The following is a 72,089-nucleotide window of genomic DNA, read 5'->3' on the forward strand; positions in this document are numbered from 1 at the left end:
CACTGGAGGGGTCAAGAGTTTCTAGAATACTATGTAACTACAACCACTGACTCAGCTACCACCACCCAATTTCTCTTTAAGTCCAATTGTATCTATAGAGACTTGGGCACTATGCTGAACACTTCCTGACTCCAGGATTATCTAAACTTCACATTACCTGCTACCTTGACACCACCTTTGACTCTCAACATGCATGGGCCTCAGTCTGTTTCTATGTTACTAGTTTATTAGCTCTACTGTCTGGGTTTTAAAAGATCATAGGACACTTGTATTGGTTCATATTATTGACTCAATTAACCAGTATTTATCATCCTCTTGTCTGTCAATATTTTACTAGTTGAGACTATATTCTTGGCAGTGGAGAAGAAGAGGAGGAAAAACGTGAGATGACTCTAGGAGGAAACACTACTGCACTTACTTCTTGCTTGGGTGTTGGATATTAGTGTAGATGACATTCATGGTTTGGTCAGTAAAGCTGATGTTCATGAAGGTTAGTAAAGAGGTCCAGAAAAGGAGAGGCAAAGGGTAGAAGAGCCTAAAGTTATAGAGTTATAGAAAGTTAAACTTTGAAATGGCAAGAAGAGAATGTTACAATCCCATTCAGAAGAGAACTATCTGGATTAGAGGGTGGTGGAGCAGTTACAGCACATATTTGACATTTGAATTGACGATCATCAGGTATCTAATGAGTGATAAAAACCTCCCAAAGAACCCTAAGTTGGAAGAGAAGAGGGGCCAGGATACTAGTCACATGGATGTTGAAACTGCGGATGCTGAGCACAGCTAAGTTGTTGAGAAAGATGCCACAGTTAGATGGGTGGAAAAGCCAGATTATTGTGTGGCTGGAGAAGCTGAGAATAATAAGGAAGATGACTCCCTAGAGACTGAATAATGAGGACAAGAGCTGATCACTGAGTTCAGAACCATGGGGTGTGTTGGCTGATGATGTTGAAAACCAGTTTTAGTTGGGTAGTGGCATAAAACTAGAGTAATTGAGAGTAAAGAATTGACACTGAAGTCCCCCTTTGTTCCACACTTCATTATGTTCTGATTCATTCCACGAAAGTTCTTTCTGCTGTGTATTTTGCATGTATATTTTTAAAAATGAATTAAGATGTAAGTATATCTAAATATCCATTTCTTTCCATTTTAAAGAAGTTTTAGTATGACATGCTAATCTAAGTAAATGAACATTGAGGGAAAGTCTTAAAGTGGGTTTAGCAACAAAGCACATCGTATTAGGAGGGAAAAGTGGTGAAGTGTAGGGAAGGAATTAGAGGAGATGGGTTAGGGAGTTTATGTGATCTAAATCCATTGTTGCTGGTGTGAAATTTCAAATAATAATAGGAACTTAAGTATGGAAACGTGTTTACTTATTGATGAGAATGATTTAGAAAAGATTAGGGGAAAACCAACTGTGTTTCAGGAAATAAAGAGGAAATATGATAGCGGTTCTTTAGAAGGTAGGGAGGGAGCCATTGAATGGGATTTTAAACCCTCAAAGACATTTACTCTCTATTAGGCCCAAAAGACACTTACTCTGTCACACAGGTTAAAAGAAGGAAGAAATGGCCAGATACTGTGGACTTGAGCATGAGAAGCAAGACATTGCATTGTGAGTTTGGTTCTTGTAATGTCTAGTTTTCCTAAGTATGAGGCAAGGTCATCAATTGAAACTAGATGGATGAGGTGGTGTGAGAAGTGAGGAGAGAGGAAAAAAAAAACTTGTCACAGAAAGATGGCCATATTTCTGGTGATAATGTGATGCCATGTGTCCCTAGAGCATTGTGTGGCTAGGAAACACATCATTTCAGCTGCACAGTTGTTTTCTCTATTTATTTAGCATCATACAGCTGATTTGGGCCAGCTTTAGAGAAGGGAGGTTTTGCCGCTGATGCTTTCCAGTACATGCAGTAGAAGGGATATGGATAAAGGAACATTTGTAGGGAAATATTTTACATGATTATAAATGAGATCTGGCAATGTTCAAGAAGGGAGAGAGAGAGTCTGGAGAGGCAGAGGAATGATGGGGAAATAATAGAGACTAGACGGTAAGGTCAAATAATTGTAATAGAAATAAATGATGGGTGATATCTCAAAGCTTATGATCTGGACTAATTGGAGATGTTAGGCCAGGAGAGGGAATTGAAGTTGATCTTTCAGAGATACTTGGTTTTGTTGGTTAGAGAGTCCAGATGTTACTATGAAAATAGGTATCTCAGTGCAGAGAAAGAGGCAGAGGAGCAGAGTGGTCAGGATGATGGGTAGTTGTTTCTTCAGATGAAGGCCGAAGCTTGAGTTGTTGAGGATGGGTGTAGTGATGAATAAGGAAACAGAATCAGGTCTTCAAGATTGTAGAAGAGTTTTCAGGAAGCCACTAGATTATAGTAAAAGGACAGTGCTGCCTGACTTTTATACTTGGTCATCCCAGGTAACTCATTTTATTCACCCAAGTTTAGCTTGGCTAACCAGGGTATTTTTTGGGAACTACTTACAGGAGTGACTCAAAGGTGTATGCACCAACAAAGGCCCACCCCCAACACCTATCAGTGACTTTCTTTTGATTCCTCCATGACATTCCTTGAGTTTTGGAGGGAGATGATATAGATATCTGGTTATTTTTCTCCATTTATGGTCGCAGCAGGAGTCACTTATTCTCAGGAGTTTGACTAGTTATGAATCTTTATAGTTAATACTGCCCCCCTCCTGTTAAAAAAAGAAGTTTCTCTCCATGACCAAATCTGAAAGTGGCAGTAATCTGTGGGTATAAACAAAATGTTAGAAAGCCATTTGACAGGCATATTGTGTCATTTATCATAATTGCAGTGTCCTCCATTACCATAGGCTTCTGTCTTAACTCTCAGTATTAAATGTGTCTATTCATACAGAATGAGATTTATGCACAATGAGAAACAGTTGTGCCACTACTTCATCAACAGACATATCTTGTCTTGAGTGTTAGTAGTTATGCTGGTTAGTTTTTATTGTAAACGGATATAATCTATGCTCACCTGGAAGGAGGTCACCTCAACCAAAGAATTGCTTCAATTAGAGTAGCCTGTGGTCATGTCTGTGAGAAGTTGTCTTCAGGGATGACTGAAGTTGGGGATAGTAACCCACTGTGATTGGTACTATCCGTAGGGACTTGAGTTGTATAAGAAAGGTGGCTGAACACGAACCAATAGGAAGTGTTCTTTTACAGTTTCTGCTTCAGCTCCTGCCCTGACTTTTCTCAATGATAGATTGTGACTTGAGAGTGTAAACCACACAGATCCTTCTCTCATTCAAGTTGCTTTTGCTCAGAATATCTTATTGCAACAACAGAATCAATCTAGAACTGTATATAATACACAAGGCCTATAGTTTAGCAAAACTGTTAGTGATACTTCTGTCTCCAGCAATGTGCACAGTGCCTTCTGGTACTACAGAATCCAGTTAACAAAGAAGGAGTTAAATGAAGCCTGGAATGTACATGCCCAAAGTGAGTTGTGCCTTCTCCAAATAACCTTATATTATCTAACTGAAATTTACCAGCCACAGTAACAAAAGCCTCATGGCTTGTGTGGCTTCACCAACCTCCCCAGCCAACAATTCAGAGGCAGCTAATTCAATACTTTGGAGGATTTTCCTGAAGGAACCTTCTTTCACCTCACAGATGCCTAACTTTATTAATCTGTGTGACACCTGGCTTAGAATTACATAAAGAAATCTTTTTTACAGAGGGTGAGGAACTCTTTACAGGCCACTTTTGTCTACTCCAAGTAACAGCCATCTGCTCTTGGATGGCTAGGGAGACAATAAAGAAGAATTGTTAGTAAGGTCCAATACATCATGAAGATTTCCCATCACTTGTACAAATCATTTCATCAAGAAAGTAATGTTGGGCCAGGCAGTGGTGGCGTATGCCTTTAAGCCCAGTACTTGGAAGGCAGAGGCAGGCGGATTTCTGAGCTTGAGGCCAGCCTGGTCTACAGAGTGAGTTCCAGGACAGCCAGGGCTACACAGAGAAACCCTGTTTCGAAAAATAAAAATTAAAATAAAAAAAAAGCAAAAAAAAAAAAAAAAGAAAGAAAGAAAGAAAGAAAGAAAGAAGGAAAGAGAAAGAAAGGAAGGAAGGAAGGAAGGAAGGAAAGAAGGAAGGAAGGGAGTAATGTTGGATACAAGAGATGGAGACACTAACCCATCTAGTACTCAGTGATCTATAGTCAATATCCAAGAGCCAAATAGCCTCCTCACCCTGGAATGCTACTGTTGCTATGGAAATGCTGTGAATACTCTACTCTCCTAAAGAGCCTTGCCTTGATGGTCTTGGTGAAACTGGCTTTTACTGTTGGCCTGGCTTAGGCTCAAAAGGAAGCAAGGGTTTGCTCTGCCTTTTTGTACTTGCAATAGGTACTGGTTTCCCAGTTCTGACAAGCACCATGGTCTTTGCCTTTCTATCAGATTCATCTAGATCCTGAAAGTCCTGGTATGGATAAACAGTCTGTAGTAGCACTTTATTTTCTTGCAGGGGAGAAAAGTACACAGCTTGCTCTGGGATAGTAATTACCCAAACTCTGGAGTAAGCTTAATCTTCCGATTTTTTTTTCTGCACTGTTTTATCATTTACATCCTTTGTGAACTGTTGCTTAGGGTTTGGAAACTTCTGAAAGCACATCACAGTTACTTTTTGTTTTCTGTTAAATTTCCACCTATAAATCAGCTCAATACAAATCTTGTCACACGTGCCTTCGAATGATACCTTTTTCATCTTTTCTCCTCTATAATCTCCTTGTGATTGCTGTATCTATGCAAGCCTGATTAAAAAAATAGTTCTAAACCATTCAGATTTTCCAAAGCCTCTATCATCTCATTAAGATCCCTTTGTAGGGCTCAGCAAAGACAGTAAAACCCCAAACTAGATTTGAGGTCTGTGCTGAATCAACTAGTTGTGTATAAATAAAATTGTGCATAAATTAAAATCAACTTCTTTTAAAACTTTCCTGTGAATATGACCCTACTTAGTCCAGGGAACATCAAATACTGCCCCTTTCATTCCAAGTTCCCCCAGCAATGTTTGTCTTTTTTCTGTTGTCTTCTCAGTCTCTGATATTTCTGAGAGTCATAAACATGTATCCCCAGGAACTCATAAAACCAGTCCATCAGGGCCTGTTTTTCTTATATCACTACATTTTATGCATTCATTGTCTCTAGGGAGCAGTAGTTACATTGCTCAGTTTCTCTGCATCCACAGTATTCAGTCTAATTCCATCTGCTCCTATGTCCCTTAGCCACATAAGCTAGGGCAATAGGAGGCTCTTTAATTGCTGAGTTAAAAGTCTTTCTCAGTTCAAGAAGTTCAGATGCTAAAACATGTCATAGTTTCTTGTACTACACTGTTATTAAGACCCTTTGTCTGCATGCTAAATTCTAGATCACCCTTCCTCTGTTATTGAGGCAGATGGCGTATATCTAATTTACACTCCATTGTATTTGGCATTCTGAAAGAAATGGTAAACCAATGCTTGATCTCATTTTCTCTTTCCCACTGCCTTTGCAAATCAGAGGCCAATGGTATCTACAGGCCTTTCCCACATTGCAATCACTCACTCACAAAGGCGTTTTCTTTTGGGAAAATTGTAGTGACAATTCTGGAACTTTGATTTCCTTAAAAAAATCATAGAAATATAAGATGTGTTTCCATCTTATTCCCAGATGTAGCATATGGGGTGCTTCAGATTGTCTACAGAAGCTGACTATGCCTTGCCCGTGCTCTAGCAGAGGTGTGATTTTTTTTTTCCAGATGCAGATAGTTTCTGTGACTGGGTGATGTTTGAAATTCTGGGGACTTTTTAGAGGGTATATAAATGTCCTAGGGTCTTAAGAAGTGGGGGGATTGTTGGTGAGTTGTTGGTTACTTGTTGTTGGTCACAGTTTGTTAAGTAGCCATGAGCATAGAAGAAAGAAAATAAAATTAGATATTCTGATGGTGAAGGTCAAACTTGACCCAAGTAACTCAATGACCCAAATCAGCAGGAAGTAATCTAGCAATAAACCACTCCCTCAACACACACACACACACACACACACACACACACACACACACACACACACACACACACCAGATTTCCAATTCCTGACTTTAGTCAGGGATCTCTTCTCCCTCCTCTACTCTTTTTTTCTCTTATTAAGGGGTTGAAAGGGTGGAAGAAAGGGAGTGAAGAAAGGTAGAATAAAGAATAATCCACAAAGTCACAAAAGACAAGCTACAGGAAACAGACATCTGTTCTATATCTTATTACCTAGAATAATGGCCTTGCAATTGACTCCACAACTTGCTTATAATCTTTTTCTGTTTGTGCTACTTTCAGAGACTGTAAGGTTTTCTCTAGTCTACTGGCAGTGCTGGGGGAATCTCCATATTTGTATAGTGAACATCAATGAATGTCACTCCATAACAAGTAGAAGAAGGTGAGTACTTTAGGATTCCACCAAGGATGCTCCACTCTCAGGTGGCTTTGTCTTGATGGCATCTGTTGTCAAGCATAACAGCACTTCTACAACAAGCAAGCACACCATTCTTTAGCATATGGGAAAAGCAGCCATCTTGGGTCAACCCACATGGGTCAGTGTTAGTTACCTATCTCATAATCCATCATAGGAACTATGTAACTCCTCCTCCTCAACTCAGCTTTAGTTTTGTAAATTGTTTGGGATCAGTTGTATATAAATAAAATTGTGCATAAATGAAAAAAGTGTTCATTCACTCCAGATAAGGCCCTGAGGACTAGATAAGTAATCCTGTCCAGTTCTGGCTTAGCAAACTGGTGAGTTCCTGGGGTTACTAACAGACTGGGGGCTGCGGAGTTATTTCTGGAGTATGGGTGATCCAAAGACAACTAAATCACTAAAAAAAAAAAAAAAATCCCATTGTTTGTAACGTGTGGTTGACTCATGGAAGCTGAATACCTAGAGCTATTTTCACAAATTTCAGGCAGCTCAGTGACTCCTCTCAGGAGCAATTGTTGCTATTTATATAATTGTGAAAGCGGTTATGGATCTTGTGAATTTCATTTGCTTCTCAAGCTTTGTGAGTTTTACTTCCTGAGTCTTGTGAAGTCCTCTTGTCCCTCCAGGAAGAAATATTTTAATTTGGAGGAATTAGCTATACAACTGACTTGCCCTTTAGGTGATTATAGACATTTTCAAGTTGACAATCAATATTAACCATCGCAGGATTATTATGAATGAAACTGTTACAAGCATGGCCCTATCTGTTCTTTTGTGTCCATGTGGCCTGATTTGTTTGTAAAATGAGCCTAGATGTGGAGTGGTTGGATCACAAGACAAGCACGGGTATTGCTTTGGTTGAACCCTGCTGGACAGTGCAACAGAATAACTGTATCACTTTCATTTCCTCTAGCAGTGAATAAGATTTTCAGTTGTTCCACATCCTCACCACCAAGTGTTGAGTGTTGGCAGTGGCTTGATTTCAGTCAGTTTGTGGGAGTATAGTTACATCACATTGTGGTTTTCATGCCCATTTCCTTGATGTCCTAGTAATACTAACAGGGAATTATTAACACCCCAGACACACAGCAATCTCTTTATTGAAGCCTTGTTCAAATCATTAGCTCAATAGGCATTTGAATGGATCCAAAATGTCCATTCGAAGATGATTTGTCTTTTCAATGGCCACTTGGGGATTTTCATATTGTGGATGTGAGACTTTGTTGTCTTACTATTTACATCCGGGAATATAATCTGATTCTAAATTTTTTTCCATTTTTTATTAGGTATTTAGCTCATTTACATTTCCAATGCTATACCAAAAGTCCCCCATATCCACCCACCCCCACTCCCCTGACCACCCACTCCCCCTTTTTGGCCCTGGTGTTCCCCTGTACTGGGGCATATAAAGTTTGCAAGTCCAATGGGCCTCTCTTTCCAGTGATGGCTGATGAGGCCATCTTTTGATATATATGCAGCTAGAGTCAAGAGCTCCGGGGTACTGGTTAGTTCATAATGTTGTTCCACCTATAGGGTTGCAGATCCCTTTAGCTCCTTGGCTACTTTCTCTAGCTCCTCCATTGGGAGCCCTATGATCCATCCATTAGCTGACTGTGAGCATCCACTTCTGTGTTTGCTAGGCCCCGGCATAGTCTCACAAGAGACAGCTACATCTGGGTCCTTTCAATAAAATCTTGCTAGTGTATGCAATGGTGTCAGCGTTTGGATGCTGATTATGGGGTGGATCCCTGGATATGGCAGTCTCTACATGGTCCATCCTTTCATCTCAGCTCCAAACTTTGTCTCTGTAACTCCTTCCATGGGTGTTTTGTTCCCAAATCTAAGGAGGGGCATAGTGTCCACACTTCAGTCTTCATTCTCCTTGAGTTTCATGTGTTTAGCAAATTATATCTTATATCTTGGGTATCCTAGGTTTGGGGCTAATATCCACTTATCAGTGAGTACATATTGTGTGAGTTTCTTTGTGAATGTGTTACCTCACTCAGGATGATGCCCTCCAGGTCCATCCATTTGGCTAGGAATTTCATAAATTCATTCTTTTTAATAGCTGAGTAGTACTCCATTGTGTAGATGTACCACATTTTCTGTATCCTAATTTTTAAGTATGAAATAAAGCACATGAACCAATGATAAGTTTATATATGTGTGTGTGTGTGTATACACAATTTTTCTCACATTTTTTACTAAGGAGAATGTTGATATCTTTTTGATGCTATTCAAATAATCCTAAGCATTTGAGTTCATTCCACTTACCCATTTTCTCTTCCCGTGTTAACACCATACTGCTTTAATTTTCTTTGCTTTGTAGTAAGTTGATTTCTGATGATAAGTCTCACAGTTTGCACATTTGCATCAAAGTCATTTTACTTATTTTAAGTTCTACGTATTTCTAAATAGATGTCACAGTGACAACAACTCCTTTTCTTCCACCTTTTTTTGTGGTGTTATGGATGAGATTCAGGGCTTCATAAATTTAGGTGAAAACTTTGTGTCAGAGCCACATCTTTAACTGAATTTGTCAATTTGTTTTGTTTTCTTCATTTTTGAGAGTCTCATATGTACACATAATGCCTGGTGATTATATTAACTTGCCTTGCCTGCTAACATAGTCTTTGATTTCCTGCTGTATCCTCCTTCTTTCTACTTAGTCCCCTCCCCAGTGGCTATGTTAGAGAAAAAAATGACACCCCACATTAGTTCCTCTTTTGTTGCTGTGACAAAGCACCATGACCAAGGAGCTTATGGGAGAAAGCATGTGATTTGTTTTATGATTCCAAGGGCTTAGATTCCATGATGCTGCAGCAAAGGCAGAGCAGCATGAAAAACTGAGAACTCACATTTTGATCTGCAAGGAGGTGGCAGAGAACATGTGGGGAAAGACTGAAAACCTCTAAGTACATCCCCAATGACACACCCCTCCAACAAAACCACACCTTATTCTTCCCAAAGTTTCCATCAATGGGGGACCAAGGTTTCAAACATAGGAGCCTATTGCTGGGTGGTGGTGTTTTCGTTCAGGCTACTACGGATCTCTTCCTCCACCAGCCATTAGTAATCATTATTTCCTAAGGAAGGGATGGACCTCATGAGTTTTGCCTCTGTTTTATAATCAGTTTCTCAATTTCTTTAAACACACACACACACACACACACACACACACACACACACATACACACACACACACACACACACACACACTCATGGGAATTTTAACTGGCATGACATGTTTTTTTAAGGGTCAATTTGGGGAGATTTTACCTCACTCTACAAGTTAATTTTTCATCTTATACTTGCAATATCTCTGTCTCTGTCTCTCTCTGTCTCTGTCTTTCTGTCTCTCTTTGTCTCTCTTTCTCTGTGTAAGGTCTTTAGCTTCTCTCAGATCTATTTTAGAGTTTGAAGAATTTTTGCATCTTTCATGAAAATATACTCTTATATTAGTGAAACTTCAGATTACTATTATAATTGGTATACTTCCTTGAATCTTATTTTCTTTTTTAAAGGCATTTTTATTAGATATTTTCTTCATTTACATTTCAAATGCTATCCCCAAAGCCCCCTATACTCTCCCCCCCCCGCCCTGTTACCCAACCCACTCCCTCCCACTTCCTGGCCCTGGCATTCCCCTGTATTGGGGCATATGATCTTCGCAATACCAAGGGCCTCTCCTCCCATTGATGGCCAACTAGACCATCCTCTGCTATATATTCAACTAGAAACACAGCTCTGAGGGGTTCTGGTTAGTTCATATTGTTGTTCCTTCTATAGGGTTGCAGACCTCTTTAGTTCCTTGGGTACTTTCTCTAGCTCCTTCATTAGGGGCCCTGTGTTCCATCCAATAGATGACTGTGAGCATCCACTTCTGTATTTGCCAGGTATTGGCATAGTCTCACAAGAGACAGCTATGTCAGGGTCATGTCATCAAAATCTTTCTGGCATATGCAATAGTGTCTGGGTTTGATGGTTGTTTATGGGAGGGATCCCTGGGTGAGGCAGTCTCTAGATGGTCCTTTCTTTTGTCGCAGCTCTGAACTTTGTCTCTGTAACTCCTTCCATGGGTATTTTGTTCCCTATACGAAGGAGGAGCTAAGTATCCACACTTTGGTCTTCCTTCTTCTTGAGTTTCATGTGTTTTGCAAATTGTATCTTGGGTATTCTAAGTTTCTGGGCTAATACCCACTCATCAGTGAGTGTATATCATGTGTGTTCTTTTGTGATTGGATTATCTCACTCAGGATGATATCCTCCAGATGCATCCATTTGCCTAAGAATTTCATGAAATCATTGTTTTAATTGCTCCATTGTGTTGCTTGTGAAAGTCTAAGGGATAGAATGTATTTGCAGATATCCAGATTAGTGGGAAGTGAGGAAAGAGTATGGGGGATTAAGATGAGCATATGAGAGAGAAATAAATATGGTCAAAGGACATGGTGTGCGTACGAACCTTTAGGAGACTCAGTACTGTGAACACTGAACAGACACCAATGCAATTCTTCATAAATCTATCAATTTTAATTTATCTTCATAATATCTCAATATAAAAATCTTGTTTCCTACTGTTTTTATTCATGTATCTTACTTTTTTTTTATTCTGGCCAGACCCTCCATTTAGTATTGAATAGAGTAGATGATAATGGGAAATCCTCAGTATTTTACCATGGAGTAACATTCCAGTTATAGGTTTTTATAAATATGGTTCCTTTGTTTCCTGCCATTATTTTAAAGGGCAATGAATGTAGGAGGAACACTTTCATTTCTCAGGTGTGTCTTTTGCACAAGTGAAATGGAATGCCTGCTACTCCATGTCTCACTTGGCTCTTGTTCTTTCTGCCACACGGAGGGTAGACTCACTTCTCTGCTTTGTGCCCATGCTGGTCAGTTTTATGTTAATTTGACACAAACTGGAGTCATCTGAGAGGAAGGAACCCCAACTAAGAGAATGTCTCCAGAAGAACTGGCTTGTAGGCAAGCCTGCAGGGATTTTTCTGAGTGATTAGTAGGGAGGACCCAGACCATTACAGGTACTACTATCCCTGAGCTTGTGGTCCTAGGTTCTATAAAGAAACTGGCTGAGCCAGCCATGGGGAGCAAGTTAGTAAACAGCATCCTTCTGTGGGTTTTGCATCAGTTCCTGCCTCCGAGTTCCTGCCCTGTTTGAGTTCCTGTTCTGATCTCCTTCAGGGATGAACAGTGATGTGGAAGCCAAATGAACCCTTTCCTCCCCCAAGTTGTTTCTGGTCATGGAGTTTCATGCCAGGAGTGTTAACCCTTTCTAAGCCAGTGCCTCTGGGAGCAGTGAGGTTTCTAATTTTCTCGAATTACTTTTCAGAATTTAAAAATTAAAACCTTTTATTTAGATTTTGTTATTCTTATTTTTTCCATATTATTCTTACTTATTATTAGAAATGGAGAGAGAGAGAGAGAGAGAGAGAGAGAGAGAGAGAGAGAGAGAGAGAGAGTTTGTGCATCACAGTGTGCATATAGAAGTCAGAGGACAACTTAACTGCTGTCTCTGTAAAGTTTACATGGGTTTTGGGATCCAATTCAGGTTACCAGGGAAGTGTCTTTAACCTACTAAGTTTTCTCACTAGTCTCCCTCTCAATGTTTTTGAATAAGATAAGCTTGTTACAAAGAACTTGACAAATAATTCTGTCTGAGCAAGGTATTTTCACAGTATGATCTTCATGGATCATTGAATTCTCCTTCCTCATTTTCTGGCCCTTCCACTGTTCCATTTTCTCTTCTGTGTTCTTCCTAGTATCCTCTTCCAGGCTTCCTCCCTTCATCCCACATATCTATGCAGCTATGGTGGCCCTTCTTTCTTCCACAGCTGGTGGGAATCAACAGGGTTGCTTCATGGCCTAAGCCCCACCCCTTCTCAGGGCCTTGATTACTTCTCTTGAAATTGGGGATAATAACAGTAGCAACCTCCTAGAAATAAGATGAAAAGAGCTCTCTAGATGTAAAAATTCTTAGCCAAGGGCCTGACTGGCAATGAACTCATTGTACATTAGCTATTGTTGTTAGCTGGTAGTGCATTTGTGGGCTTTAACATACATCATCATACACTTTTAGCAGAATGCTTAGTGCACACATGACCTATTTTCGAAATTAGTTTCCAAGCTTCATAAAAGCACATCTGGGCCTCAGATTCTTCTTTCATTTCCACTGTGTTTGTCAAATTTACCAACCATAATAAAAACAATGAATTGAAATTTAGGTTTTTTTAAAAAATACTGTATTTCTGATGCTATCATTACCCTGATCCCTTCTGAAGTTCTGATGGAGTATTTGCCTTTCTCCCATATTCAGATTTATAATGTGTGTGTGTGTGTGTGTGTGTGTGTGTGTGTCTGTGCGTATGTCTGTGTGTGAATTTGTGTGTATACTGTCACAAGATTGTTGAATTGACAACTGCTGTCCTTTATGTAGACCAATTCACAAGAACAGTTCTCTACAGATACTAACAGTTTGGGTGGCATTAAAAACAGACGTAAAAATTTGAATGGCTGTACAATAACCGCAGAGTGAAAATCAGTTTCTATTCTCTAGTCCAGAAATTATGTTCTTATGGGTAAGATTTACATGTGTTGCCAGCAGTTTCTTACAATTTTCTGAATTGTAACAATTTAAGAGACCACAGAAGATTGACACAACCTGAATTCATGAAGCAACACTGTCAGGAAACTTCTGTCTCAGAATTTCCTTCTTTTCCACATATTTTTGGAAATAGAACATCATTCTTGTTTACCCTTTTTGTAAAAGGAGAAAAGAAAAAATCAATACAGGAAGTTTTTGTTTTGAGAACAGCTTGTATTCAAATCATCATGTGATTCAGAGAGAGGCACTGTTGGCATCTTTTCCTCACTGCTTATCTATCTATCTATCTATCTATCTATCTATCTATCTATCTATCTATCTATCTACCTATCTATCTATCATCTATCGTGTTTCCCAGTCACAGGGATGAGCTTTGGTACATGTTTAAGCACATCCTCTTGTCTAAGGTAATTTAGAGATCTCAGTAGTGCAATCTAAAACATAGCTATAAAGGATTTTTCATATTCATGTGGGCTTCATTAGATACCCCTTACTAGTGTAATTGGAAAAATTAGTTTCATTTTCCTCCAAGTCATTATCTGTTTTCAGCTTCCTTGAGTAAGTAGCTACCTGAAAACCAAAATAAAGACTCCATGGACCAAAAAAAAAAAAAAAAAAAAAAAAAAAAAAAAAAAAGAAAGAAAGAAAAAAAAAGCAATAATTTTCTTAAAGCATTGCCTTCGTTATAACTTCTTTGGAGAGACTTTTATTAAAATCTATTATTTAAAAAAAACTTTATGAGATGAAGTATGTTCATGTGGCTCAATGAGCCTTCAAACTCTCCTTCTGCCTCGCTCTTCCCCCTCCACCCAATGTGCTATTCTAGCACTTCTTTCTCTCCCTTTCTTTCCCCACCCTCTTCCTTTCCTTCCTTGCTTCTCTCTCTCACACTTTCCCTCTCTCCTTCCTTGCCTCTTACTCTTTCAATTCCTTCATATTTTTAGAGTGAATATAACCAAGTCCATAGAAGGTCTAAAAATTTCCCCCAACACTAACAGACACAATTGTGAAAAACTCTGATACAGTCCTTATCACAGCAGGCAGTCTTGAGGGCTGCAGGGAGTAGTGATAGGATACACTTCTCTCTGTGGGCAAATTTTTAATGTGTGTGAGTGTGCACTGCGCATATATCTGAACATACAAGGCACCAGCAATACCAGCCAGGGCTGCAGCATGCTTTCTTTAAAGGGTCAACTGTCAGCTTTGCAGGCATGCGGGAGCTCTTGCATTCTGGGATAGCCACTTCCCTCACCACAACTGCCCCAAATCAGGCATGGATTCTGAATGATGAAGGATAAAGTTGTGCTCCTTCAACACTTTATGGTCAGCCATTTGGCAGAGGCTGCCTCTTGCTGACTCCCGAATACAGTGTAGTACTGAGTACAATAAAAATCAATGCCAGGGTCTCCCAGTCTTTATCAATGGACAGTGTTGCTTAGTTCTCTCATCTGTCATTTGAAATAATGGTCTTGTAAACCCAAAAGTGCTACGCAGGCATCTTAGATGGCATTTGCTCCATCTTCCATTTACTGAAGAAATATACATCAGACACCCACTGTGTGCCAAGAGCTTTCCTGGGATCACAATGATGGTAGATGCAGATGAATCACATACAATTTGGAAAAAGTACTAATACCGGAGTGCTGGATGATTGTGAGGTTGGGCTCACAGCACAAGATGACAGCCTGGAGGTGGGGGTGGGGTTTTACCCAAGATACAGGCGCTCATGAAGGGAAGTGGTTTGTCCTGGGCAGGAAATGAGTACACACGTTGGGATGGGGGTGGCCAAACTTCTTCCCCTGTCTGGAACCCAGAAAAGTTGTGCCAAGACTCCGAATTACAGAAAGAGCTGTATGATTCTGTATGGGGGTGTGAGCTATTTCCTGGCCATACTGGGTTTGACTTAGGGTGAATGGTATTATTGAATTCATACTTTTCCACTCCCAAGTGTCAGTGGCAAAGAGAACAGGTACCCCATTTGTGGAGAAACCAGAATCAAGACTCAAGGTTCTGCAGAGGCTTAAATGAGCAAGTCCTTTTCTGTAGCCCAGAATAGAGTGTGAATGGGAGGAGGATCAGGCCAGAATAACTAGAAGGAGGGATGGTTTTACTTTGTACACACGGGAGGGAATGCATTCTGCATTTGGATATTGTTCTCAGAGAACAAGGTCAGACACATAGGGTGCAGAGAGTGAATGACTCTGGTGGTGAGACCATTAAGTCTCATGGTCTAACTTAGCCTGATAGTGGCTCCTGAGAAATAAGATCTGATATGGAATTTTGTGAAAAAGGTCAAGTTAACTAAGCTGAAAGGGTAGAGGTGGGGCAAAATCCTTATGGATGACGCTTGCACAAAGGCAAGTGGCCTCCTGGCTGCTCACCACTCTCTGACGATAGATGAGACTCGGGAGCCAGATGGTGAATGTTTACAACTGGTTCTTCAGCTAAGAAGCTGCTTACTCTTGGACAAGCTTTTGCATTTCTTTGAACCTCTGTTTCTCCAATAATCTCATGTGATTATTGGGAGCATGAAATGGCCTACAGTGTCTGGAAGGTTTAGCGTACTGCCTGGATTCAATAAGCGTCAGCAATCGTGCTTACGTGCTATAGAATGGATTAAGTCAATACATCATGAATGACATCAGAGGAACCTGGAAAGATCACAGTTGAGCTCTGTGTCTTTGTGAACATGCATCAGCAGCAGGAACAGAGTTTCCTTCAGCATTTGGCTGTTGGTTTCTTAGCTGCAACTGTCTATCCTGGGATGGGATGGGCATTTTTTTTTTCCTGTTTACTCCAGAGCTTCTGCTGACTCTATGTGGACAGCTAGTAAAAGGAAACCAGAGAGTCAGAAAAGGGCAGAGTCAGAAGGTCACCACAGTTATGTCATCTGTGGTCTAAGCCATGAGAATGGAATAGTGAATTACTTAGGCTGGGTTCTCTTGGAGGAGGACTGACCTTCAGCTTCGTGTGCCCCGAGATACATTCGTCAATAACTCAAGCTGGTCATTCCCTCATTCTACTGATGGTGCAATTCTATTTCCAAGTTCTGTTTGTGCCAGACACCTTGGTTCGTGCTGCTTCAGAGATGAATTTCTGCTTCATTTCTATGTGGACAAGGGGCTTATCTGCAGCGGCGGGTCTGGGGCTGCCTCAGCGTAGACTTAAGGAGAGGGTCCTTGGTGTTCTGCCTCTGTGGAAGCCTGACCCTAAGGAGTTCTCCATTTTGTAGGGATTGTAGATATACTCACCCTTTGAGTGTTTGCTTCATGGAGGTCTTTGCTGAGTGAGCCAATGGCTGTTTTCTCCTGATGCAGAAGGAAACACCTTTGTGCATAATGAACCTTTATTTCTTTCAAACCTGCATTGATTCGTTATCTCCTTCTCTGCTCTCCACAAGCCAAGGTCTTTTAGAGAAAGTGTCCACAATAAAATACCCCCAGCTGCATACTTTTCAAACTTAGTACGTATCCTGACTTGGTGGCGTTGGAAAGGATTCTTCTCATTTTAAAGCAGAGGAACAAAGAGTCCAAGAGACTTGCTGAGGTCAGAAGGTTAGCAATTTCTTTTACGAGGACTTAACACTCAAGCATGCTGATGCTGTAGTGACTGTCTCTTCCCATTGTTAATCTCTACATGTTTTCTCTCCTTTCTTTACTACAGGGAAGGGACAATCCTCACCAGAGCATCTTGATGGTGTCCAAAGCTTTCACCACAATGGGCATACTCTTATCCCAGCCCGCAGCTCTTTCCCAAGAGTCCCACGGAGAGAGTGAGCAAAAGGGCAAAGTTTAAAAATGGATGATAATTTCCAATGAATGAAAGCATTGTGTTTATATACTGATGCGTTCTCTAATGTGTAGGCTGTCACATTTGCCTAGATGCAGGAAGGGAAAGGATATGCTACTTCCAAAGGTAGACAGAGCTGGAGGAATGGGGGATAGAGTAGACTCTAAGCCATCATCTTTACTAGAGAAGCCAGTGTTCTCTAGATAGAGTGGTACCTTGGGATATTTCTTTAACAAGATCCTTAACAAAAATCCATGTCCTGTTCCATATCTGTAAGAGATGCTCCTTTTTCTCCAAGTTGCTGGGTGATGCCAACATCAGGACGTAATTTGAATGTTGAAAATTTAAACAATTAACTTTAAAAGCTTTGCTCATTTATTTTAGCATGCATTTAAATTTTTTATCCAAAAATACTTTTATTTATCCTTACCAATTGTACACTCAGATACAATGTACCTTGCTTGCATCATACTCTATTCACCTTCATCTCCTGTTCACTGAGCTCAGTTAGTGTATCCTGCAGGTGCACTGGGAAATCTGTGCATGTGTGGGGGTCCAGTAGCTGCACCCACAAAAGAAAAAGGCACGCCTCAGCTATCAATTGCCAATAGCCCCTCAGCTATGGGCAGAGCCTCATGAAACCCTCCCCTAACAATACTGAATAAGCACACATTTTGACTTTTTATTTAAGTCAAAGTGATTTCATAAATCAGGGTGATTCCCAGGAAGATACCATCTGATTCTTTAAATGATGCCAAGGATTATTTTATGTTTTTATTTTTTAAGTTTATTTTTTATTATTAGATACTGTCTATATTAACATTTCAAATGTTATCCCCTTTCCTCATCTCCCCTCCAAAAACCCCCTATCCCATCCTCTCTCCCCCTGCTCACCAACCCACCCACTCTCACTTACCTGTTCTGGGATTCCCCTACACTGGGGCCTTCACAGGACCAAGGACATCTCTTCTCAATGATGTCCCACAAGGCTATCCTCTGCTACATATGGGGCTGGAACCTTGAGTCCCTCCGTGTGTACTCTTTGGTTGGTGGTTTAGTCCCTGGGAGCTCTGGGGGTACTGGTTGGTTCATATTGTTGTTCCTTCTGTGAGGTTGCAAACTCCATCAGCTCCTTGGGTCCATTCTCTAGCTCCTCCATTGAGGACCCTGTGCTCAGTCCAGTGATTGCCTTAATCATCATCTCACCAAACAAGAGAGAGAAAGGAGAGTCCCAAGCTCTTTGGGTGTGATGAAGAGATGCAGGAAGCCTGCCTGTCTCTGTACATTCCTGCTGCTGAAGCAGAGCTCCACTCCCCTCTCCCAACAGGAAGAGTCCAACCTGGGACCAGAATATTGCAATCTCCCTTTTCATGGTGGCACTCCTTAATGACTCCCCTCCCTTTCAGAGGAGTGGCAGATACTAGCTTTGGGAATACTTATCCCAACTTCCGTATCTCTGAGGCTGGGATCCTCCCTGGTAGATAACTAGCACTTCCCAGTGTTAATGGCTCCCGTCCTTGAGAAAAATGAACCAAGCATCCTTGCAAAGATCAGTACTCCACTTTTTGTCCAGGAGAGAAGGGCAATTAGGTATTCCCAGACAGCTGTGGCCAGTTGTAAAAACTAGTTCCTGATAGCCCTCAGGTCAGAGGAGTCCTCTCCCAGCTGCACAATTCTGCCTTGCTGTCTGAACAAACAGTATTGAGTTTGAGGGATGGTTTTTCTTGTCACCTCCCCATCATGTAACCCCAAAGCTGAGGATCCCTGCTTATGCATAAAAACTTCCAGCCCCTAGCTAGACTCCAGTATCGCATTCTTAACCTGTGGGGAAGGTTTGCTATCTAGGTCTGATTCAAATAAAGGCTCTTTTGTTATATTACAGTGGGTTGGCAATTCTTAGAGTTCTTCTGTGGCACCCAAGAGGCCCTGGCATAACAATATCCCATTGCATCCAGTTAGTGCCACTCAAGTGTATATGGGCATGAGACCATATACTGAAGTATGGGTAACCTATTAGTGGCTATGCCCTCAAAGAAAAATGACTCTTCTTTCCCTATCAAGTGACAATAGGTCCTGAGGTAGAAGGAAGGATTAGTGAGCCCCTCCTCCATCCATGTTGGACTTTTGACTGGCTTGATCTTGTGCAGGTAACCACAGTTACTGAGGTCATAAGCACAACAGCCATGCCATATCCAGAAGCTAACATTTTATAGAACGCTATAAAATAGCATTCTCCCTGTCCTTTAGCTCTTTTTTTTCCCGCCCCCCCCCCTTTTGTTAAGTACTGGGGGAGAGTTTATAGTGCTCTCATTTAGGGTTAAGTCCTCATAATCACTTATTTTCAGACCAGTAATGACTGCTGGCCACTGCAAAAACCACTTTCTCTGACCAGTGTTGAGTGTAGTACCGACCTTTGGGCATAACATAAATATTTAAAAGGCAGTTTGAGAAGCTGGCTAAAGTAGTTTGCTCCAGCAAAATAACAATAGTCTGATCCTCCCTAGGGACAGTGATCTTCCCGGCCATGCACTTCTGGCTATGTTTACAACATCAGATATGACTTCCATCCTGTGGAGCAAAACCCAAACTAAATCAGAAAACAGTTTGTTATCCCTGTAACTCATTCCATCCGTGGACATCTTAGCTGGGAGTGGTATTGTAGCTTACAGAACCCATTCTAGATAAGATCATTGATGTCTTCTCTCTTCCAGTGGCAAGTATGGTACTATGAAAGGGAGGTTCCTGGTTAATTTGAGATTGAGTTCTCTGCAAAGTGTGTGGTGTCTTCATTAATAGGGCCTTATCATCTAGTTATGATGGAAGCCTAGACAACAGATTGCATTGTTTTAGAGATCTGTGGGGCCTCCCTGACCAATAGGTCATAGAGAGATATCCTATGTCTGGCCCTGAGATTTTTATTTAATAACTCATGTCTTCTAGGAGCAGAATTCCCCACCTTTGTTTAATAGCCTTTAAAAACGTATTTTGTAATTGACTTACAAATATGGGGCAGGTCTTCATAAAACTTTTTTGTAATTCTTAGACTTGGTTAATCCACACCCTAAATCTTCTGTCATCTACCCTTCAAAACCCATTATTAACTCTTAAACTTTAGTTTAAAGTTTGAGAACTTAAAAATAATCCTGATGCTTACAGTCTAACCTCAGAGATTATAATTTAATTGCTATTGTATGTAGCCTGGGATTTTAGGAATACAAACAATGATACTATAACAATAATAACAACTGCCACCGCTACTGACGCCACCACCACCACCACCACCACCACACAATTACCACCACCACCACCACCTTTCATGTGATTCTGAAGTACACCAAAAGTTAATCTAACTCTTATGGTTAGTATGCTCACTAATTATTTCTAAAATCAATATGATAGAAGGAGCAGACGCATACCTCAGAGTAGAATGCATAGTATGGTTTGCTTATAAGAGTCATCCAGTAAAGGCAAAGGAGACTGGCCTTTCCCCCTTTAAATTCTCAGATTCCTGGGTGAATTTTGTCTTCTGCACATGTTATCTTTGTTTAATAGATACCTAATAGAATGCCTAATAATAGGTATCCTCTTGAGTACTAAAAATCATTTGTAAGAAAACTATCACATTCAGGCTACATTTCAATATTTTGGGCTTATTTTTAACTGTTGACGTGGTAACCCGACGTCCTAGACAATGTTCTTTCCATAAGATGAACTTGGGCACTAAATGGCTTTCTTCAAAATTCATTATAAAATATTCAATAAATAGTCAGCCATATCTCAGGAGCTGCGCTGAATAAGTGCTGCCTTCTGGGATTTGGATGTCAGTGGAGATGTCCATTGAGAGAACCAAAGGCTCCAGTGGAGAGTGTGTCACTGAGGATGGGGGGACACCAGAAGATCTGGAAGACTCCCATCAGGGAGAAACATGGAAATGGAAAGCAGAGCAATGGAAAGGAAAATGTGGAGTGAGCTTTCCATGGGAATGAAGAAATCACACACCTGGTGACAGGGAAATATGGAAGGCTGCAGGAACGGGAAGGAATTAAAGGTGATTTGAACAAAGGCAGCAGGGGGAGGGGCCAGCATAAAGTAGGGAGCCATGTAGTTTCCTAGTTAAACTCTGCCTGTAAGATGTTGGCTCAGCTACCTCAAGGCTTGGACTCTCTGTGTCATTACTGGTTGCATAAGTCTGATGATGTTTATCTCCTAAGGCTGATTTGGGGATGAAACAAAAGAGTATATGAAAAGTGCCAACCATGTAAGAGCTTGATAAATGACTGCTTCTACTCTCAATTATTAATGCTGTCAGGAGATGGCTTGTAAGGAGTGAGACTGCTAGGGGTGTGAATTGGGATTTGAATAGCGTGAGTGAGCTGGTAGTGGATGGAATTAGATACTGGAGGAATGGTCAAGGTAGGAAAGAAGAAGGATCATAAAGACTGCTAGAAGAGGACAATAGCTAAGTGCAGCCGGTCTGACCATATTGAGACTGTGTCTGATAGGAATCCACAAGAGGGGACAGACTTTATTTTAGCACGTTACTGAGACCAGCTAGAGATTGATCATAGTACTTTAAAAACAGATTGAGCCTTTATGGGCAACTTCTACCTACAGTGAGATGCCACAGTAGCAGTCATCCCTTCAATAATCAGGCCACCAAGAGTCAGGCCTTTCTAGAACCATAACACTGCTATCATAAACAGAAAACCAATTCAATTAGGAGGCTGCCCCACTGCTGTGGGCAATATTACATTGCCAGAATGATGCTCTTTCAGCTCTTTTCAGTCTCCCCGTGATGTATTCTGTTAGCAACTGAACACTGAAACGTGTGTCAATATAGCTGCAGAGTGAACCCAAGTGCCTTTTCAGTGTTGTGCTTGCTGACTGAGTGGACAAACATTCCCAAGTCCTGCTCATCTCAGACTCAATAGCACTGGAGTCCTAGCGACTAGGGTAAGGGAAGTATATTTTAGCTTTGCAATGTTTGGATTTCATACTAAGATAGAGGTTTACAAAATACACTGTATAACTAATGAGAGTATCATATAGTTTAGATGGTAAGTACAAGTTTTGTTTTGTTTTGTTTTGTTTTGATTTGTTTTGTTTTGGCTTGGTCCTTGTTGGCAAATGTGAAATATTTTTTCTGGGTTGAAAAGATATAGTTCTGGACAAAACTGCTGCACAAGCTGGTGCATGTCAGTCTTCATTATAGAGTCTCAGGAGGCTCCTGAAGGCAGATGGCTGGATCTAAGTCTGAAGCAAGCTAGGGATGCGTTTTTATAGGAATTGGAAGAAAACTGTCACATGAATCTACAAAAGTGGATAGTCAGCCCATGGGATACTGGGGAAAATGGGGGGAAAAAAGCACCTAGGACCAGTAGTTTTTCAATTACTCTCCAGAAAAAAGGGACCAAATCTAGAAAAGATCCAAAATCCTTTGGAAAGGCATGGTGTAAGTTCACTCACCATAACTGGTTGCACACTGGTACCTACCATGAGGCTTGTTGTGAACTGCAGCTCAGGACAGAAGTGTTGACTGGGTGTACAGAGAAGAGCAGTTCTCACAAGAGACAGAAAGACATTTCAGATTCCTAAGACTAAGCTCTGGTCTTCAAACGTGGTTATTGGGTGTCTACGCCCTCACTGGCCATGATGAAGCCAGCAGCTATGGGGAACATGTGAAGTGGGAGCTCCACAAGGAGAAAAGTCTCTTTTATCAATACATTAAACTGACAGTGAAACCTTGGAAGTGAATCCAATATTTGTCTTTATGAGAATGGGCAGAGATATATTAAAACAACAAAACAAACATCTCATGTTTAAGTGAAAGAACTAGATTGAAGTTTTTTATTTATTTATTTTTTTGGTCTGGGTAAACCTCAAAACTTTAGTATTACATAAAACATTGGAAGTCACAAGATGTTATATAAAGTATATCTTTTATTAAAAAAATAAAAAGCACACAAAATTGTCCTATACATTCTTATTAGAAAACAAATGTAAATTTATGTAAATGGAAGGCAGGCATAGACTTCCAGACAGCAGTTTTGACTTCTTGGAGAGGGAGTGGGGTATGGAAGAGTGTGGCTAAGATCTATCTCCATTTAAAAAAAGTTGAAGCAGATGGAAATCTGGAAAAATATTAACAATAATTAAATAAGCTGATGAAGCCTAGGAAAAATATTATATTTTCTTCTTAATTAAAAATAAATATAAACATATACAAGCTTTGCAATTCCCAAAGCAAGAGTCAGGCTTCATCCCCTGACCTAGGCTAAGCAGATATGTAAAACATGACTGGAAATATATACATACACATATATGTGTATATACACACATACATGTACACCTATATATATGTATAGGTTAAAATTAAACAATAAGCTTTATTATTTTTAATCTAAAAATAGTATTGGATTGATCACAAACTCCTTTGGTTCTGAGGGTCCTAAAGTTATAGCTCTATCCCTCTTCTGTGTCTCAGTTATGGGCCAAATCCATAGAAGATGGAGACGAAATGGCAGGGGTACACAAAGGAGGGCCAAGGAGTCCCTGGATGCTGGGGCCGCTTCAGTGTGGCCTGGAGAGATGTGACCTGAAGCTTTTCACAAAGGCTGTGGGATGTCCAAAGAAGCCTGATGAGGAACAGCAGAGCTGGAATCAGGGGGCTGGATGCAAGTCCTTGAGGACTGGATAGGGATTGGTGTTCCCTGAATTTCTACATAACAGGAACCCCACCAGGGCTAACTGACCTCACTCCAGAGGTGGAACATTTCATCAACTTATACATAAACTTTTTACACACAATTTTCCTCAAGTTCACGAGGAAATGCACTGAATTTTCACTAAGCAAATATGAGTCTCAGGCAGCCTAAGCATCTGGTTAGAAAAAATGATGTGCCTACTTCCATGAATGTGGTGATAATTAATCTTCACTGTCAAGTTCACAGGATTTGGAATCTACTAGGAGACATACACCCAGCTTGTTCTGTACTAGTGTCTCTAGAGAGATTCAACTAAGGATGGTAGAGCCATCTTGAAGGTGGGAAGCACTATCTTATTGGCTAGAATCTCAGACTGAATAAATGAAGAAAAAGAGAAAAAGATAAATACCAGAGTCCATCTCTCTCTACTTCTTGACCGTGAACTCAACGTGACCCCCCACCCCCATCTTCCTATGGCCTTGCCTTCTGGTCATTGTGGACTGTATCTTTTTTTAAAATATGAGCCAAAATAAATATTTTTCTTTAGTTGTATCTGCCAGGTATTCTGTCATATCAATGAAAAATATAATTATTACAGGTGTACTAGAAAGTCCCACAGGGGCTGGTTAACCCTTAAAAGTATCATTAGTTTAGTTTCAAACTCCTGGGCTGTCTGCTTCCTACTTACACTCCAGTTGACTTATTAATAAGTATTGTCTGTATTTGTTTTCATTTTGCTACATTTCACTTTTTTTAAATGACGTGCCTCACCCTCCATCTTCAGTGGTTGACTTTCTGAGCACAGCTTGACAGAGACTGTTATTTGATTTAGCCTAAGATTCATTTGCCCCTCATTTGAGTACAACACAAATATGACAGGTCTCCTTATTCTCTGCATGGTGTTCTCCACATCTGATTCTATTTGACCACACACCAGAACTTGTCCTGTACCATGCAACTCCTTTCCCAATAACTAGAGAGGAGGAGACCTAAGAGGAGGTTGACAGAGCCACTCTTCTTTTTCAGTGTTGTTTTTCTGGGTTCCTCTCATATGAGAAAAGCTGAGTTTTTTCTTTTCCTTTTAAACATTTTCTAGCCTTTTTCTGGAACTTTGTTCTCCTTTCCTTCAGAAAAGTGTCTATTTTACTCCATCCTCTGACACAGCACTAGAACGGCTTGCTCTCCTTACTGAAGGAGAACTCCCAGGGGCCCAGACATCAACTCAAATGGTTTGTCAAAAGTCTGTCTCCCACAATGTAGAAACCTCAAGCTTGATGGGTCTAAGACCAAGCTTGCATGGTCTCTCTGGTCAGGAGAAGCTGTTAATGTTTGCTGTCCAGAAGCTCTTCCCACATTCAAAGTTCTCATTGTCAAGAACTTTTGGGGGAATACTTAAAAACTGCACACAGAATGGAATTTGGGCAGAAAATGTCTCCATGTATGTCTCAGGAGATGGCAGCAGCTACTCCCCTCAGTGAGAGACAGGATCACTTTGCCCATTACAAGAGGTTAGAGTATCTTTCAACAAGGCAGCATGGAAGTCCTTAGGACTTGCTGAGATGACAGTCAGACAGACATTACTGGTACCATCATTTTCCTCATGCCATGGGAGGCCTTCATCTGTGTAGGGAGCTCAGCTCCACAGTCTCGTCTTCTGAGTTGAAGAAAATATTGGGGAAATGTAAATCTCATCTCCTACTTTTCCAGATTCAGACCCCAAGTTCCAGGGGAAGGAAAAATGGCTCAAGGTCAGTGAATTAGTGGTTATACTGGGACAACTCAACCCCTTCTAGTGCCCAAGTAGGTCTCTGTGCACATATCACATTCTTTCCTGTTTGTGCATCTGAAGGAGACTCCACTTTCTAAATCCTGGGTTTGTATTTTTCCAAAGGACAGAAAGAGAAGTGCACTAACTCACATGCTTAGTTTGAGTTGTCCTAATATTTTCTTTGGCCCATGTTTGGACAGATGAAGTACTGTATGGTAGACAGCATTTTCATAAAGGTTAAGAACAACTATTCAGTCTGAGCTACTATATAAGAAGACGGATAGCACATTATCAAGAGGGAAAGTGTTTGTATCCACATACTGGAAATTATCCACCCTGACTGATATGGTAGAGTTGACCTGTAAGTAATGCAGCAAAAACTGAGAGAGATTCTGGTAGATGTTCTTACTCTGAACTCCAGACTCACACACTGTTACCAACGTCTGCTTTTTGATCTTGGAATTGATGAGGAGCTGCAATGTCAGGTCCACAGAATGATTTGAGCACTGCACGAGGAACTGCAGTTGGCAAACGATGAAGTACAAGCCAGGGAATTGGACTATCAGGTTCCCGTCCTGGTATATGAGTCCGTGGATGGTGCCATCTTCGTTCCATGACAGTTTGGTATTGTTGAGATGCTTTGACACTGGAAAGATAGAATTATTACTTACATGTTAGGTACATCTTGGAAACCTCTTTTTCAAGGTTCCCACTCAGCATCTCTGTTTTCTAGAAGGGTACTTGCCATCCCAAATATTTAAACATCTTCTGAAGTACCCTTTCTAGAATATTCTTTTATAGCTTATTTTTTTTATATATACTTAGGAAGTCACAGGAATAAAACCATCTGCGTTTCGTTGTTTAATGCTCAGACTATAGGGTTGGATCACATACAACACTGTATTGGAAAACGAAAGACTTTACAGAGAATTTTCTAATGGGAGGCAGCTCCTATAGATGACTTTCTTTTTATTATTATCTCATATCATTTGACACTTGTTAATTTTTTTTTACCCTTTGTTCAGTGTGTATGTTTCTATGTCTATATGTGTTAGATCCAGGCATGTGTGCAGGTGCAGGTGCAGGTGTACCTGTCTGTGTACATGTGCATGTTTAACCCAGAAGACAGCCTTGGATATCAGCCTTTATACCGTACCAGTATGCACAGTACTGGTACCATCTACCTTGTTTCTGTTTTTTTTTTAAATAAAGGTTTATTTTTGTTTATGTGTATGTGTGTTTGTCTCTATGAGTATATTCAGCGTGTGTGTGTATGTGTGTGTGTGTGTGTGTGTGTGTGTGTGTGTGTTGTGCCTACAGAGGCCAGAAGAGGGCATCGGATACCCTGGAGATGGAACTATAGGCAGTTTTGAGACACTTGATGTGAATGTTGGGAAAAAAAAATTTGGGTCTTCTGGAAGAGAAAACACTCTTAACTGCTGAGCCATCTCTCCAGCTCCATAACTTGTGTTTTTGATACAGGGATTTTCACCATCCAGAATCTTGCCCAGTAGGCCAAACTGGTCAGTCGATGTGCTCCACGGATCGCCCTACTTTTGCCTTAGCAGTACTGGCATTGCAAGCATGAGGGACCATGTTTGGCTTTTAAAAAGCAGATTCCAGTACCCCAGCTCTGAGCCTCATGCTTGAAAGTCAGTCACTTGACTGCCTATGCCATTTCCCTAGCTCCTTGCTTTTTCAGACCACATCCACCTAGGCTGTATTTTACACAAAGGTCATGCTATTGTGTTATTTGTTAATGAACGAGCATTTAATGTTTCAATATGCATTGTGGGTGGTGGCAGAGCTGTGACATACAATACTATTCAATTTCAGTATTGAGTTTTTCAGGAGTATGTCTATTAATCTTTGTATTTAAGATAAAATAAAAGTTGGTTATGTTCATTCATAAAAAATATCAACAATTAAACTTATTATTGCAGGCAATTAATATGTGCTGATAAAAAATAACATACACCTTTTAACATGGTCTGAAGTTTTGAAAGCCTCTTTTCTTTAAAGTGCAATCAAACATCCTTGCATGGGCCCCTCATGTGCACAGTGAGGGACCCAGCACGTAGGATTATAGAAAAGCAGAGAATTACAGCCTCTAAGCAAAAGTGTTTGTGTGAAAGCCAAGTCTCTGAGTCCTAACAAATGAAATTTAGCACTGACTGGTAAAGGTGCCTTCAGAACTGGGAAGGTGGCATACTGGTTTTAATTGATTCAATGCTTTCTCTTCAATCCTTGTTGCAGTTCAATTGAAAGGCAAGAACTAATGTAACTGCAAAATGAAGATTTTTTTTTCCTTTAAATGAGCAAAATGGCTATTTGGAGAATCTTGCCCATCTCTTCCATGGCTCATTCTTTCAAGTTCTAAGTGCCTCTTACTGTTTCATTTACAAAAGACTCTTCCCTGAAGCACACTGCAATATGCAAACAGGCCCTGCACCAAGAAGCCCATTAAGCTGTCAATCTGGGGACCAGGCAATTTTGTAGTTCCCCTGTGAATACCTTCATAGAGGTAGAGATGGAGTCGTTCTTTCTTTGCATTCGGGAAAAGACTGCATTTGGCCCAAACTAATAAGTCCATGCATGGTAGTGGGGGTAGTAGAGGAAGGAGGACATGATGCAGTCAAGGGACAAAAATGTCTTTAAAGTACAGATAGGAAACCTAGAGGAGTGAATGAAGTGTTTCCCAGCAGCCGAGGGAGCTTGTGAACACCTGCCCACCTGTCCATAGCTGCTTCCAATGTGGGCCCTAATGCAGCTCCCTCAAAGCTCATGGTTTTTATTTTTTTAACCGTGCCATTTCTTTCTTTTTTTAATTATTTTCTTCATTTACATTTCAAATGTTATCCCGAAAGTCCCCTATACCCTCCCCCTGCCCTGCTCCCCAACCCACCCACTCCCTTTTCCTGGCCCCGGCATTCCCCTGTACTGGGGCATATGATAACCGTGCCATTTCTAACCAACTTCTTTTTCCCCTATCAAATGGGGGTTGAGAGAAGAGCCTTGTAGCTTTGGAAAAAAAAAAACTCTCATCTTCCTCTAAGACATTGAAATTCAATTTATAAAAAGTATGATGTTGGCTAAGAACACATTTACATGTCACTTTCAACTAGAGGACTCTACTCTGGATTGGAAGTCGGCATAGGACATCATCCTCATGAGGATATCATTCTCTAGCTTTGGCTACTGACCTTGGAGGTAGGCCCATGACTTCTTGGATGGAGTACTTTTCAGGGTACAGAAGAGATCCTCTGAGCAATTTCCTAAAAGAAGATCAGGTATGCGTTGTCGTTTGCTTCTTTGGGGACTGTAAACAACTACATCTTTTTCCGTGACCCACTGAGATGAAATTTACTCGTCTGTTCCTGTTTGTGAGGTTAAATTAAGCACAAACACCACACACACACACACACACACACACACACACACACACACACACACACACCACTGATGATGATGATGATGACGACGACAACAACAACAACAACAACAACAATCACAACAACAATCCCTCAAACTTGTTTTCAAATCTTGCTGTTAAACAGCCTAGGATTTTCACAGTTTTAGTTTCCTTCTGCTAGGACTGTTAGAGAATACTACAGAAGATAAATATCATCTAGTGTGGGACACCGTTCTAGAGAGTTCTCATGAAAGGTTTTATTGAACACCACCCATAGGTCAAATGAGATTGAGCCTCCCATGTCCTTCAGCCTGAACACCAGTCTCTCCAACAGCAACACTGATGCAGGTTTTTCTACCCAGCATCTTCTGCTTGGCAGAAACTAGCCTCTGCTTTTACCAGCATCAGCTAACCTGGTTCTCAGAGTAACCCAGGGCCAACTTTTATGTCTGAAGACACTCAAGGGCATACTCAGGGTTGAGTGAGCACATGGGAATGTGAGGATGCCCTACATCTGCCTCATCTAGACTGCAAAGATAAAAACATCCCCTTCAAATTTTAAGAGGACAAAACATTGATGACATCTTAGCAGGAAGCCTCCCATCTGGAGCTTCTTTAATAGAGACAAACATGCTATTTGTGTCATTATAGCATTAGAGAAATAAAAATATGTTTAATATCATCACTGATGATGATCACTCTTTCTTATTATAACAAGCTATTTTGTATGCAAAGAACCAAATTATACATTTCCTGCAGTGACTCAAATTCAATGTATTTGGAGCAGATCTCCTCTTCTTTGGGCCTTGGTTCCCCCTATCTGGAGAACTGGAAACTCTCCAATCTGACATTGACATATTTTGATGATGTCACCAGAGATGACCACTCAGTCCATCCTTCAGAAACTAACAGTTTTAAACTCATACAATAGGAGCCACGCCCTGCCGAGCTTACATACTGTCTCTGAGTAGTATGTCCTGAGCTCCCAGTTACTTTCTTTTTCCTCCACATTTTTTAATTAGATATTTACTTCATTTACATTTCAAATGCTATCCCAAAAGTCCCCTATACCCTTCCCCCACCCTGTTCCCTCACCCAATCACTCCCACTTCTTGGCCCTGGCATTCCCCTGACTGGGACATATAAAGTTTGATAGACCAAGGGGCCTCTCTTCCTAATGATGGCCAACTAGGCCATCTTCTGATACATATGCAGCTAGAGACACAAGATCTGGGGGTACTGACTAGTTCATATTTTTGTCCCACCTATAGGGTTGCAGACCCCTTCAGCTCTTGGATACTTTCTCTAGCTCCTATATTGGAGGCCTGTGTTCTATCCTATAGATGACTGTGAACATCCACTTCTATATTTGCCAGGCACTGGCAAGGTCTCACAGGAGACAGCTATATCAGGGTCCCTTCAGCAAAATCTTGCTGGCGTATGCAATAATGTCTGTGTTTGGTAGCTGATTATGGGATGGGGCCCCTGGGTGAGGCAGTCTCTGGATGGTCCTTCCTTTCGTCTTAGCTCCAAACTTTGTCTCTGCAACTCCTTCCATGAATATTTTATTCCCTATTCTAGGGAGGAATGAAGTATCCATGCGTTGGTCTTCCTCCTTGATAGGTTTCTAGGCTAATATCCACTAATCAGTGAGTGCATATCAAGTTACTTCTTTTGTGATTGGGTTACCTCACTCAGGATGATATCCTCCAGATACATCCATTTGCCCAAGAATTTCATAAATTCATTTTTTAATAGCTAAGTACTACTCCATTGTCTAAATGTACCACATTTTCTGTATCCATTCCTCTGTTGAGGGACATCTGGGTTCTTTCCAGCTTCTGGCTATTATAAATAAGGCTGCTATGAACATAGTGGAGCATGTGTCCTTCTTACCGGTTGGAACATCTTCTGGGTATATGTCAAGGGGAGGTATTGCTGGATCTACCAGTAGTACTATGTCCAGTTTTCTGAGGAACTGCCAGACTGATTTCCAGAGTGGTTGTACCAGCTTGCAATCCCACCAACAATGGAGGAGTGTTCCTCTTTCTCCACATCCTCACCAGCATCTGCTGTCACCTGAAATTTCGATCCTAGCCATTCTGACTGGTGTGAGGTAGAATCTCAGGGTTGTTTTGATTTGCATTTCCCTGATAATTAAGGATGCTGAACATTTTTAAAGTGCTTCACAGCCCTTTGGTATTCCTCAGTTGAGAATTCTTTGTTCAGCTCTGAGCCCCATTTTATAATGGGATTATTTGAATCTCTGGAGTTCAGCTTCTTGAGCTCTTTGTATATATTGGATATTAGTCCCCTATCAGATTTAGGATTGGTAAAAATTCTTTTCCAATCTGTTGGTGGCCTTTTTGTCTTATTGACAGTATCTTTTGCCCTACAGAAGCTTTGCAATTTTATGAGGTCCCATTTGTCGATTCTTGATCTTACAGCACAGACCATTGCTGTTCTGTTTAGGAATTTTTTCCCCTGAGCCCATATCTTTAAGGGTTTTCCCCACTTTCTCCTCTATAAATTTCAGTGTCTGTGGTTTTATGTGGAGTTCTTTGATCCACTTAGACTTGAGCTTTGTACAAGGAGATAAGAATGGATTAATTCTCATCCTTCTACATGATAACAACCAGTTGTGCCAGCACCAATTGTTGAAAATGCTGTCTTTTTTCCACTGGATGGTTTTAGCTCCCTTGTCAAAGATCAAGTGACCATAGGTGTGTGGGTTCATTTCTGGGTCTTCAATTCTATTCCATTGATCTACCTACCTGTCTGTCGCTGTACCAGTACCATGCAGGAAACACCAATTACTTTTCTTTGATTTCTCTTAACATCAAAGGACTCAATTACCCAATAAAAAGATATAGACTAACAAACTGGCTACACAAACAGGACCCAACATTTTGCTGCTTACAGGAAACCCACCTCGGGGATAAAGACAGACACTACCTCAGAGTAAAAGGCTGGAAAGCAATTTTCAAGCAAATGGTCTGAAGAAACAAGCTGGAGTAGCCATTCTAATATCAAATAAAATTGACTTCCAACTCAAAGTTATCTAAAAAGACAAGAAGGGGCACTTCATACTCATCAAAGGTAAAAATCTACCAAAAGTTCATCTACAAAATGAACTCTCAATTCTAAATATCTATGCTCCAAACGCAAGGGCAGCCACATTCATTAAAGAAACTTTAGTAAAGCTCAAAGCACACATTGCACCTCACACAATAATAGTGGGAGACTTCAACACCCGACTCACCAACGGACAGATCCTGGAAACAGAAACTAAACAGAGACACATGGGTACTACCAGTTACTTCCTTTATCTTATTGTCCAGATTCATTCGAGAAAGACCCTGGGGCCCCGAGAACAGCTAGAAGCTGAGTGAAGGGTTCCCTCTGCTGTCTGAGCAAGCTCACTACTAGAGGAACCCCCAGCAGAAGTAGGGGCAGTATTCATCTCTAGCTGTTCTGGACTCACACGGGGCTTCTGGCCCATCAAAGGCTGAAGGCCAGCTTCCACTCTCTAGATCTTAGCCCATAATTATCATCTAAGCAGTGTTCTTGTGAGGCTTGTTGCTGCCCTGCACATACTCGTGGATGTGTATAACCAGAAATTTGATCCCAAAGTGTAATAGTCTAAGGAAGTGTGACTGTTGTCCAATCTCATCTTTGGGACTGTAGAACATCAACCAAAAGAAACCAGAGAGATGCAAATCGGACTCTCTTTGCTGTGAATCACTTTCTAATTTATGTTCCCTACAGCTCTGATGGGCTTTTGACTCCTCCCAATCTCTCCAGTATCAGCCCATACCCTCCCTCATTTTATTCTGTGTCTTAATAGTAATAAATGTCATCACCACTACCACCATCATAACTAATGTTGACTATTTCTGTAATGTTTTACTGAGCATGCTACAGCCATGATTTCATTTTTACATTTTTTTACAAGCATCCCATAAGAGATTTAATTTTTACAATCATCCCATGAGAGATAGTTTACAGTTATCTCTGTTATTTACATTAGAAACTATAGGTTTTAAAAGTTTAACTGGAGGGTGGGCAAAGATGGAGCAGAGACTGAAGAAATGGCCAAACAATAACGGCCCAACTTGAGACCTATCCCTTGGGTAAACACTAATCTCTGACACTATTACGGATGCCATGTTGTGCTTGCAGACAGGAGTCTAGCATAACTGTCCTCTGAGATGCTCTACCCGGCAGCTGACTGAAACAGATGCAGATGCCGTATGAAGTATGAAGCAGAGGACTGCTTTGTATTGCCTCAGCAGGAGAGGATGTGCATAATTAATCCTGCAGGGACTTGATATTCCAGGGTGGGAGGGGATATATGGGTGAGGAGTGGGGGAGCATCCTCCTAGAGGAGAAGGGGAGGGGAAATGGGAAGAAGGACTCTGTGAGGGAGGAATGGGATGAGGGTGCAGCAGTTGGAATATAAATAAATAAATAGATGAATAAGAAAGGGTTAACTGGCTTGTTCTCAGCCACACATCTAGTTGCTAGTAGGGTGGAGATCAAAACTCAGTCAGTGTGACTCTAATGCCCAAACGGATTTCCCCCCACTCTACACAAGTTTGGAGACGTGCAGCTCCAGTACACAACTACATGGATATGCTTCCACCTGCATACCTCTGGTTCCTGTCAAGTGGAATGCCCTGCCTCTATCAAGCCAGTTGTCCTTTAAAACACATCCTGGCAGAGACTACTGTTTAGTCTCTCCTACTGATCAGCCAAGAAGATGCATTTGCTGAGTGGAGTCAACTAGACCATCTCTCTTATTTCCTTCTGTAGCTCTGGCTGGACCAGTGCTAAGGGCATCAGTGTAGTGAGAAGGAGTGCTTGCTTTTTCCCCTGGCAGGGAGAATATTGGCCTGACTCTCACAGATTCTAAGTTAGGTGGAAAAGTAGGATTCATGCCCTGGATCAAAGCCAGGATGTCACATCAAAAACAGGCTCTATCTCTCTAGTCCTAAGGTCCCTCTGTATCAGGTGGCTTGTGGTGATATCTGCCAGAGCTGAGCATCTACAGATGGTGGCAGAAGTACAAGCCCAGGCTTGTCTCTCACACATGCAGGCGTTTTTTTCTTCTGTTTTTCCCCTTTGGTCTTCATGTGTACAGTGGGGTGACCTCAGCTGTAATTCTGAGAAACCCAATGATGGAAAAAGTCTACCTTATTTTGAAGCATTTGCATTTCCTGAAGTCAAATGGCAGGCATACTGTAGTTTTTCTTCAAGAATTGATTAGATAGTTTCATGCTTAAGACTAAGCACAGGCTTCTCCTTCTAAGAATGCCATTGCTGGAGTTGGTTCAAGGAGGGGCTGGGTATTGAGAGATTGACACTGTTGAGCTGGAAGAAGACCTTGGAGAAGGGTGCCATCTCTGTTACTTCACTTTTGGAGGTGTCAGCAAAAGAAGAGTGAAGGATGCGTGGTGGGGTTCAAACCCCAAGAGTCTTAGTGGCTTCTGAAGGCTTAAAATGCTCTCAGCTGACAACTAACACCACTCTGATCTCCTTTTCCTCACATGGTTTCCGGGGCAGACATATAAGAAGGACACCCAAGTTATAACCCAAGTCACAGAGATGGGAGCTTGAATATTTGGCCAGTCAGTGCTGTTCAAAAAGTGGGCTGGCCGCTTTGAAAGTCACAGGGATCTTGCTAAGACCTAGACAATATTTTGTGGGGTACCAGTCATGCAACTCAAGTCTCATCAGCTTGTGAACCCATGATAAGATAGTCTATTGTGGATATGAAGACTTGTATAGGTGCCCCAGGCAGTAGGAATCTTGCTGTGGCTCCAGAGATTTGTGGACTGAGCATCTAGACTGTATCTCTGCAATCTGTCTCCTCAGTGCCTGAGTCTGGAGGGGTTTATTCTGAGAGAAGAGGCTTAGTTGATGTTTGGATGTTGGGAGTCTGGAATATTCTCTTTCAGATTTTAGCGTTCCTATTTAGATGGGGAACATTGTTGACTGAGATGTAGAAATGCCTTTCTAGATCATTCTAGAGCAGTGAGGGTTAAAGGGAGGAGAGATGAGTCTGTAGCCATTACACACACCCGGGACTGAAGCCTCAGGAGACAGCTGGAGGACGTTGCTGGGAAAGCAGCTTCAGGGTGCCTTCCTGATCCTGAGTCTGGGAGAGTGCCCGGGTCAAGTCACAGGTCAGGGAAATGGGGCTTTCGAGTCAGATGATTTGTGACCTAGTCAACTTCTTCAGAACGACTCCTATAAGGACCGGGCAGATGGTGCTTCTCAGAGAACATGTGGTTCTAGTGAAGGTGTTGGATCCGTCATTTCCTCTCCCAGAACTTCAGCTCCTTACTGTACCAGTGAAGTAAACCCAGTGACACTCAACAGAGATGCGTAGCTAATATGACACACATTAAGATTACAGATGTCTAGTAACAGACACAGCACATGGCTAGCCGTGACTCTGAGAATGTGAGGTCGCTTTTCTTTTTGTCTCTTTTTCTTGTTTTCTTGGGATAGCTCTGTGATGCCATACAGAGAGGATTAGATAACGAGATGCTCATTAAAATGAAACACTGTATTACCTGTGAGAGTAGAGTTTCCCACTTCTGGACACAATTGTTTGAGGCTCTCTGATTTGAAGGGGTGGGGCGGGGAGGGATGAAACACTGTATCGCCTGTGAGAGTAGGTTTTCTCAGTTCTCTACACAATTGTTTGAGACTCTCTGATTTTGTGGGGGAGGGGAGGGTGAAGACCTCTTGGAAATATCTTAATCTTTGAAGAAACAGAAGAAACGTTTTAGTTTCTTCTTCCCTGGAGAATGAATACCCAGGGAAAGTCCCAACAGCGACATCTAGAGGAATCTTCATTCCCAGCCGAATTTGGGATCAATGGGAACTCTTAACCTGGCGGGCATTGTGCAAAGGGTCACTTCACAGACATTCCTTCAAATCTAACCATTTCCTTGATGCTACCAGGCCAAGAATATTTATGATATAGACAGGAATCTCAAGAGAAGTCATATGTAAAAGGGAGACTCTGGATTCACAACGGTCCTTGAAAAAAAAAATCCCTAATAGACAGCATGCTTATTGTTGAACACAGAGAAAACAATGAACAGAAATGGGTTAAAATGAAGTTAGGATCCACATCAATACTGTGAAGGCTTTTGGGAGCTGGAAGTGCTGACCTGTTGTGGTAGTAAGGTAAACACATCTGACTCTAGGGCACTTCATTGCAGGTAATGCATGTTAAAGACTGATGGGCCTGACAGTTGGTGGTGGGGCTGTTTAAGAAACATTGTAAGACTCTTCTAACATTCTAAATGGCCTTTCCTGTGCCACCGCTCATTTGCAGTGCGGAAGCACAGAAGCGCTCTCAGGATATGAGACCCGTGTGAGTCCAAATCCCACCCTGGTTCCCTACTGCTTGTACGGATTACCCCGAGTATGTGAGACTTTCCGAGTTGCTCCTTCTTCCTCAAAGTGAGCGCATCCACCTTAACCGCTTGCAAGAGGATTAAATGGAATAATGGACAACACTGAGCCTATTGCATACCACACAAATAATACCAAATAGTGGCTCCCCTTCTCTGGTCTGGGGCCTGGGTTACCTGCCTGGCACACAGATGTCTCTGGGGCTTGAACAGAGTATAAAAAGGAACCAGTTTGAGGTCTAGTACTATCTACCCTTCTTCCCTCCTCCCCCCTCCTCTCCCTTTATTTCCCTCCTTCTTCCATCCTCTTAAAGTGCAGGATGATAGGCAAGTTGGCATATCCTCTGGAGCTGGAGACTGGGAATTATATCTGGCAATTCTAGCATCAAATGGAAACCTTTTTACCTTCTTTGTGTTCTCTCCTCTCCCCTATACCTCATGTTGTCTCCTGCCTCCTCATTCTTTTTTGGGTATGTATGAAAATTAGGAGTTGTGGCTTTAGAATGCTAGATAGCCTATGCAGGACTCCATTCCACATCATTCAGAATGGCTCACTTCCTGGGTATTTTCCACAGAGAGATTCCTAATTCCTCTTATCTCTGCCTTGAGCAAAAGAAAGTGGGTTTAAGAGCAGGTTTTATTGAGTGTGTTAAGATTGACTGGAGGAACAAATAGGTTCCTTGTGGCAAGTGAAGTATGTGACCGGCTGAAAAGCAATTTATCCCCATGGGAAAGCATCGTATGATGCTGCAAAGGGGACGAAGAAAAATGGAACCCAGGAGTAACAACTGCAGACGTGGATATTCTGGATCCAGCCCCATTCCACTGACAGAGTAAGACTCTGCCAGCCAGTGTTTATTCTTCTGAGGGGAAGGGAGTGTGAGGACAAGGAAGACTGTCATTCCTTGTGCCTTCAGTGTGGCTTCTATATGACAAATGGTCATAGACCATTTGGGTCAGTAAAATACTGGGGAGAAATTAGTCTCCCTGGCTGTACGGTTTTCTCACACTCAGTATTTCTTTATCATATAGCCTGCCTCATTTCACCTCTTTTGATGCCCATTTTTCCCTTTTAGCTTTGGACGGTATGAACATCCTCAGGACATTAAGGACCTCTGGGTACCATGGGCCACATAAGCATTTGCAAGAAAAAAACCAAAGCAAAATAAACAAGTTAAAAAAAAAGCAAAACAAAAAAACAAAACCAAAAACCAAAACCAAAACCAAAAACAGAAACAAAAAACCCAAACCAACAACTTTTTCTAATGACAGGATATGGAATCACTCCAGGTCACATGACCCTCTCAAGCCTGTCCCAAAGCACCAGTGGCCCTCTCTGTCCATCCCAGAACTTGGTGACAGAGTATGCTAGCCTTTGAGAAGTTCCTAGTGGCTGAAATATCTTCAGCTTTACAAAAGAGAACCCCAGACGCCTCCACCACCTGCTGGGAGGCACAGTACTGTACCATTTTGTCCTGACAGCATTTCTGCACATCTTACATCCTTCTGCAGATATTGGTATACAAAGATTTGAGGTTTTGTTGGGCATGGGGCTGGAAAGCTGTGTGACCAGGGGAGCTGGTTCAGAGCAAGAGTGAGGATGAATTGTGTCCAAACCCTGAAAATCTTGTCTTGAGTCAGGCAGGAGTAGGACTGCTTCCTCCTTGCTCTGGGCTTGCACGGCCAGGCAATGTAAGCCTTATGACCCCCCACCTCCACCACCATTGAGGTTGTCACATAGCCTGCTGGCCAGATTATAGGTTAAACTTCATCTCACCCTTATAAGGATATGTCCTACAAGCACCTGGGATTCCTCTTTATGCAAATGAAACATTCCCCAGCACTTGTGCCCCAGCCAAAGATGAACACTCACCCTGCAAGCCCCTACCCATGCCCCAAGGGTTAGATAGTTCTTGTTCTTCCCTAATAAAGAGAGCTGTTTCACTGAAAACTGTCTCTGGAGAAGGCTGTTTCTCCTGATCTCATTCAGTACAAGATCCTGTCTAACCTACCTGCCTTGGCTAAGCTTCATTCCTACCAGTCCAGCCTTGTGAGGAACGGTGCCTGGTGGGGTCTGGAGGGGGAAAAGCAGACCCAGGGCAGTAGTTGAAACTCCTGGGAAATCCAGGTAAAGAGCCCTATAATCTGAGATTTGGACGAATGAGCCCAGTAGTGAGCAACACTAGAGAGTCAAAACTCACTGGAAGCAAAACATTAAAACAAGAAATGACAAGAGGATGCAGGAGCCTTGGTTTTAAGCTGTATGTGGAGGAGGCAGACTGTTTCATGGAAGATGGAAGAGCAAAGTGGACCAGATGGATGCTCTGAGGTCCAGCCAAGTGGGAACATGAAGGTGTATTTTTGGCTTGATTTCATGTTCATGGTGGTTCTCTGCAGGAGGCATGTTACCTCTGTCTGCTAGAGGAGAGAATAAAACCCAGCACGAAGCATACAGGACAGGCTTGCCTCCCAGCCTTCCAGTTTGTCCATGAATTCAACTGAATGGCTAACAAGCCTCAAGCACAGTGGGCCGAGTGCAAGTCAGCCATTGACTGGGTCCTATTCTGGCCAGGAATGACAAGTTTGTGTTAGGGCTCATTACTAACACGGGTGTGGTTTTCTGTGGTTTCCCTGTAGCTAAGGATATCCTGTGCTTAGCATGTGTGCAGAGCCCTGCATCCTAGGCTCTGGTCAGTGCTGGTTTCCTGGTTACAACAGCTGTCATGGTAGCTGCAATCCTTGCAGCTTCTGTCCTTGTGACAAACCTCATGCCATCCCTGGGACTTCCTCCCAGGAACTTCTGGAAAGTAGGTCTGCCCTGCCTGGGATGTCTTGCAACAGTGTTCTCTTTTTCCCTGCCTGCTTCTTTTCCTTTCCCAAAAGGGCAATTTGTTTCTTGTGTTGGCTTAAGATTAGTTTGTTGGTGAAAGAGATTGTGGCTTCAGATTTTCTTCAGACAACTGTCAGGCTATTTCTTTCTCTCTTTCTATATAGGACAAGAGAATTCTAGTCTCAGGAAGTGTCAAAGAGCTCTGCTAGTGTGTGTGCACATACATATTCATGTGTGCATACATGTGAGGTTAGAGGTCAACACAGTATGTCTTCCTCAATTGCTTGCTGTCTTTCTTCCTTTCTTTCTTCCTTCCTTCCTTCCTTCCTTCCTTTCTTTCTTTCTTTCTTTCTTTCTTTCTTTCTTTCTTTCTTTCTTTCTTTCTTTCTTTCTTTCTTTCTTCTTTCTTTCTTTCTTTCTTTCCTTCTCCCTCCCTCCCTCCCTCCCTCCCTCCCTCCCTCCCTCCCTCCCTCCCTCCCTCCCTTCTTTCTTTCTTTCTTTCTTTCTTGTTTTTTTTTTTGGGGTTTTTTTTTTTGTTTGTTTGTTTTTTTGTTTTTTTGAGGCAGGGTTTCTCTGTATCGCCCTGGCTGTCCTGGAACTCACTTTGTAGACCAGGCTGGCCTCGAACTCAGAAATCCGCCTGCCTCTGCCTCCCAAGTGCTGGGATTAAAGGCGTGTACCACCACCGCCCGGCCCTACTGTCTTATTTCTTAAGACAAGGTTTCTTACTGATCCCAGAGCCTTCCAGTTTGGGTAGGCTGCCTGGCCAGTGAGACTCAGAGACCTTCCTGTTTCTGTGTTCTCAATGCTTGTATTATTGGTATATACAACTGCTCCTGCTTTTTATGTGGGTGATGGGGATGTGACTCAGGCTTTCATGCTGCATAGCAAGCATTTACCTGCCTACAGGCTTGTAAAAGAAGCATTCTTTCTAGCTCCAACTTGAATTAATTTAGTATATTTAGTCCAGTGATGTTCAGAGGGGAGAAAAGTTTTCCTAAAGAGACACCAGTTCCTGCTGGTGTGGGAACCAGGTTTTGGCCTCAGATGTTATTTTTCTCCCTCATCCTATTATAGGGCCCCCAATTTGTGGAGTCAAGGTAAGTATGCATGTACATTAAAAGTGGGAGTTAGGGGCCATGCACAGCAGGGTGCTGGCTGAAGTAGGGGCAACAGAGGAAACCTTGGAGTCTCATATTTGCAGGACTCTTTTGTCTTCTGTATAGCCTTTAACAAGTCCCCCTGACTTCCCGGATCTCAGAAACTTACCTGCAAACGGAATGTCAATGGGAATACACCCATCCCTCCACCCCGTACTGATAACTCTCAAGGCTGATCCTCAGACCAACCCAAAGGAAGTAGGGAAAAGTCTTTAAGGCAAATTTAACATTCCTAGTGAGGCGTATTATCAGCATTGACGAATAGAATCTAGTTGTCGAACCCCTGAATTAAAGACAGAGGTTATTTTGGTGTTGGTGTTGGTGTTAGTTCTTGTTCGGATATTCCTAGTCAAGGGACAGGTGAGGAGGGAGCTGGGAAGTGGTCAAACCCACAGTTTCCCAAACTTGGGATTTCATGAACAAAAGTTGTTCCCTCAAATGAAAAACCGGGGAGTAACATGGAAAGTTTGCTTTATTCTGCCTCTTATGATCATGAAAACAGAATACATGACAAAGCCAACCTAGCATCTGTGTCACTTTCTTCCTGTGATGGGAGGGGCAGTCTAACACCAGAGCACAGTGGGATATGCTTTCCCAGAAAGAGTGTTTTCATCTTAAGTGTAACGTAGCAGCTGTCAAGAAGACAACTTTGTTCTTTGTTTTCTTTTATTTCATGTGATCTAAGGATATCCTGTGCTTAGCATGTGTGCAGAGCCCTGCATCCTAGGCTCTGGTCAGTGCTAGTTAACTAGCACTGTAACTAGTCAGTGTAACCCACTAGTTAAGAGCTTTATACTTGGTGACCAATGTTTGGAGCACTCTACAACCAAGAAAGAACAGCTAGTGAGTGTGGCTGGGGTCCTGACACTGAATCAAGGCTATCTTTACCACAGACATTATATCTATGGGAGGTGGCTACTGCCCCTTGCCAAATGAAAACTTCCAATTTTTCCTAGAAAAATCTAAGTCGGGGTGGTGGCAGGACAATGGAAGGAGAGGTGGAGGAATTAAGTTTAATCACTGCATGCCGCTCCTTGCAAAGCTCCACAGGAACATATGCAACAAGTTAGCGAGGATGTCCACCTCCAAAGCCTACACTCCCTGTACCGCAGGAGTCTGCTCTTCCAGTCTATGGGCCAAGCCCAACCATTGTTTATTCTGTAAGTGAGGCCCAGGGGATAGTAGTCACGCTCACAGACTTGGGTGTTTTCAGGCTGTCTCAATCATGGTAACTGCATGACTGATTCAGCCAAGGCACGCAAAGCCTAGAATATTTACTATCTAAATCTTTGTAGGCAGTGTCTGTGCCCTTCTAACTTTACCTCTCTCTTTGACTGCATATCTGGTTATCTACACAAAGTGAGGGAATTAAGACCACATACTCGGCCCTAAGTGTTTTTGGCCAATATTGAGCTTATTCATCAATCTTAAAAGGTTCAGAAGGCTGCCTGTCTACCCAGGGCTCCTTGCCCATACATTCTAAGTCTTCAGTAGATTGTCCTGAAGGGAAGAAACTTCAAATGTGTTGCTGCTATAAGGAGCTGTGTCAGTTCTTTTGTACCCTCTTGTCCCAAAGGTGCCCAGCATCTCTACCCTGGTCTATCTACCCGCCCCATCTTCTTCCAGTTCTGTGCTCAGGCAGCTGTGCTTGGTACCTGGGCTCTGAAAATTGTGAGTGGAGCTAAGGTGGAGACTGATGTTTCGAATATAAAGACTGAGTCAGAGTCAAGGACCTTTTGGTTTAGCCTGTATGATCAAAGCAAGATACTTCATCTCTCTGATTTTTCCTTCTCTGAGTCATGAAAAAAACTAGTCAGATAACCTTGAGTTTAATCTTCAGTGTTAACTGACCTCTGCATATATCCCCTTAGGGATTAGTAGAGGCCAATATGTTAATAGCTTCTGTGTCTGGTAATGTAGAGGGAAGAAGTCTGTTTTTATAGGTCTTAAACTTCATTAAGTATTTTGGCTATGACCAGTTATTTGACCAATAGTTTACACCAGTTTTCATGCCAAGCAGTTATGAGCTGTCCCTGATTGGCTCGTCTAGAACCACAGTGATCTGTGTTTAATGGATGTGTAACAGAGACTTCCATGTGCGAAATGGTATCAAGAGTCATACGCAAGTTTGTTCAGTTTAGGGCTTCCAGCTCAAAATACAAGGACCCCATCAGGGTCCACAGCTTGGCTACAGCAATGGTGTTAGTGAGACTGTTCCTGGCAGGAGGGAGGGTTGTGTGGATTAGCACAGTGATCAGGGGCTACCCAGATGAGTCCGAAGTATCAGCTCATCTCAATCAGCCCCACTTCCACCTGTCCCACTCCTGTTGGGGACAGTCACAGCATTGCCGGTTGATAAGCAGGCATCACACCTTGTGGTGTCATCTGCATGATTCACTACACATTCATTCCTAAATCTGAGCTCTTACCTCCTTTAAGGGGGGCCTTCTCAGTTGTATTTGGAGTGGAGTCCTGGAAGGGAAGAGAGAAGGGCAGGGTGAGGACACTGATTAAAACAACTTATCTTCCTTTTCACCCTGGGAGTCCCCAAAGCACTGTGCAATTTAGAACCCACCCACCCTCTGACCCTTAAAGGTTGAATACTCATTCATTGGTTGAGTATAGTGGGCTTCATATCCATGCCAGCCCATCTGTTTATGAGAAACACAAGATAGGGGTTACCATCTACATCTCACATACAAGAAACAGGACAGGAAGGCTTGTCCCGGGACACACAGCGAGCTTGTAGCTCTCAGTACCACAGTTGGAACTTCCACTTCCCAGTCAAGAGCTTTCTTCCTCTCCACACACAGTACTGTTTTTTCCCCTTAAGTCAACATATGATCAAATGAACAGAATAAATGTACACACTTTCTTCTTTCCATATTTGGTTCATCTAAAAGTGTTGTAAGCATACCTGGAAGATAACTTTCTACCTCGCTTGTGGTTGGAAATTGTGATGTTTTTATTAATGTTTATATTCCAAACATTGGGATGATATAAGTAAACTGGGTCTCTGATCTCGTGGATTTATCCCAGGCTTATGGCCAGATAGATTTGCAAATATTCATAAATATGTAGCACAAACAGAGGTGTATTTGTAAATACATCCACACAATATTACAAATGAGTTCTATAATAATCATAAATGTCTGCATAGATTTTATGTAAATGAATGAGAGGTTAATGGAAACATTGTCTGTTGAAGAGGAAACTGTCAGAGGGGACTAAAGAGAAACGTAGTTAGCTTATTCTGTGAAAGTGGCCCACAGAGATGGAGGGGCACTGGTTCCCAACAGATTCCTCAGAGACTAGCTTTCCAATGTCCCTCACATCTTCACATGTCAGCCTAGAGAGGCATATAAGTAGCTTTCCACAAAGGAATGGAATGCCACATTTATGTTTTGACTGGTATAAGTAAGTCACCTCTAGTGCACTTAACTGATATAATTATATACACTAGAAATGGGTGAACATTTTCATGAATTTTTCATGGAAAAATAGTTTCCCAAAGTCTACCAAAGCTGAAAGTTAACAACAAATTATATCTGACTTTCTTAGTGTTATGTGCAAGAGCTGATGACTATCTGGATGTATCATTTTAATTTATATCCCCAAGAGCTCTGTCATTCTCCTTCTGTGGACACATTGTTATCGGCAAAGTAGGTCTCTTCTCTAGACCAAGAGGTGGCTTGCCAGGAATACAGCTCAAGAGGCCTCAGGAATACAAACTTTGGTGTCACACTAATCTGAAGAAAGTCTATAACTTTGGGTCTCAGTTTTTTAGGGGGAAGAGATGTGAAGTTGCTTTGGAAGATACTTTCCCCTCTGCTTGTTTTCCGATTGTGTTGCCTTATTTCCTTAGAGTTCTGAATGTGTGTAACAGTGCTTTACGTCTGTGATTGCATGACTACCCATATGATTCTTAGGAAAACCTGACATCACAAAATTCTCCTTTATGCTGCCTTTGTGAGACAACAGCCAGCGCTTCAAAACATATTAAGCAGCTGGCTTGATGCCAAGCATGACTTTTGATTAGCATGATGTGCAAACACACAACTAAAGGTCTTTTAGATGAAGCCTAACATGGTTGAAAGTACCAAGAGCCCCACATCCTCTTAGACACTAGAGACCAGAGTGAATAGCAGAAGAGCAACACCAGCAGAGCCATCCCAGTGGTAGAAATGCTAGAGAATCACTCGTTCAGTCTTGGATCATCTGTGGTGTGCATTGAGTCACTCATTCAAAGATATGCTATGGGCCTGGTTCATTAAAACAGCCATTGAAAAGACACAAATCAATATGGAATGAGAATACTGAGTGTAGCACACACCATGAGAGGACCACAGTGAGTAAAGAAAGAATTTCTGAAGCTTTAGTGCTGAGGACCTCAGGCTGCAAATTTATTTAGCAGGTTTGGGTAGAGCTTGGGTTGCCATTATCTCTCCAAGTCCTCAGGTGATGTTGATGCCCCTGACTTCCAGAAAACCTTTGATCATCAAGGATAGAAGATGTGTATCTGGGAGGAGGACCTAAATGTATGTAATGGCATGGTGTCATAGAAGGGAAAACCTTGTTTTTGCCTGTCAACTGAGAGTTCTATTTCTCCAGTGGCAAAAGCACTGACAGGGAATCCTGTAGCTTCATCTTTTACCTAAAGTCCAGGGAATTCAGGACAGAAGTTTGACTGTTTCTATGTTGAAGAACACAAAGTCTCTACAGCTTCCTCTGGCTACTCATAGCAGATGTGATTCCATAGTCAAAGCAAGAGACAAACCTAGATGTCTTACAGACCATCAAGTTGATTTTGTAAGGAAGGATGCCAAGATACTAGAGTCTAGGGCCAATTCTGGACTAAAATTCTTCAGTGAACTTTTCACTTGGCCAAGGACAGTGCATTTCATTGCTCTCTTCTCCCTATTCTCAAGCAACTCTTTTATTTGAGGATGGAGAAGCAAGGCCTTAGGACATGGTGACTGCTTACATTTATGAGACAAGATGACGACTGTTAGAATTTGTCAGATTGTTTAGACCGGAGGCGCTATGCTGAGTGCTGTCTGTAAACTGTTTTAATAAACCTTGCCTGGGGAATTTGAGATCTTGGCTGGGCAAAATGAGAACTATCTTGCTCAAGGGCTTGGCTTTGAGTAAGGTAGGACACAGGCTTGACCTAGATGCAAACAAATGGCTTCCCCAAGGCTGTCATCTCATCTCCATAGTAGCTCTGGAAAAACAATCACCATGGTTACCAAACCCTGCTTCATTTCCTTAAGTATACTTTCTCTTTTCTTTCAGCTTCTATGCCATCTGATGGACATTCCAACAGTACTAGAGTTCTTTCTGTGTAATGGAAAGAATGACCATGCACAGTCTGTTTCCCTCCAGGTGAAATGACCCCCCCCCCCAACCCTCCAAGAAGCCAATCAGTAGCCTAGAACTGTATTTTTCTCTCCCTTAGTTACTGTGAGTAGAGCTTTGGCCAGTGATTCTTACTCTGGGCTATTGCAGACATAACAAGATATGGCATGTAAATGACTAGCTATTGTTTGAAAATAGTAGCTGTTTAAGAGGAACTGCTCTGGCCCTTATAATGTGTTCAGTTTGTTTTAATTCGCTGAAAGATCTGTTTGCTTTTAGAGCAATGAAATGGAGGGCATGGAACAAATGTGTGTAAGTTCCTGTATTTGCTTTTCAAACTAAGTCCTCTATTACTAACACTTACCAAGACAACTAAAGTGTGGAATATTCTATGGAGAATTTCACATCTGTTTCTTTTCTGATTTTCATTGTCTTAGAAGGTAGGTCACAGCACATGGAGATCTCTACTATCTCTAAGGTAAGACAACTAAACACTTAATCCAGGTTACTCTGGGAACCAAATCCTTTCTGGGCCTTATTGTATTGGTCATTAAGTGGACTTCAAGAATTAAGAGTTGTCTAAACACAGAGAAATGACTTAATCATTACAAAAGATCCCAGAGATAAGAAAGTTGGCCATACTGTTTATGAAGATCAATAACTCCATAGCATTGACTCTCTCGATTAAGGCAGACAAAACAGCAGTATGTTCCCCCAAGACCAAATGGGAGAGTGAATGGCAGTCATAGGAGACCCCCCTAGGGAAAGTATTTTTATTAGGAACTCCTGGTTTGGCAGGTCTGGGATTTGGAACAGTGGAATAACCAGTGTTTCTCCAACTTGCAACATGTCATGAAAAAAGCTATTCTGATTCAGGAATTCAGGATAGGCTCTGAGGTATTCTGACTGTAGTTAGTCTCCTGGCCATGCTATCATGTCTGATCCACTAGCTACTTTTAGAGTAGGACTGGCTTCAAGATGTATTGTAATAGGCAAGTAGGTCTTATAGTCTTGGAAAGTTGCTGCAGGAAGTTGTGAGATTAAGAACTCTTCCTGCTCTAAAGATGGAGTTGGTACTTTGTTCTCTGGGCCTCCTCTATCAATGAATGTGGTCACCTAGTCTCACTTCCTGGTATGTCTTGGCCTGCTCTGTAGTCTGACCATTGTTCATACCCTAGTAACTCTCACAATCCAATTTGTCTTTCTCTGGGCCATGCCTTTACTCATTGTCTAGCTTGATGGGTCCTACCTCTGCCATTATCATAATGGAGAGCTCATCTTTATAGAAGAATATAGTTAGTGAGTCAAAAGGATGACAGCATCTATTAACCCTCCATCATAATCCTCAGGGTAATAAAGGATTCAGAGATAAGGATCATCAAGAAATGCCAGTCTGCTGAGTGGAAGACATTCATGTCTTGAGAGTGTTACACCACAGATTACATATTCATGACAAGAAAAATTGTTGCTAGTTGTCCCCTTAATGAGGTATCTAAACATATAACTATAAATAACCAGACATTTGTCCCTAGCTGCTATAATAATATCAAGCATAGATAACCCCAGGTAGACCTAGAATGTAGATTGTTCTACTAAAGAATTATAACATAGTCAATACCACAAAACCAACAATCAAGGGCAGGTGTAACAGTTCCCGCATGGCTTCTCAAATTTTATTATTCTGGGAAGATTATTAAAATGTTGGTTTGACTCGTAGCTCTGGGGGGAAGCTGGGAAGTTTTAATCTCTCTCTCTCTCTCTCTCTCTCTCTCTCTCTCTCTCTCTCTCTCTCTCTCTCTCTGTGTGTGTGTGTGTGTGTGTGTATCATGTATGTGGGTATGTGTGTCTAAGCATGTTCATGGCTCTGAGTGAATATATATACACATATGTATATATATGTATATATACACACATATGTATATATATGTACGTATATATGCACATGTGGTGGTCAAAGGGCAACCTCAGATATCAGTTCTTAGCTTCTGTCACGTCTGTCCTTCTGTGTTCACTACCTACCAGCTAGATAAGGAAGCTCTGTGACTTTCCTGTCCCTAAATCCTATTTTGTCTAGGAACAATGGGTTTATCGCTATGCACCTGAATTCTGAACATGCAGATTTAGGTCTTCATGCATGGTAGAAGCAGCTCAACCACTAAGCCATCTCTCAAACTCTAATCTTTTTCTAACAACCTAGCAGGACTATCCATGTATTGGTTTGCTTTCTTATTTTATTTAATTTTATTTTCTTGTGGTATTGGAGAATGAACTCAAGCCTTGTCTATGCTAGGCAAGCACCCCAGTACTGAACTACATCCCTAGCCCTTTAAACCTTTTTATTTTGAAACAGGGTCTCACTAAGTTTGCCCAGGCAGGTTTTGAATTTGTAATCTTCTTGCCTTACCTTTGAGAATAGCTAGGATCACAGATATGAGACACAAAACCAGATAGGTCTACTCATTAAATTGAAAAAAAAAAATGTTTTCGACTAACACATATGCAGATATCACACAGCAGGTGGTATATGAGCCTAGATCTCCCAAGTAACGATAAAAAACCCAGCCATAGAAGATATGGGGAGATGGAACATGGACTGTATGTGTTGTATGTTACTAGGCAACATTGTTGAGTTACCGTGAACTCTTGCAAAATATGGGTGAGTGAAGCCACCCTGCCCATACCTTACTTTCATATATGTACAGAGGCAGCATGAATGTGATAGATTCTTGACAGATTTAGTGGATAGTTATATGGGTTTTAGCATATCGTTTTTGAAAAAAAAAATTAAAGGACAGTTTCTAAATTTTCTCAGATTCAGCTTACATTCTAGTTACTCCCCCAAACGCTCACCACCCTCAGCAGAGGTGGCCCGTTCTCCTATCTGGAGTATTCTGCCTGAAGCTTGGTTTCATAGGCTTTAGTTTCTCACGTTGGGAGAGTTCCCAGAGTGGGTCCCACACATGGACGTGAGCCTTTCCTTCAAAACACTGCAGAGTGCTTGCTCCTTAGGAAAGAAATCTCAGGTTTTTTTGTTTTTTGAAACAATTAAATAAAATTAAATATTTAAACAAATTATTAAAAATAATGAACTCCAGATGCGGGGAGTCCCTTAAGAAAAGGAAAGCGACTCAGGGCATTTCACCTCACTTTGATTGCCTGAGTTTAAGAAACAGGGCTCCTCCCAAATCGCCTCAGCCCTACCCTATCCTTACCAGCATTCTCCCTACAAAAGAACGAGAAAGGTAGGCTTAGCTGCTTTCTCTTTCTAGAATTGGTGTCCGATATTTGAAAATCAAACAACCTGAGAACTTGCTATACCTCTCTGGACTGTGTTTGTGTTCATTCCTAAGCCTGGGTAGGCTCAGCCTCCTGGCTTAGGAAGCGAAGACATGACTACGGTTGATGGCCCAGAGGCTTCCTTATAATGCCAACAGCTCTCTGTGAGCAAAGGGCCTAGGAAACCAGTGTCATCATGGATTCTTCTTTCCTGGGGGTGGTAAGAGAAGCTCTATTGTGTTTCTTCCTTTTGCTTTCATCACTACTCTGCAGTCTTTCCTAAGCTATGGAAAAGTGTGTATGCGCTTGAGCTACTCAACTTTTCTTTCTTCTCATAGTGCTGGGAAAAGCTGTTCCCTTGATGGTAGACTTTCCCTACCTCAAGATGTTACCATCAATGCTGATAGACAACATTCATTTGAGTGAAAAGATGCACAGTCTATTCCCATTTCTAGGTCTTTGTTTACACATACCTGTTTGTAAATATGCACAAAGGGCAAAACGTCCTAGACAGAAATGTCCTACAAGGCACAGGTAAATCACGAGGCGTCGGCACAAGAGAATCAGATAGGATGCTACAGTGGCACAAAGCAGACTTCTACATATAGAAATGGATGGATCTCTATGATAAAGCACCAAGTGAATGAGGTGGACTTAATAATGAGATCTGTGCACTATGTATTTGTAGACACTCAGCTTTCTCAAAGAACACACAGGAATCTGTTTACAGTGGCTTCCTCAGCAAAGACAGGCTACCTCTGGGAGGACAAGGCATGAAGGGCTTCTAGTTTATTTACCCTTATTTATTGGTTAGTTTTGCTGAACAACGTAAATGTATTTCATAATAAATATTGTTGGTTTAAATGTAAACAAAATTGTAGCTATCTCAGAAGCCTTCAAAGACATCACTAGAAAGCTATATAAACAATTCAAGGGCAGGGAGTGGATTTGCCTCAAGGTTTTGGTTAGGTTTACGTACCCAGTGTCTATAACAGTGCCCAGTACAAATAGATACTCAGTAAATACTGAGTTGATGCCTCAGTTTCCCCTTTGTCTCCACTATAGCGATTTCTTCCTCTAGCAAAATCTCAAGGATCCCAGCTCACTTTCCTGACATGGCTAACTCTCCCTTCTCCATCTCTTTTCTCATCTCTGCAGTGGTGCAGGTGGGGCCTCTATTCTCATCTCTTCCATTCCTTGAAAGTTATTCATATTTCTCACTCTGACCAGATACTGTAGTTTCCAGTGATGTTTTCTTGCAGTCTGCTGGGGAACTACTGCTTCACAGGTGGTCTCGAGGTGGTCCTACATAGGGCAGTAAGGTAAACCTCACAGTTCCCCACACAGTCCCTGTGGTACAAGGAGGACACCATGTGTTCATTGCCCATTCCATATTTAATACTAGAATGCGAGTCTGAGCTCTTTGGATCTTTTCATTGGGTTCTTTGACAGATTCCTACTGAGTCTCTCCAGTTGCTAAGTTCACCTGTTTGTAACAGTCCCCATCTGCCTTCCTATGGGATGTACTCTTAATAACCCAGGCCCAGGGGACTCATTTTTCCCCAGTTCTTGCCACAGTTAATGCCTGATAATGTACTAGAAACGATATGCGAAAAGCGTTAGATTCTTAATAGCATAGCCATTAAAATGGAAAGCCCTAGCTTGTGAGCAAGTATCTGACACGTAAAAAAAAATCACAGCATACTAGAGCTTACACACAGACTGTGCACCGTTCTATACCCAGGCACGGAGGTAAGTCAGATCAACAGACACAAGAGGAAAAATCTCTGAGAGAAGAATGAGAATGTTTCTGCCACCATCAGGGCAAGCAAAGGGAACAGCATTCTCACAGAGCAACCAAGAGCCACTAAGCAGCCCCTACTGTACCACTTGCTCAGGGTGCTTGACTGTAAGCCCTGTCCCCTGTCTGTGCTTCATTTTGTGCCTCTGCAGAAACAGGGCAGAAGCCTGTGCAGATTTCACAGGAGGAATCATTTCAACAGTGGATGGGAGCTGCTTCTGCACAGTGCCACCATCAGCCTTCCCCACCTTGGCTTCTTCCCCACACCCAGCAGTTCTGCCTGTGTCCTCTGAATGACAAATGTCTTCAGGCTACTCTAATCTCTCTTGCCTGGCCATTACTGCAAAACAATATACATCTGGTGTATGGAAAATCAGAGTGACAGAAAGTAGAGAATGTGGAGAGAAGAGAAAGTGCCCAGAGGTTTGTCTGCGAGTCCTTCTTGGCCTGATGCAAACGATCCATGAACTGATGTGTCCCATCAGCTCTGCAGGCCAAGTGTGAATAACTCCCTTCTTACACTGCCAAGGAGGAAGGAGCTTTAAAGCTTTATTTCAATATCCATACTTGCTGATACTTGTAAGGCCCTAGCTTTCAGCAACTAGTATGCTGCAGAGTCTGTGGTCCAAGGCAACTTGGAAGAATTATAAATTAGGTGAGTTCACACTTGGGCAGGGTGTTGCACCAGTGGTATTCATACAGTATCCAAATCACCATGCCTGGATCTCACCCCAAGCCTGTGAGTCATGTGAGCTGACCACGCAGTCCTTTCCAGACAGTGTGTAAGAGTTCTCTCTCAAGGATACTTTTCTAAGCTACGGTTTGACTTTCTCCCCCTACCCCCATTTCAAACAAACGAAATTTCCCAAGATGGTGTGGCCCTGCACATTATGTGTGCATCTCAGAGGGTACAGGTGACAAAAACACTGCTACTTTTCAACACCCTGAACTCTTCAAAGCCAGTGGCTTGTGAGGAAGCTTTCGATTTCTTTTGTGGGTTTTAACATTGAAATAGCAGAGCTCTGGGAAGACTTGGCCTCTCTCTCTCTCTCTCTCTCTCTCTCTCTCTCTCTCTCTCTCTCTCTCCCTCTCCCTCTCTCTCTCCCTCTCTCTCTCTCTCTCTCTCTCTCTCTCTCTCTCTCAAATATCACAGTCTTTAAAAAGTAGCTCCTCACTAAAAACAAGCAAGCAAGCAAGAAAACAACCACAACAAACAAACAAACAATAGCAACAACAGACTCTCGGCAAAAGAGAGGCCTCAGAAGTCCTGGGAGCACGGATTGAGGACATAACCTTAGAATTAGGATGAGCGCCTTACAGAGGTGATACCCACATGCGCACTCGCCATCAGGGCTCCCTATGCTTCCTCCCTCCATACTGTGAGGCTGTGACCCATCTGGGCTTCAATCTTAACTTCTCAAGGTCAGCAGCTCTTCTGTTGGCTCCAGTACATCTGGAAATTTTTGAGCTCATGTCCAGTTCTATTTCTTTTAAAAAATTCCCACTGAGTGCAGAAAGTTCATTTCTAGTTTTTCCCCTTTTCTCTGATATAATCTCTCTCTATATATGCATAGTTTTACTTATTTTCACTTTTTAAATTTTTTTTTTTTTTTTTTTTTTTTTTTGCTCCTAGTTAAACTATTCATTAGCTTCCCAGAGCTGTTCCTCTAGAGGACACACATTATAAATGAGGAAAGAAAAGCAGAAAAAAGATGTTTACTCACCTTTTTCTGGACTACCAGTACCAGAATGATCGCCACTGCCACAACAAGGCACACCAGTGCGGTGGTGCTGAGGTAGAAGTAGCTGCGACTTGTGCTTCTCCAGGGCCTCGTGCTTCTCCAGGGGCTGGCTACCGAGCCGGGCTGCACCTGCATGGCTGGGTCAGGGGAAGGAGCCCCACAGCTGCCTGCTTGTTGCAGCCCTGGCTCCATGCTTTATATAGTCTGTCCCACATCACACCTTATCTCTCCTCATCTGATTCGGTTCTGTACCCAGCTCTGTTCCAAGAAGGATTTTCCCCTGCATCCTGGATCATGTGACTTGGAAAAAAGCCTTCACCAGTTGCCGGATGGAGAAACTCTTCTCTGGGGGCGTGAGGCGAAGGGTGGCTGCAAGGGTGGGGGAGAGGTTCATTTTTCATCGCCTGGGATTAATCTGAGTGCAGAGAAATTGTAGCGAGATAGACGATGGTTGATGTCAGCGGGTGGTAGGAAGGAGACAGTTCCGCGTGAGTGTACACCAACCACTTCTGTTTCCTTTAGGCTCAGCCACAGAACGCCTTGCCGCGGGGACCCTGCACACTGCATGATCCATGCTGGTGGCCCAGGAAGCTTCCAGATTAGTCTCTTTGCTGGGTCCCTGGAGATGGCAGTCCTTTGTCAGCAGCACAATGACTGTTGGGGTTGTCCAACAATTACAGCATGCTCTAAACTGGAAACATACCCATTTCTGGGAAAGAAGAGCCCACTGTTTGGGCATTTACCTACCTGGAGACAAGGTTGTGGCAGTAGGATATTTGAGGATAGTTTCAAAGACATGGTGAGAGAAGAGGAATTTGGAAATAATTTGCTGTTGAACCAAAGCTCCTCTATCTCTTGCAGGGTGCTCTCCAGGGCTGTTAAATTTGCCGATGAAACTGGCTTGCCCTAAAGTTCATACTAGGGGAAGAAATTAGTGAGGGGGTCAGGAAGGGGAGGCTCAGTGCTGTGGAACGAGTGTGTGAAGTGTCTGTGGGTTGTATGGGGGTGCAAATAGTGTTCCAGGTGTTTGTGATGAGTTTGTGGACAGAGGTTACTAGAATTGAACATTCTGGCTCAGGTACAGTCTTGGGAACTTGGCTTAGAGGCTGACTTCACACTCGTCACCAGCCTCAGAGGCAAGTAGTATTTCTTCTTCACAGCATAGAGAACTGAGACCCAGCATAAAAGCATTCTTAATCAAATCTACCAGTGTTAATCTAATGGTAAAACTTGGTGGTATATGCAAACCAGCCTGGCTCCAAAAGCCTGCCGGACCCTTTCCTTACAGGCTGAAAACCTCAGGTTGCATCTTAGCCTTTCCTCTTCTCAGCATTGCTCCTTGAATAAGTCAACGCAGCCCCTGCTTTCACCCCAGTCTGCTTTGCAGTCATGGGGAAGATCAAACAGGATGATGTAAGAGGGCTTCCTGAATGGGAATGGACTTGGCAGCTGTTGTTGAACAATTCCTGTTAAACAGCCCAAGTTGCCCTCTGGGCCATGTCTGGAATTTCATATAATAAATAGATTTCTGGGACACAGAGCTGGATCGTATCTGTTGCTATGAATGACCTTTCTTTCAGAATATTCTCTAAAAGCTTCAGAGCTGCCTCCAGATGTGGCCTTCTGAAACCTCACTTGCTATTTCCCTTGAGGTAGACAGCACCTTCTCTTTTGACTATACACTACCTCTGCAGGTCACAGGACATGTCAGAAGCCCCAAAGAAATGCCGGATCCAAAGCCCAGCTCAGATTATTTAGCTTTCTGGATCTGTGTAGATCTCTCTTTGAGCATTCTGCAAGGCAGCTTAGACTTAGGAGATGGTCTAGAGGCCCTTTTTGGTGAGTTTATAAAATGAAAAACCACAGAGGAGGGATAGGTAGTGAGGAATGAACTGGTGAGTATCTTCTTCGAGGGCAGTGTCTCCATCTGGTTGTCAAGGAAACTGAGCCTGGGGTTTGGAAGACAGATTTGTCCTTAGCCACTTGTCCTGCTGGTTTAGATAGGGCAAGGCAAGTTAGTGTTTTGGGGGGGTACACTTGTTTGATTTGGGGAGAAAGCCTTGTCCTTTGGTAGGTACGGACAGGGAGTGGGTGGCAATCTGCCCAGAGCTGCTGAGAACCGGCTGCTCCCTTGGCCCTCTCTGTTTAGCCCCTTTGATCGAAGTGGAAAACTTCTGATTGCTGAATGGAAGCTGTGGGTGTTGAAAAATAAAAAGGCTTCGTTTAAAGTTCAGGTCTTCCTGAAGGCCCATGGGGCTGAGGAGGCAGTGGAAAAAAATGTTTGTCTTATACTTACAGTTTTGCATATTGTACATTGTCCTAGGAGGGAGGGCTGACAAGGGGGAAAATCACCCTTTGTTCTTAGAACCTTCTGAACAGTTGAGATTTTCAGATCAGTCACTAACAGTTTGTGGGCCCAACTTCACTTCTTTTGTGGTTGCATCCTCTGCTAGTGAAATTTCAGAGGCACCCTATTCCCTACTCCTGTTGTCTTCACCTCCTCTATGCTTTTCATGTGTTGCAAGATCTGGTCCAGGCAACCTAGCAGTCAACTCCCTGTGATAACAGGCTCTTTTCAATTTCTACCTAAGCCACACAAGGTGCATGTGGCAGGATCCTACAGGTTCCTTGCTGAGTTATTTTCAAATCCTTCTTGGAGGTAAAACTGCACAGGAAATGTTAAAAAAAAAAAAAAAAAAAGCAGAACTTGGCCGGAGCAGAGGAAGGTCAGGTAGAAAGGCTGAGCCTAGCTGATTGCTCACTTTATAAGACCCAGAGTCAGTACATGATACATGAAATATGGAGTCTTGTGATTATTTAGCTCAAATTATTTATTTCACAAGGAAGGAGATGGAGACACTGAGATGACATGACCTGAAGGGTTTGAGAACTCACTCAGTGATCAAGCCTGAGGACCGAAGTGTGCTATTCAAAACCCACATATAAATGCTGGGTGCAGTGGCATGCTCTTATAATCCCAGTGTTATGGAGACAAAGACAGGTAGATTTGCTGACCAGTTAACCTAGCTTAATCAGCGAGTTTCAGGATTACTGAGAGACTCCATCTCAAAAAGCAAGGGCAGTGGATCTTGAGGGATGACACTGGAAGTCAATGGGTGCGTGCTTGTACGCGAGTGCACACACACACACACACACACACACACACACACACCCCTTTCTTGAGATCGAAATGAAATGATTTGGTTCACAAGGGAAGGGAAAGAAACAGGCTTCTTCTTCCCTCTGTCTGTTCTCCAGATGTCTTTGCAGAAAATATGCTGAACCCATTCAGGCTTCCTTGAATGTTTCTCTTACCTTGCTATGCCTCTGTCTGTCTTTCAAATCTTTCTGAACAGGGGCCATCTGGCTCCATCTCCTTAGTAAAACCTGCCTCTATATAGCAACCCACTAACACACTCTCTAGATTCCAGGCCACGTCACCTAGTGATGTAATTACCTGCCTGAATCTACTTATTGACAAGTGTGTGAGCACATGTCAATTTTGCCTACCTTGTGAGATGCTAGAGTCCCAGAGCCACTCCATTTGTTCTTGCTCTCTTCATCTTTGCATCCTATCTGCATGATTTAGATCTAGGCCCATAAATGACCAACCCTCAGTCATTGATCATCTTGACTTTGTGGCTACGGAGCAAGAGAGTTCTAGAGGGCTGGGTACACAAAAGAATTGTGTGGTGGATTTCTGCCTCCTTTACTTTTCCTATATTTCTATCTTCCTTACTTACCTGACTAGCAGAACTATATTTCCTATATTTACCTGACTATATTTCCACTCTAGCATGTCCTAGTGAGATTGTCCATTGGTGTCCTTTAAAGTAACATTAGTTGCTAAGATGTGGTTCCTGTACCTGACAGTGTATTAAACCAAGCTAATCTCTCATCCTTTGATGAGTAAAATCTATTTTGAAATAGAGACAACACAGCTGTAGTTTTCCTACCTTTCATTACTTCCTAATAGTATGGGCTTTGGGAATTTATCATACAAAGTAGGAGCTTTTAGGGGATGGTCTCTGACTCAGCACCATCAGCATTAACATCACTAGAAGACTTAACTTAAAAACCTTAAAGGGCTACTGAAGCAGATACTCAGGTTGACATCAGGAAACCCATGTTTGGAAAAGTACTTCAGACTATCCTGGGAGCATTTGACAAACAGTGGTAGAATGACTAAGAAAGAGCATCCAAGATATCCTTGGATGAGAATACTACTGTTGTACTATGTGGATGTGAAAAGTGAAGAGGAATCACGCAGTCTCTAGCATCGCAGTCTCTAGCATCGTGTTGTTGGGAAGTGCTGGTTTGAGCACTATTTTTCTGGTGCTTTGGTTGAGCCATCTATTTAAGCTCAGTTACAACTGTGGAATCTAAAGTTACTATTGGTTATGAGGATGCAGATATCTCTAGAATAAAATGAAGAAGATTTAGTATCTATAGTTCTCTTGAATTAAGACTGTGTAATAAAAAGTTGTTTTTTTTTTTTTATGGATCTTATAGAGTAGACTGAATTTTTTTTTCCATTTTTTATTAGGTATTTAGCTCATTTACATTTCCAATGCTATACCAAAAGTCCCCCATACCCATCCACCCCCACTCCCCTACCCACCCACTCCCCCTTTTTGGCCCTGGCATTCCCCTGTACTGGGGCATACAAAGTTTACGTGTCCAATGGGCCTCTCTTTCCAGTGATGGCCGATTAGGCCATCTATTGTTACATATGCAGCTAGAGTCAAGAGCTCCGGGGTACTGGTTAGTTCATAATGTTGTTCCACCTATAGGGTTGCAGTTCCCTTTAGCTCCTTGGGTACTTTCTCTTGCTCCTCCATTGGGAGCCCTGTGATCCATCCATTAGCTGACTGTGAGCATCCACTTCTGGGTTTGCTAGGCCCTGGCATAGTCTCACAAGAGATAGCTACATCTGGGTCCTTTCAATAAAATCTTGCTAGGGTATGCAATGGTGTCAGCGTTTGGATGCTGATTATGGGGTGGATCCCTGGATATGGCAGTCTCTACATGGTCCATCCTTTCATCTCAGCTCCAAACTTTGTCTCTGTAACTCCTTCCATGGGTGTTTTGTTCCCAATTCTAAGGAGGGGCATAGTGTCCACACTTCAAGACTGTGTAATAAAAAGTTGTTTTTTAATGTGGTATATTTGAGAGGGAACAAACTCACATAGGGTATGTTTTAAGTAACAAAGCACAGAGCTAAACTACCTTTTGAGGAGGGACTGTTTGTCCCCTTAACCCAAGAGCCTTCAATGTTGTCCAATGAACTTGGACATTAGACTTCAGTCACAATGCGACATTTATTCAGAGGACACAGTAAAAGAGTGATAGATTTGAAGCAAGATCACTGAAATATGGCCCATGGTCAAATCTGGCAATCTCCTGTTTTAGTCAATAATATTTTATTGAAATAATCATGAACATTTGCTTATCCACTTTCTGTGGATGTTTCTATAATGGTAGAGATGAGTAGCTTCAATAAGGACATTATAGTTTATACAATCTAAAATTTTTTTACTGCATATAGAGTCTTAAACTCTTTTATTATAGAGTTTATCATCCTTTTAGACTTTTCTGATACATGATTTAGAATACTAAAATGAAATCAAGGCAAAATAATCAAGAAGACTTGGGGGAATAACAGAGAAAGGTTGAAGCTTCCTTTATAAAATCCTTGTGAATGCTTTTCTTGCTAATCTATGCTTTCATCTAAAAAGATTTTCTTTGAGCTATGTGGTAGGTATATTATGAAGGCTGACTGTTGTAAAGAATGTAGCATCTGAGAAAAAGGTTGGGTAGAGAAAAATTTGAAGATAAATACAAAGATGCTCTCAGTAATTCATACATTTTTATTTTTAAATTGCATGTGGGAGTTTTAAGACAATTTAAAATAAATTTACAGGTAATCATGGAAACTATTAACATAAAGCCAGAGATCTGAATGGAAAGAGTAAGGTTAATGTATTGAGAAATGTATTTGAGTATGACAGATATATCTACAGGTGTCCCGGTCATCATGGCAAAGAAGGAAGCATATTAGATCTCATCACTCTTTTTGCTCATGAGAGCAGAGGAACTCAAAAATAGAAATGCACAATTTGATTGCTGTAAAGACACTTTGAAATATATAACATTTTGAAATGACTGAGGATTGTTGAAAGCATGCCATTCTGGAGAATTAGGATATCAGCCAACCTTAACAAGTGGAAATACTGAAATGTTAAAAAAAACAAATATAGTTTCAGCCTGTGCTGACAGGGCATGCCTGCAATCTTAGCACCTGGAAGACAATGTCAGGTGGACCCTGAGTTTGGGGCAAGTCTAGAGTATTTAGTGAGAACTTGCATCAATAGAGATATACTGCTCTTGTCTCTCCTAAGCTCTTGTCTCTCTTACTCTCACCTCTCTTCTTCCTTCTTCCTTTCCCTTCCCCCCTCTCTCCACATGGTCATGGCTGCCCTTTGCTTCTCTCTCTCTCTCTCTCTCTCTCTCTCCTTTTCTATAATAAAGCGCTAAAACCATAAAAAAGAAAGAAATATACTTTAATTTTCAGTGACACAGAATTAACGATAAAAGTGGGAAAGCCAAGTATAGAAGGAAGAGACTAAATATGTATTCATGCCCCAACCTCTTCCAGGGTAGGGTTGGAAAACTCAAATGGTTGAAACTGTCCTTCAGAAAGCTGTTGACACTGCACTCATGTGCTGAGCTGAGGAAAGGGTCTCCCATGATGATAAGTCATGGTACATGGAGAGGAATCATCACTGAGCATGGAGAGTCTATGTGCAGGACACTATCAAGGTAACAACGAGCGAGGCAAGCATCATCTCATCATCAAGGTAACAATGCGAGAGGCAAACATTATCCTTTATTGCATTGCATTTATGGACAGGCTGGTATAAAGCTCATTTAAAGAAGTGGCTGTCACAAGATGGTACTCCTAACTGTTGATTCAGAATGCTGTGTGCACACATGGGGAACTCATGCGGACGCACCATCCTTTGTGGGAAAAGTTGTTATCCCTTTTGGCTTCTGTACTAGTTCAATAAGAAGGAATCCATTACCAACTCTTAGTAAGCCTCTCAACTCCCTTCCCCTTCTGGATTGAAATCTGTCAGCGTCTGATGTTGCTTGCAGTATCCTGGCTGTATCATCTGAAAGGTTTCTCTTACCTCCCTTTAAGTCTCACTTTCAGCCTCTGATGCTACTGAATTCTTCCCTTACTACAGATGCATTGTTTTATTCTAACCATACCTAATAACCTCTTCTGACTCATTTTTTTGTAAGACCAGTATCCTTCTTGCAAAATTAGAGGCTCTTTTTTGCATCTCTTGCAGTTCACATTTTTTAACCTAATTTTTTTAAAGCTTTCATTCAAATGCATGGCTTCTTTAAAAAATTAATGTGTTAATTTTATTACTTGTGTGTATAAGTGTTTTACCTGAACCCATGTCTTTGCACTACATACATAACTGGTACCTGAGGAGGTTAGAAGATGCATCAGATTGACTCAGACTGGAATTGCAGATGGTCATAAACCAACAAGTGACTGCTGGAAATTGAAACCAGGACCTCTGCAAGAGCATCAAGTGCTTTTAAACACTAGAAAATCTTTCCAACCCTGTGGCCTTTTCCTTTGATTGTTAAACACACACCACACACACAGACACACTCATGCTCATGTGCATGCACACACACACACACACACACACACACACACACACACACACACACACTTCCTAAATACAGAGATATAATCTGCTCAGTCCATATAATGTTATTTGTGTGTACATATTTTAAGTTGCTGCTCCGATATTCTCCACCTTTACTTCCAATTAACAATACACCTCCCTCCTTAGGTTTGTAGCCTGATTCTTCCTCTGGTTACCAATGATCACTTTATGTATTTGGCAACTTGTCAGCATTTTGTGAACTCCAATTTTGGGTCATTCACTCATGAATATCTGTGTTCACTGTTTTGCTAATTTTACAACAACTCCCTTAGTGTCTTTTAAATAGAACAGACAGAAACTATCACACTCCCCTGAGAATGGATGCCTGATAACTACTGTAGAACGAGTCTGGATATAGCAGTGTCCTTTCTAGAGAGGAGGAAGTGAGAAGGTGGCAAGGGCGGAGCTAAGTATATTTTGAAATCTCAGAGTCTGAGGATTGTTCCTTGTTTATTTATCTTTAAATGTATTTATTTATATTATTTTAAAGGCAGGATTCACTTATTTATTTTGTAGTTTAGGCTGACCTCAAACTCATCATCCTCCTGCCTCAGGTACCTGAGTGCTAGGATCACAAGTATATTTAGTAGAAATCTTTGTATTGTTTTGTTTTTGAAAAGTAGATCTTTATGAACTCACTGATAAAGTATTTCATGTAAGCAATCTGGCCTGCATATTTTACTGGATGTGTGGAGAATTATGGGAGGTGAGAGGAGACACCCATGTCCTACAGAAATGTTTTTGAATGCAGGCAGAATCAGGAAGTGACATTTTTCTCTTCAAAGTGGGCTAAGTTTTCTTCTTTCAATTTCTAGGAAATATGTGCGCTCAGCAGTCATGGCTTTGAAGTAAAAAAAATCAATTTATCTCCAGATGGTTAGGGCAACCCAGTAAACCCTTGGTTGGCTGCAGTAGCTGCTCAGGGGCACCAGTTTTCACTTGGGAACAGACAAGTTGGGGAGAAACAAGCGAACCACAACAGATCACACCAGTGCATTTTGCACAGTAATTATTTTTACTGAGAACAAAACATCCTGGTCTAACTTTGCCTTTCCAATATTGTGCTTTCAGCTATGGAATGCAGGGTGCACTGGTGGGCTGGACATGAGTAAGAGTGCATATCTTGATATTTGTGTATTACAGAGCTATAGCATCCACATGGGGGGGGGGCTCAAATTGGAAAACCTGGGTGGAGTGCCTTACTGAGAAATCTTGCCTTGATAAAGTGATAGAAAATGGTGGGTAATTAGGGACTGCCTGTGCTCGAGTTCCCCTCTACTCCTTCCATTTGAAAGCACACATTTGATCAGAGCCTGAAGTGGGACAGGGTCTTGTAACCTTTGAGTTGGGGAGGCAGTCAGTCACTCAAATCTGGGTTGCTTTCTTTCTAGTACGATGACCGTTTTTACTTTTAGTATGGTTCAGATGTGAATGCTATGGACCAGGGAATCCCTGGGATACCTCCAGGAACAGAGTGGGTCCTTGACTTTTATACATATTTTGGAATGTTCCCAAACTTTTCTTTTGTTAATTTGAAGTGTTCCACACCCTGTTGGGAAATCATCGCACCTAGACCACATATCTAAGCCAAAGCTTCCCCCACTCCCCTCTCTCTAGTTGAACCACAGAGATGTAATTTTCCTTTTCCCTCTCACCTCCTGTGCTCCTGTGTTCTTTCTTCCCCTTCTGCCTTCCCCATCTCATTCCCTTCTGGTTCTTTTATCCTGTTGTTGGCTAACCCTCAAGCTGCAGTTTCACCAAGTGTACTCATGGCTTCTCTTTTTATTGCATTTTATCCAAAGTGTTTGTAATGATTAGATATTGCTTTTTATGAATAATGTTCTAGAAAAAGCCCATAACTCTTGCACTTAGGCAAGACTACAAATAATGTCTTGGATTCATGTCCAATTTTTCCTTTCCTGAAACACATAGTTTCCTATGTGTCATAGGAAAATCAAGAGTTTCCTTGTCTGAATGTCACGTACCACTTCTTACTACCTCTTTCTGGGGACCTAGAATAAACAGAAATAGATTTAAACCTAGTACACAGTGGTTGATCCAGCTCCACACATCTTTTTTCTTGTTCTATAAAGTCACTTTCCCAGGTAGCCCTTTCATTCTTCAGCTTATAAAAGGTTGGCATAGCTGATGAGTAAATAGACAGTTTGCAAAGCCTCAGAGAAATGGGAGAGATACCGCTAAGCCAGGAGCATGGTCTTACCAGTTTGGTCAAGCCCTAAAATGAGTCACCTAAGACACCAAAATGGATGTCTTGTGTGGGACTGAAGCCCTTTGGGAAATGGAAAGTGAGAATTCTATATTTATCAAAAGACTGCTGGCCCCAGAGCTTGTCTCAGCTTGACCACAGCCTCCTGTAATCCTATTGGCCAGAGATCCCCTGGTAAAATTTTACTTACTATAGTTCCTTTTTGCCTGTGATAGGTTTTATTGTTGTTGTTGTGCTTTAACACTCTTCTGTCACATTCTCACTCAACTAAAAGCACCCTATAAAACCATAAACATTTTTTGATGAGACCCTTCTCTTTGGGACAGTATATGCCATGGGTAAAGTTTTAGCTTTTGGCCTCAACATAGATCTCCTGGTCTAGTTTTCATTAAGCCTTATAAAAACCAGAAGCAGTGGAAAGAAACACACACACAGATATTGAGGTAAGTGCTACAGTGGTTGGCTGATGTTCATTGGTTTGCCTGGTCAATGTGACCACTGAATTGGGCACCGGTTTAGATGCACTCCTGATTCTCCAATGACACCGGTGCATGAGACGTGACCTAAGAGTGCCTGAGCATGCAGATGCTAACTCACATAGGTTAAGTGGATATGACCAAATTTCTAAGAAATCCTTAGGATGTGCTGATACTTCTTTTCCTAGGGCCACACTTAAATGTGCAAGAAGAAAGTCCAACTTTCATACAGTGACTCACTTCTTTCGGAAGAATAAGGCAGAAAACCTAGGAGGCCAACAGTATGGTACCTTGCACCTATCTTCATTCAGACTCTTCACAGCATTTCTCAAGCTGTTGTCTTCCTTTTCTTGGTGACAGAGGTATAGTGTTGCCATGAGGCCATATAAGGTGTGTCTAGGAGCTCCACTTGGAAGCCTTCAATGCCATAGGAATTGGAAACTATCCTAACAGCTTCCAGGCCCTGCTCTGTGGGAAATGCAAATCTAGTTCTTCCCACCAGGCATTCCTAGCTTTTTTGCAGTTTATTAATTGAAGTAACTTCCCCCTTAATGGTGCTGTTCTATTTGTATCAAGAAATAGCTTCTAGGGAATACGCTATCCTAGAAGATTAGTCCATAGTCGTTTCCCTCAGGGATGAGGATGCTTTGTGCTGACACTGCCTTAGAGCACACAAGCCTACCAAGACTATAAACCCTTGTTTCCTACAGGTTGACAGGGACTTGCAGCATTCTTGGTACCATGGGCTATGCTAGGAACCTATGAGTTCAATCTTTGAAGAGCTATGTAGCTCTCTGCATGTGGAAGATGCAGTAAAGTAGTCCCAGGAAGACTATGGGGGAGAGTGGAGCTTCAAGGTGGAGGAAAGACCTGATGAGTAGGGAGAGATGTGGTAAGTGTTGCTGGATGCTGTGTGTACTATAATTAGTTTACTCAACAAGTCATTGTTTAAACCAGAATGCTTAAGAGGCAAAGGGGGCTGTTGTTTATCTATTTCCTTCCAATTGAAATATTACCTCCTGAAGGAAAGACAGGTGCTCTTAACACTGAAGACGTAAACAAAACATGCCAGACCCAGAAAGTAAATGAAACTTACAAGGCTTAAGATTTACGGAGACTGGAGTCTTGCTTGAGCCATCTCCTCAGTGGATGGTGGATGTGCATCCTTGTTCCATGCATTGGCTGAGGCATGTCTGATCACACCAGCTCCAAAGAAGGCCAGACTTCGAAGGGTTGGGGTAGCAAGGAAGAGCCCTGTAGGCATGGCATGCATGGGTTGGGCAGGCAGTCTCTCTCTGTACCTGCAATGGAGTTGTCCCCACTCGCTGCTCCTCCCAGGGTTTCTGAGCCTCTCATCTCCATGCCTCTCAGGTTAGGACTGTGCTTGTCCTCCTGAAGTAGGAAATCTCTATATTGGAATCATTCATCTGTCTGGCCTGGGACCTGGTATACCTCTTTTGAGGGAAGTTTAGGCTTAAAGAGGGGAGGGACAATCCTAGGATCACTCTTTTGGCAGGATAGGGCTGATTGGAGAGGACTTGAGTAAGAATTTTGTTCAGTGCTGACAATGGAGCCTTTGTGTTTTGGGGCCTGTGAATTCACTGGGGGCAGACAGGATGTATGCAATGCCCCATCTCACTTGGGAGCGTGCTGGGGAACCTTGCAGGGTTTGGGCTCCCAGGATGCTCTTTGGGCCCTACCTGTGTTTGGTGAAGCCCATGATTGATGCTTACAGCCCTGCCCTTCACCCTCGAGGGTTACTCCTTTGGCATGTCTGTACACAGGAATAGGAAAATCAATTAAATCCTTAACTCCAAACCTCACTTGCAGTGGTTGCCACCTTTTAACTCACTGAGAGGGAGGAGTTCAGATCTCAAAGTTTCTGCCTTTGTTGTTACTTGTCTGAGTCCATGGGTGCTTCAACCTACACCTCTAAAACTTTTACCATCATGTTCTTGAGACATACCCAGAGTCTTAACTCTGTAGTATGTGGCTCAATTTAAGCTGCCCGAGTGGTTGGAAGAGACTTTAAAGGTGAAGTGCTCTGCCTGAGGTCTGTCAGCTCACTCTGTAAGTGGTGAGAGCAAACACAGTCCCACACATGGTCCTTTGCTTTTCTATGGATGGAGAAACAATTGGTTTCAGTTTTACCTGTGAGTTCTATATGAAATGAGTAGAAAGACATCTTGCTGGCTTTTGTATTGCTCAAATGTGAGCTTCCAGCTATAATTTTTGAAAGATCTCTAACACAGTGTTTACTACCTTTTAAAGTTACCACCTTTGTAAGACCCTTCTTTAGATAGTGTTTTCCTACGCACTGTCCATATAACTTAAATGCCATATGAATAATTGTGCTTTCCACATAAAATGAGTAAGTCGGTTTCTTTTTCTGCCTTCCTTGGTCATAATACATTAATATTATGAGCTAACACTGCTTTGAGATTCTCTGTGGGCCAAGTTTTCTGCTTTGGGTATGCTAATGTACAAAATAGTCTTGTTGCTTCCCAACCTGGAAGTGAGAGGGGAAGAAAAGCAAAATAAAGATACATGAGACCCATCTGCAAAGTTGTTGAAGAGTCACAGTGGCTGGGGACAAAAGACTCTGATGGGTCCCAGCTGCCTGCCTTTTGTGTCAGGATTCCCCGGGATGGAGCTGTCATAGATTATCCATCACTTATGAAGGCTGGAGTGGGCTCTTTTGGTAAAACTTTTGCCTTTGAGTCATCAATGAATCTCTAAGTAACCCCCTATGATACTCTTGTGAATAGCACTAGTGCTCTCAGTGATTCTCTGTGCTAGCTAGACTTCTTTAGTCTGTTGATGGTACCCTATCTGGAGTAAATGGAAATTCACTCATATCGCTCCAAGAGAAGGCATGCGACAAGAGATCTAGTTGAATCCCACTGGGGACAGAGGAATAAATGCAACCCATCTTAGTCAAACTAGAAAACACATATGGACTGTACTGGCTAGTTTTGTGTCAACTTGGCACAGCTGGAGTTATCACAGAGAAAGGAGCTTCAGTTGAGGAAATGCCTCCATGAGATCCAACTGTAAGGCATTTTTCTCAATTAGTGATCAAGGGGGAAGGCCCCTTGTGGGTGGGACCATCCTTGGGCTGGTAGTCTTGGATTCTATAAGAGATCAGGCTGAGCAAGCCAGGGGAGGCAAGCCAGTAAAAAACATCCCTCCATGGCCTCTGCATCAGCTCCTGCTTTCTGACCTGCTTGAGTTCCAGTCCTGACTTCCTTTGATGATGAACAGCGTATGGAAGTGTAAGCCGAATAAACCCTTTCCTCCCCAACTTGCTTCTTGGTCATGATGTTTGTGCAGGAATAGAAACCCTGACTAAGACATGGACACTCTAGGTATACCTTATTTTGTTTCCAGTGAAAATAACATGAATCACCAGTGTATGTAGAGCCTTGTCTGTGTGTGGGAGGAAAGGGTGTAATGAAACACTGACTTCTGCTTCCAGATAAAGATGGAGAAAGCTGGATCATCTGTTATGATCTCTGCGTGTGTAACACAGGTGAGTAATTCAGGGCTAGAGAGCCTGTGACTTTCTAGTCTCACTCTATATGCTAAGAGAAAAGGTGTGTCTGAAACTCTTTGTTCTTTTCTTTCTTTTTCTAATCCATGTCTTCAGATACATTGAGACAGTAAAAGCATAGGCATCCACAGATTGTTAACCTTTAGAAATCAGACACTTAAGAAAATAATAATTTATTTCTCATATCTTTGCTGTGTAATGAGTGACATGTAGCTCTGATAGTGTCAAAAGTAGGCAGCAGGCATTAGTAAATTTCCCTTCATTATAACCTAATAGTTGAGACAGTTGGCTTTTTACAAAGTAAAGGGTTATATGCCCTCATGGTTTCAGCTCCTGATATGGTAGACTTATTTTTCTTTTTTTTTATTTATTCTTTTCTCATATGTTACATTGCAACTTCAGTTTCCCCTCCCTCCTCTCCTCTCAGTCTCCAATCTGCCCACTTTCCCTCTTCCTCATATCTAGTCCTCCTGTTTACTTTTAGAAATGGGCAGGACTCCCAGGGATATTAACCAAACATAGCATATAAAGTTGCAGTAAGACTAGGAACATCCCTTCATTTTAAGGCTCTCTAAGACCTAAGGTCTCATGATCACACACTTGAAATAAAGAATCTTCCATTATAGTTTTCAATAGGAAACCATGAGTCTTTGTGGGCTGCTGTAATAAAATAACCAGAGTCTAGAGGAATTAAATAGCAGGCATTTGTTTCTCTCCTTGCTTATGGTAGCTAGCATGCTTGGCTTCTGGGAACCTCTCTTCCTGCCTTGAAGACAGCTGTCCTCTTGCTGTACCCACAGGGTAGTGAAACGACTCATCATAAGAACCCCTCACTTACAACGTTATGCAAACTTAAGTACCTTAAAACTCTACCTCTGGATATTAACATATTGGAATGAGAATTTCAACATATCAATTTGGAGAGGAGATAATGATTTGCTTCGTAACATATTTTCTTCCATTTTTCTGCCAATCCCTAGGGTAATTCATGATTTGAAACATGCATCCTTGGGCTCTGGTATTCTACTGATTCTGAGAGTTGGAACTCATGTGGCTTCTTGATGCATCGGTTCCCTGAACTCCCTCAAAAAGTATTTAATCTCTGGCCCACCCTGAGAAGTTGGATATGATTTTGCATCTGTTTTCCACCATGCTGATAAACTGTTTAGAACAATGGACTGTCTCTTTTCATCAATATCTGCTGGCGGGAGCCATGAAGAAGGCCTTCACCTACGGAGCCACGGTCTAATTTCCCATAGAAGGCCTCTGTACTCCCAGCCACAACCGATACCAAGCCTGCCTCTGCCGAGCTAAGGACAATTACGCAGTGAGACAAGCCAGAGCTCTCCTTTTCGCTCTGGCTCCAGGCTAGACCCTGTCTGCAGCCCACAGGCCCCAACTCTGTTCTCAGCTCTTCCATGACTCCCAGCAGTGCCTGAATGTCCAAGAGTCTGAGAACTCAATGGCCCTGGCCTTATCGCAGGCCTTGGGACCCCCAAATGAGGGGGTCCCATACCTAAGACTATGCTTTGCCGTCCCAGGGAACAGTGCCTTCTCTACAGCCCAACATCTTCCCGGGCCTGCAGCGAGGGGGAAGCACAGTCAAACTCCCTGTGTTCTGCCTCCCCAAGCAGCCATGCCCAAGGCAGAGCAGACCAGGGCCTACAAAGATGAATGTAAAAGTAGTAGCTATCATGGCAGAGAAAGAGAGTTGGCTGTTCATCTCTTCCTCCAGTGTTTTCTGTGCACTAATTCCAAAACAAATTTCTAGAAACTTCAGACAATGGTGACCAATAATTGGTACACTTGCTGAAAATCCTCATGGAATTTTTCTACCTTGGAGATCAGTATTACTTTTGTGCCATTTGTTTAATAACGTAATCTAATTTAAATTCTGTGTAGAAAAGGAAACAAGACATGTGCATGACCACCGAAAAAGCAGCTGGTCCAATCTAGGGGGCATATAAATCTTATGGAGTGGGAGTAATACTTTCACAGAGACTTGGAGGGTGTGTTTAGTATGCTTCTCACTGTTGTAACCAAATACCTAACAAAAGAAACTCAGGAAAAGAAGGGTTTATGGTGGCTAATGACAGGAAGGCATAGGAGCAGGAGGCAGCTGCTCATGTTATATCTACAGCCAGGGCAGAGAGATGAGTGCTTTAGTCATTTGTTCTTCTCTGCCCCCTTTTATTCACTTTAGGATTCTTGGCCCATGGAATGGTCCCACCTACATTCAAGGTGTGTCTTCACTAGTCAATTAAAATTGTCTAGAAACTCCCTCAGTGGCATGCCTGAAGTGTTGTCTCCTTGATGATTCCAAGTGTTGTCAATTGACGCTGAGGCTTAGTCATTGCCGCAGATAATTTGGAAATAAGTAATTGTTGTTGGTGGTGATAATAGTAGTACTTATTGAGCTCTTACTGTGTTCTGAACTCTATATTGTATGATTTTCATGTATTGTTTAAGCCATTTTTCATAATCATCGGGGCCTAATTACTACCATTTTTGCTTATAGACTGAGTTGGGATAAGAAAGGTACATTTTACAATAAAAAGGAAGAAGTGCAGATTTCCCATGATTGGAAAGATCTCAGTCCATGAATCATTTCAGGAATCGAAAGGAAGTATCTGGAATTGTGCTGTATAAAATACTTAGTGAAAAAAAATATTTGCTGCCCATTAAACTATGACTATGTTAGGGAAGGGAGGAAAAAAGTGAAAGTGGAAGTTTGTGTTTATATGTCAAATACAACTATATAGAAATGCTTTAATATATGTGCTGGTCAACTTTAACTACCAACTTGGTATAATCTAGAATCACCTGCAAAGAGAGTATTCATGGGAATTTCTTAGGTCAAGTTGATTTTGATTTTTAATTGATATAGAAAGACCCAGCCCACTGTGGGAGACACCATTCCCTAGGCTAGTCGAGTGAAGAAACTGAACAATAGAGAAAGAACATGTTTATTTTCTTTGTTCTTCTTTGTGGATGTGGTTGCAGCCTCAACATCTCCAAATTGATACTATATAGTCTGAAACTGAAAGCCAAAACAAATAAACCCTTTCCTTCCATATTTGCTTTTGATTAGTCAGGATATTATTATTATTATTATTATTATTAATTATTAATTATTATTATTATTATTGTCACAGAAACATGAGACTAGGGTGCAATATAACATGAAGTTATGGAGAATTTAGTTAGAAAAGTTTGTGTGTGGGTTTTTCCACAACATTACTACAAGGGCCCAGTAGAAATATATTTGGGAATGATATAAAAAACTGTTATGGCTAGAGTTTTCTGGTATCTTTCTTGATTTGGTGTTGTAGGAGTAATGATGATGTTACAAAGGTCAGTGTTTAAAGTGGAATACTTCCACTTGACTTAAGTATGCTCTGTGGACTGGGGAAGATAATTATTTAATATCATCTGGTGAATCATGGCTCATCCCGTCATTTTCATGGGGAGGATTAGAATATAGTCCCCTCTGTTTGAAGTTAGAGTTTAAGTCTTTGTACCAGGAAGCAAGTTTCTTGCCAGTGACTTGACCAAAATAAGAAATGTTCCTCCATTCCTTAATTACATAGACATGGTTTATTCCTTTGAAGCTCAGATTTCTAAGTGTATAATTACATATGCACTACACACCTAATGATGACACACGTCAATGCTACAGAAAAATCCATTCCACTGCAAATATTTAACATCTTCAATAGGCTACACTCTGAGAAAGTCATAATGAGCTCATGAAACAAGACTCAGAGCAGTGTGCCCATGAGAATCACACTCGGAAGACACTTACAGAAAAATAATCCAGAAAGGCAAACATAGAAGTGAAAAATTACTATGAAGAAGAAAAAGAGTGAGCTGATGGCCTTCCCTAAAGATCACTCTGCTCTCTGCCATGAATTTGTTATCCAGATGGTGGGATATCCGTAATAAGTCTGGATATTCCCTGTCAGATCGCTATAAGATCTGACTGAGTGAAATACTCTATGGGATGTCACTGATTTGTTTGATTTTGAGACAGGGTCTCACTATCTCTGTATTCCTGGATTTCACTCTGTAGATCAGGCAGGCCTCAAACTCATGAAGATCAATATGCTTGTGCCTACCAAGTGCTGGGAGTAAAGGTGTGAGCCACTCTGCCTAGCCTGCTACTCATGTTTTGAGGTGTCCTTCAGTTTTCACTTTTCTTCTTCAGGTTTTTAGATATGGTCTATTCCCTCGTGTTTCAGACCTCTTCCTTTTATCACTAGTCACAGTCAACTGCCTTGTCTCTGTCTCTTCTTGGGGTCTCTAAATACTACCTATACTCCTGTTTATAGCCCATTATGAACATTTTACCCCACTTGTCTACAAAACCTGGTTCTTGACATTACCCAGATGAATTCATACTTCAAAGGGTCTTTTGAGGATGTATTGCAACCTGAAATGTCAGAAATTGTAGATCATGTATTTAATGGGAGGAAGTGAGTTTTAGAAGTGAATAAAAAACGTGCGTGATGGTCTTAAGGGTGGACAACTTTATATGTTCATGGAATGCATCAGGGAGAAATGTATATGTAGAGACAGAGAGGAGGTAGTTCTGGATGAGACTGAGAAAAGGACAGTGACAGTGGAAAGAGTGTGTTTTGGTCTGAATTAAGTAAATGACATTAAAGGAATTTAGGAGGGTATCATGATAAGATTGAATTCATCATCCTATTAAATGCTCAGAGTCACCAAAGGACATTAATCTTATGCTGTGATCTATATAGAGTACCAGGGAGGGGAAGATATCTACAAAGGTATTAAAAAGCCTAACCTTCCCAAGTAGCAAAATCCTGGAACTATAGGGAGATAGACTTACACAGTGCTAATAGGAGGCATGGTACAAGCAGTGTATAACACATCTGCAGCTGGGACAAAGAGGGAGGATTTGGCCATGGTGACAGGAAATTGACCAGGACTTTGTCAGATAGATAGGTTTCAGCTAGTGACAATAGAAAAAGAAAGTATCAGAGAATGGAGAACTTTGCTACTGATTTGCCAATCGAAGAAGCTGGTGTGTGTACCAAAGATATAGCAAATACATTTTCTTTATTAAGAAGTTTTGCCATGAACTACTGGGCATCTGTAGGAAGCTGCTGGAGGAGTCATGACAGAAGAAGGAGGTTGACATACAGAGCAGACACAAAGCAGACCACATTTGTTTGGTAATTTCAAGGCAGGACATTCGGGCTTTATGCTGTGGGCAGTGGTAGGCCATGAAATGCTTTGGTTTAAATTTAAAAACTGAATTTACTTTTGACAACTTCATAGATGAGTACATTATTGACATCATTCTACCTGATATCCGCTCTCCTCAAATTCCTTCTGTCTTTCTACTCCCTCTCAATTTCCTGACCCCTTCTTTAACATATGACCCACACTAAATAGAGTCAGTAGGTTGTACTTCTATATGCATATACACATATGTAACAATAGTATATATATATGCAGACGAACCTCACTTGGGTCCTCGATCCATGGGTGATACTCAGATTCCAGTTACAGGTGGGCAAAGGAGTCGGCGAAAATGGGGTGACAAACAGACTGAACACAAGGGAGTGTGTATCTGAATGTAATTTGTCAAATCAAGCATCAAACTTTTTATACAGAAGAAAATAGGGAAGTTGGGTGACACACCAGCAAGGTACAATGAGGTTAC

General features: G+C 41.8%; 1 protein-coding gene across 2 annotated transcripts; it reads right to left on the minus strand.

The window, feature by feature from the left end:
• Positions 1-22,718: 22,718 nt before the first annotated feature.
• On the minus strand, positions 22,719-53,025 carry Tnfsf8 (tumor necrosis factor (ligand) superfamily, member 8). 2 transcript variants are annotated; one of them, NM_009403.3, is made up of 4 exons: positions 52,367-52,801; positions 42,637-42,679; positions 28,576-28,647; positions 24,341-26,018 (listed from the first exon to the last, which is right to left on the minus strand). In NM_009403.3, exons 1-4 carry the CDS (start codon positions 52,574-52,576, stop codon positions 25,624-25,626), a joined length of 720 nt encoding a protein of 239 aa, NP_033429.1. In that variant the 5' UTR covers positions 52,577-52,801; the 3' UTR covers positions 24,341-25,623. The 2 variants fall into 2 exon arrangements, with proteins under 2 accessions (XP_017175603.1, NP_033429.1); XM_017320114.2 differs by lacking the exon at positions 28,576-28,647 and having other exon boundaries at positions 22,719-26,018; positions 52,367-53,025.
• Positions 53,026-72,089: the final 19,064 nt, after the last annotated feature.

The sequence above is a fragment of the Mus musculus genome, chromosome 4 (assembly GCF_000001635.26).
Source record: "Mus musculus strain C57BL/6J chromosome 4, GRCm38.p6 C57BL/6J".
NCBI classification, from domain to species: Eukaryota; Metazoa; Chordata; class Mammalia; order Rodentia; family Muridae; genus Mus; species Mus musculus.

Excerpts from the sequence above, each read along its gene's own strand:
- Tnfsf8 (NM_009403.3), bottom strand. The coding sequence starts at position 52,576 with ATGGAGCCAGGGCTGCAACAAGCAGGCAGCTGTGGGGCTCCTTCCCCT. Across the intron at positions 42,680-52,366 it reads TACTGGTAGTCCAGAAAAAG|GACTCCACTCCAAATACAAC; the intron begins GTGAGTAAACAT and ends CTTCCCTTCCAG. Across the intron at positions 28,648-42,636 it reads GAAGGCCCCCCTTAAAGGAG|GAAATTGCTCAGAGGATCTC; the intron begins GTAAGAGCTCAG and ends ATCTTCTTTTAG.